The 72,089-nt window shown below is 39.1% G+C and overlaps 1 protein-coding gene and 1 pseudogene across 1 annotated transcript; both read left to right on the top strand.

Annotated features, from left to right (window-relative positions):
- Window positions 1-26,876: 26,876 nt before the first annotated feature.
- LOC149011567 (uncharacterized) lies at window positions 26,877-28,756 on the top strand (annotated as a pseudogene).
- Window positions 28,757-43,922: 15,166 nt separating this feature from the next.
- LOC149011566 (monooxygenase 2-like) lies at window positions 43,923-45,765 on the top strand. The gene is made up of 5 exons (XM_089160371.1): window positions 43,923-44,143; window positions 44,272-44,334; window positions 44,445-44,631; window positions 44,884-45,112; window positions 45,209-45,765. Exons 1-5 carry the CDS (start codon window positions 43,923-43,925, stop codon window positions 45,763-45,765), a joined length of 1,257 nt encoding a protein of 418 aa, XP_089016497.1.
- Window positions 45,766-72,089: the final 26,324 nt, after the last annotated feature.

The raw sequence follows: 72,089 nt of genomic DNA, 5'->3' as shown, positions 1-72,089 counted from the left end.
GTCTTGAGCGCCCATGAATCCCCATTGCTACCACGGGTCGTTCGGTCTCAATACCCCTCCGATTAGGGTCTGACATAACGGGACATCATAACCAAACACTACTAGACAGCCCTAAATATGTCATCCAATAGTTTAAGAAGGTGTTCAGAGGGCATCTCCGGAAACATCCCATAATATTCCCGTAGTAGTCCAAGGACAGAAGTGTCAAAAGGGCACCTCTCCTTTCCAAACCATACTTAAGCATACACAAGCATCAATCCATAACATCACATATATGGTAACTTCATATATGGAAAGAAATCAATAATAACATCCATCTTGTATAAAACTGGTAAGTAAATCATACATGAGTCAATTTAATATAAACAAGTAATGCTACTGATATCAAGATAGTACAACAGTAGTATAACATTGTAAGAATCTAATTAAAGAAATAAACTAACAAGATTCAAATATAGAAACTAAGATATGCAATCTATGTAGTTAAGGAAGTAACCATCCTTACCTTTTATAACTCGCAAAGGAAACTTAAGAATTCAAGTAAGATCTTGACAAACTTGAGAAAAAGGTCCTAAACAAGTGTATACAACATATTAGGAAAGATACCTAGAAAGAAAGATATCAAAACATCCAAAACAGACCAAATATGGAGTTGCTGTACTCATTGGTCGATTGGATTGGTCTACTTTCTCAGTCCACCAATCAGTCGACCAACCGAGACAGTGGCCTTCAAAATCAGAGTTTTTAGAATATAGAACATAATTTGGTGGTTCAAAAGGGTACTAAACAAGGGGTAAACTACAATGGCAGCATCCTAGTATATAGAGGACTTTAAAACATTAATCGAATCAAGTTTTCAAGTTACAAATTAGGAAACAAAAGTTACCATAATTAGATCAATCATGGTTCTTGAAGAATTCATAGTAAAAATCATGGACAAGAACAATAGGATGATGGATCATTGATTGTGATAAAGAAATCATGAAAAACATGCATAGATCTTCAAGAAAATAGATCTAAGACTGAAGAACATGAGTCTAAATAAGGAAACAAAACTTACCATAGATGTATCAGTCATGATTCTTGAAGAAAGCATGGTATGATAAAGGAGAAATAACTAGAGATTGATAGATTATAGATCTTGCAAAGAAAACACAACGATTGACTACTAGCATGATCAATAAAATAGATCTAAGAAGATCAGAATTTAAATCAAAGATGAACGGAGACAAGATCATGATTTAGATCATGATTCCTTCAAAAGCTTGCAATGATCATGTTTAAGATCATTGCTTTAGCCATTAATCCTTAGGAAATCATGAGGGTTAAGTAAAGAGATGTTTGCAACAGTGAATGCAGCATCTTCTCTACTATCTCAACCCAAAAAGGAAAGAAAACAAAGATGATGAAGAAGAAGAGAGTGTAGACATACCTTTTTGTGTAAGAACACGAGTTTTGACGAAGATCCGTCAAGATAAACACCAAGGACACAAGGGAGATGACTTGCAGAGGTCTCTGGTACGTTCCAAAGAGTTTGGAGGCAGCAATTACGAAGTAGACTCGAGATTGAACTTAAATAGAGCAAGCAAGACCTAATTAGCAAAAACAGAACCCATTGGTCGATTTGATTGGTCGGCTGGTCCAGTCGACCAATCAGAACAGCAAGACCAAAACAGGGAAATGAAGGCTCAGATCAAATCCAAACATCAAGGGGTTTTGCACACACACCAAATGACTTACCTAATAGGTAGAAATGCCTTCACTCCAAGTCCATCAACTAACCCGATCTTCATCAGGATTCAGTTTCCATAAATGGAACACTGTCATCAACACTCATGGATTCAAAGCCAGTCACCAAGTCTTCCACTGGGATGGCCCATAGCTGACTTCTTGCTTTACTTCGGGTTGTCGGACCTACAAACAACAGGGTTTCAGGGTCAAGGTTAGGGCTGGGTTTCACAACGGCTTTGCTGGAACACAGAGCTAAGGAATGAATAACGGAATACGATTCAGATAGTAAGCATCTGAGTGTTCACGTTCAATGTGTGTGTACCTAGATCCCTCTCCCTGGTGGGGGAGGCGATGTTTATATAGAATGTACCTTCGAACCTCCTTCGTTGGATGTATATGAGCCTTCTTCGGATAGCCGTTGGATCTCAACAGATAGATCCGTTGAGCGATAGACTTCTACTAGTTAGAACTAGTAGAGGACTCCTAGGATAAATGGTTATCCCTTCAATTGTGATACGTGACAGCCGCCAAGTTGTGTCTGCCATCATTAGGGTAATTAACCTAATCCATAAGTCTGATTAGGGCGAGCTTGTGGTTGATTTAGTTTTCTTCCTCAGCAAACTATCTCCTGGACCCGGCTCGCTCGGAAGCGAGTCGATTCTTTTCGTCCCGACCGGAGTCGAATGTCAAACCAAGCATGAACCAGGTTTGATCATATTTTCTCCACATCAGTACTATACGAATATTTGCATAGTTGAAACTTGAAACACATGCTTGGGTAAATCAAAAGAACATTGATTTCGATAATTTTATTATTTGGCATGATCGGTTGGACCATCCCGGATTAAGTATGATGCACAAAAAAAAAAAAAAAAAAAAAAAAAAGGAATAATAATCATTTGTCATCTATTGAAGAACCAAAAAATTCTTCAATTAAGTGAATTTTCTTGTGCTGTTTGTTCTCAAGGAAAATTTTATTATTAGATATTCACAAGCTAAAGTAGAGATTGAACATTTTGAGTTTTGAAACGTATACAGGGTGAAATATTTGGGCCTATTCACCCATCATGTGGACCATTCAGATAATATGCAATTTTAGTAAATGCATCTATAAAGTGGTCATATGTATGTTCATCATGAATTCACAATTTGGTATTTGCGAGATTGTTGTTCAAATAATTAGATTTAGAGTACAATTTATGGATTATAAAATAAAGACAGTTTGTTTTGATAATGTTGATGAATTTACATCTCAGGCTTTATAATTCTTGTATAACAATTGAGATTACAGTTGAATATCTTGTTGGTCATGTTTATATCCAAAATGGTTAGGCAAAATCATTTATTAAATGACTCTAATTAATAGCTAAACCATTGTTTATGAGAACAAAGTCTCAGGTCAGCATGGAGATATGTTATATGCAACATCATTTATACGCATCTGGCCAACAAGTTATCATATTCTCATCATTACAATTGGCTTATGGTCAGAAGTCAAATATTTTTCATCTTAGAATTTTTGGCTGTGCAGCTTATGTTCCAATTGATCCACCACAACGCATAAAAATGAGTCCCCAAATAAAGTTGGGAATATTTGTTGGATATGAATCTCCTTATATAATTCAATATCTTGCCAATGATTGGAGGTTTATTTAAAGCAAAACTTGCTAATAGTTTTTCCAACATGAGGGGGAGAGAATAAATAATTGGAAAAAGAGATTGATTAGAATGCATTATCATTTTCTCATTTAGATCCTCGCACTGAGCAATGTGAACTTGAAGTTCAAAAGATAATGTATTTACAAAATATTATGAGTTAACTGCCAGATTTGTTGACTTACTAAGAGTTACTAAATCTCATATTCCAGCTGCAAATGCTCAAATTAAGATTGATGTACCAGCAAGACATCTATCAGTGAAAATGAAATTAAACTATGTTTAAAACGTAGAAGATCAATCGGTTCCAAGAATAAAATCCTAGAAAAAGGAAATGAACAAATGATTAAAATGGTCATAATATGGAGACTATTGATTATGAAAATCTTGAAGACATAACTTTCTATAAAATCCTAAAAGAGGTTCAGGTACCTGAAAATAATGAAGAAATCTCGATTGGTTAGGTCATATCAAGAAAAAGATTGAACAAAAAATATAAAGTTATCGACAACATTTTTGCATGTTATGTAATTGTTGAAATAATGCAACAACACGAGGATTTTGAACATAAATTTGTTGATGAATGTAAATGAAGAAATGATTGGCTAAAATTTAAAGACGCAATTCAAGCAGAATTGAATTCACTTGAAAAAATAAAGTTTTTGGACCTGTTATCCAACATCTGAAGGTATAAAGCCAGTGAGGGTACAAATGAATTTTTGTGCGAAAAATGAAATGAGAAAAAAGAATGAAATCGTGATATATAAAGCATGAATTATGGCACAAGAATTTTCCTAAAGGTCTGACATTGATTATATGGAAACATATTTTCTAGTGGTGGATGCAATCACCTTCAGATATCTTATTAGTCTGACAATATATGAAAATTTTGACATGCGTCTAATGGATATTATTGTAACCTATTTATATGGCTCACTCGAGTATGAAATTTATATGAAAATCTTTGAAGGATGCAAAATGCCTGAAGCACATAAAAATTCCTAGGAAGTTTGTTCAATAAAGCTTAAAAAATGATCATAGCATATATGATATAATCTCCTTAGTGGATATTTACTAAAGAAAGGTACAAAAATGATCCAAATTTATTATTGTGCCTTTATTAAAGGATATAGATATAATTTTAATAAGTGTATATGTTGATGACTTAAATATTATTGGAATTCCTGAAGAGCTTCCAAAAGCAGTAGACTATTTGAAGAAAAAATTCGAAATGAAAGATCTTGGAGAGACAAAGTATTGGTTTGGCTTGCAAATTGATCATTAGACCAATAGAATATTCGTTCATCAATCAATTTCTATAGAGAAGGTTTTGAAGCGATTTTACATGGATAAAATATTTCCATTGAGTACATTCAGTATCTTTGAGGAATTATTGACGTGATGTTCTTTACGAATGTGGATATCAACTTACTAGTTTTGCAGATGCAAGATGCTACATAAAACTATATCTCAAATAGACTATTTATTAATAAGTGAATGTTAGCTATTTTATGGCGTTCAACAAAACAAACTATAGTTATCACTTTTTCAAATCATGCAAAGACAATAGTAATTCATGAAGTAAATTGACAATATATTTGGTTATGATCAATAATACAACACATTCAGGAAGCATGCGGTCTTCTACTAGAAGGAGTTTCAACAATATTATATGAAGTTAATGCAGCATGCATAGCTCAATTGAAGGGAGGATACATCAAAGGAGATAGAACGAAACATATTTCACCGAAATTCTTTTTCACTTATGATCTTCAACAAAATGGTGAAATCGATGTTCATTGAATTCGTTCAAGTGATAATTTGACAGATTTATTTACTGAGGCATTGCTTACTTCAAATTTTGAGAAGCTGGTGTATGATATTAGAATGTACGTGTCACATCCAGCCAGCTGGTTCCTTATCTGGAATACTTGGAGGAGTGAACCACAGCCCCGAAGATCAAGTTTAGGAATGATCATATCCACTTAGCACAATAATATAATCAAAGCAAGAACAAATCATTGTATTCAAGTAATTTAATAATAAAGTCAAGAAAGGATCTCAGAAGGATCACAAAAGAACATCAGAGTGCGGAAACTGATACCAATAGAATAAATCAAAATGTAGAATGAGGTGGAAACTTACTCCACAGTAGCAGCGGAAAAGTTGATCAAAAATATTACAAACGATTCCCAAAGGAAAGGGAACAAACAACTAAAGTCTCAACGAATCTAATAAAGATAAAAAAAAGGATGAGACGATATCCCATTGCTGGCACACAAGTGCAAAAACCGAATTACTCCTGATAAGTATCAGTCTCGTACAAATAGTCTTCACCGACGTAGTCATTATAGCCAGTACTGTATGAGTCATCAACCTGGTCTTCATAGTACTGACCATCATAATCAACAGTAGTAGTAGTAACTGTAGGAAAGTCTAACAAAAGATGTTGCAAAAAGGAGTGAGTTCAGATGAACTCAGCAAGGCAGTTCAACCCATAATAACATAATAACACATGATAGCAAATCATACAGAATGCCCAATGATATGAAACAAACAATGCAGATATGCTTCTAACTCTATATATGTATGCTGGTCTCTATTGACATACATGCTTTAAGTCATAGCACCATACTTCCATGGGTAGGGTCTCAAATCACTCTCCCTCAGCCTTTCCGGCATTTTGGGTTCTCGAGTTGGCAATGGGTAATGAAACCTTCTCGGACAACCTTGGCTGGGGTTTAGGTCAACACTATCTCACGCCTTCATTTGGTCTGAGTACTAGTGCATGTCAGGGTTAAGCCTAGCCAAATGCAAGTCTTCTACTTAGATATATCAACTTAGCTCCAGATACTTCCATTATTCGCCCCGGGCGATCCTTTATGGTATCCTTCACCCTAGAGTCAGCGTATCCTATGGCTACAACCAACTCGGACTACGGACTCATCAACCCTATTGGTCAGTTACACCAAGTTAACAGGAAGTTCTGTGTTCATCTCACGGGTTGGTTACCGGTCTTGAGTTCCAGGGCCCATGTTCCACTTCTGCAACTGTACCAATGAATGGCCTCTCGCGAGTATCCACAATGGGATTCATGTCCTTTCATGGATATAACTTACCAGTATCCGAAGCGCCCACAAATCCCCATTGTTATCACGAGTTGCTCGGTTTCAATTCCCTTCCGATCGAGTCTGATATAATAGGGACATCCTAGCCAAACACTTCTAGACATGCCCTAGGTATGTCAACTAGTAATTAGGAAAAGCGTCAAGGGGCACCATAGGAAAATGTCCCATACCACCTCCACTGGTGTCCAAAGACAGAAATGCTAAAAGGGCATTTCCCAATCCCCAATCACAACCTTGGCAATCACATTCCCAATCAATCATTCACATGCACAACTAATAATATAAAACATAAGTAAGTAACCGTTCATACTTAATTGACATAATAATTGAATTATAAGAACAAGTACTATTGTAGTTGAGAAACTACAACAGTAATACAAATATAAGAAAGCTGATATGGCAGTAGTAATGATCATGTAATCTAATTCAATGACATGCATATTAGGTTATTAGGGATCAACCATCCTTACCTTAAGTAACTTCGTAGAATTCCGAAAAATAAAGAGGAAGAGGTCCAAGACTAGCAATTAAACCCTAAACAAGCATATAATAATAATTAGGAACAAGACCTAGAAGATTAGAAGTCAAACGGAAGCAAACAGAGCATATTTGAGGCTACTGGCTTGGTTGGTCGATTGGTTGGTAGGTTGGTCTAGTCGACCAATGGAACAGTACGGGGCTGCAAACCCTAATTTGGTCATAACTTCTTCGTTTGAAGTCCGATTGCACTAAAATTCGAAAGGGAGCTTCCTAGAACATATTAAGACTATATAAGAAGATCAAAGCGTCAAATAATGGTCAAAAGATAGGATCTTGATTGAGCCATAAAATTAGGGTTTCAACATATATAGTCCATGGCTCTCATGGGAGACTAGGGAGAATAAAGATTCACCATAGGGAATAAAGAATAATAAATCACAATCAAGAAAAGCTTTGGGGATGTTCCAACAGATAAAAGAAAATTAGGGTTCTTAAATCATCGAAATCCAAGCTCATACGAGAGAGATATGCCCAAAATACTGAAGGTAGGTCTGTTTACCCGATTTTCAGATTTATTACCAATTTTGTTCCTTAGACCTCCACCTATTTCCAATTTGGCTAAGATCTCACTTTTCATGATTTCTTGAGCAGCAAGATTGAATGCCATGATTTAAAATCCACCAATAGCTAATATCTTTGCCAACTTTACTCCATATTATCTCTAATATCCAAAATCTCCTTATTCCTGAAAAATACACAAAAATACTCAATTAGATCTCTTTAATTAAATAAGTATGGGGAATTAAATCAAATAAATAATGGTAAATGCATGCTTATCAGGAAAAACCCTGCCTACGTCCACCAGAGAAAAAAGAAGTTTCACTATTTCCAAGAAAATCTCACACCACTCTCACACCCACAAAGTGCTACCCTTTGCTTGCCCCCCATCCTTATCCTCAAGATGGGTTTCCCAATCCCCTATAGGGATTGATTCACCAATCTCCCATAGAGATTAATGCCTATAGGTTATCCCATAGAGACTATTTATAGGGAAACCTAAAACCCTAATCCCAATGTAGTTATAATTTTACCCCAGTATTAGTAATTGACCCAAACCTTGTTTCAATTACAAATACAACCAAAACCATAATTACATGGACCCACAGAATACAAGACACCCAAACCAAACAAGGGAAACATAGGTTTAGTAATTCAAAATCAAGAATGGCATTGGGGAGGATCCACTAAATTAACAGAAATAATAGGGTTCCCAATTGGGTAACCTTTCTTGAAGATAACCCAAAATTTTTTAACAACATGCACAGGGTAGCTCACAAAAGAGCCAAGGGAAAGATAGGGGTCCATCCAACAATCATGGGGACATAAGGGGAGGTTATGGTAATGGTATGAGACCTTCCCCAAAATCACCAACTTTGGTAGGAAAAACAATAACAAGGGAGTAATCAAAAATTCAGGTAAAATCAAGAAACAAGAACATCACCATATGGTTTCAAGAATATAGAGTGAATGAGGGATTCACTCTAAGAAATAAAGAATAGTATTTAAAATCAAGAAAGGTATTGGGTACAGTCTAACAATTAGTAAAGGATTAGGGTTTTCTAATTTGGTTACCTCTCATGAGGATTACCCAAGGGTTCCCTCCTAAAATCAACCAATAGCAGATTCTCAAGGTAAAAAGGGGAAACAAGAGCCTCCCAACAATTATGGGGATACAAGGAAAGGTTGTAACATTGGTGTAAGACCTTTCCCACAATCACCAAGATCATTAGAAAAAGAATGAGAGAGTGATCAAGATCTTAGGTAAGGTCAAATTCAAGAATCATCGCCATATGGCTTCAAGAACATCGAGTGAATTGGGGAATCCACTCTAGGGCTAATAGAATCAAAGAAGAGGCCATTATAGTAGTATAATACCTTTCTCATAATCAGAAGATCATAAGTATAGAAGAAAGAATAAATTAAAGAAGAAACGAATCAATTACTAACCTTTTAGAAGAAGAACCGATGAAGAAACTTGAACGGATGCTTGAGGATCTTCCTTGGCTTTGGAGGAGAGGTTCTAGGGTTCTTCCCACGTTCTCCAGAGGCTTAGAACTGATTGTGAGTCCAAAAACATGGACTTCTCCCCTTTAAATAGCATAAAAAGTCCAAAAATTACCAGTCGACCAACCATGTTAGCAACTCCAAAACAGGGATTTGATGGGCCTAACTTCAGTATCTTTGGATGGGCTTCTCACAACTCCTCAAACAACTTACCAAGCATGGAGGAATGCCTTCAAACCATGTCCAACTAGGCTTTAGGTCCAACAACCAGGCTCTCTTTCATCAATGACCAATTCAACTCCAAATCAAGAAAGGTTTCCAAGTATAGAGCACCACCATCAATTTCCATGGGTTTTGGGTTAAACACCATGTCTTCAACTGAGATGGCCCATAAAAGCTTTTTCTTTCACTTTGGGTCTTTAGATCTACATTAAGGGAGAGGTCTGACTTGACTTCCTAGGACCTTCCAAGGATAACAACACTATACTTAAGGTCCAACTTTAAGGTCAAACTTCAAACAAGCCCTTCTTCACCCAAAACAGATAGGGTGTCTAGGTTAGGTTTGGGCTAGATTTTACAGTACGTATTCAAAGATATTCAATGATGTTATCATCAGGGGGAGTAAAATACATGCTGCACTCTTTTTCCCTTCACCAAGGTTTTGTCTCACTAAGTTTTCCTGTTAAGGTTTTTAATGAGGCAGCTACCAAAATGCATTATTTAGATATATACACTCTTTTTCCTTCACTAAGATTTTTTCCCATAGAGTTTTTTCTTAGTAAGGTTTTAACGAGATACATTATCTATTGATAGACATCCAAGGAAGAGTGTTATAAATAATATTGATTGTGAATGTCCATCAACCCCAAATAGATAATACTTCCAATTGAAGATCTCAACCACCTCAGCATGCAATCTTGGTGATTCATATTCCCATCTTAATTGAAGATCACAATCATCTCAACACACGATGTTGGCAGTCAATATTTCCTTTCTATGCACCTCTATCTTGGGCGACAATCTATCCTTCCATATCAAGAACATCTTATTGTGTGTAAGAATCATATATGGTATTTTTTTGTTAGACTCTGATATTTCCATATCAGAGAAGATATTAGTTCCATTATAAATATGTAATGAATAACTCAATAGAGGAGTTGAATTCATATCGTCTTTATTCTTTGTATTGAATATATCTTCTTTATTTTATAACACATTCTCAATTTTTCGTAGTTTTCATTATTTTGAAGGGTTAGGCATGTATTTTAAAATTTATTTTTATTTGAAAGAATAGAAAAAATCTCAAAATTCAAAATAGAAAAATCCTAAAATCCACTTAAATTTCAAATTTGAGGTGAAGTTAAAATTATACATTCTGGTATGCTCTGTTTCTTCTCTTCTTCAGAAAATGGAAGATGTTCAGACTGACTGCAAGACTCGTACAGTGGTTGTGAAGGGTAAAAGGGCTGCAGCTAATCTGTTAAAGGTTTTGAATAGAGTTTTGAAGCTTATTCCTTCATTATCCAGCAAAAGTAATAGGAATTAAACCTAAATTCCAAATGGATGGATTTTTATGAATTGTAACTGTTCAAAAGAATGTCTTACAGAGATATTTTCTCATGGAATGCAATGCTCTCTGCATACTTGAGCTGAATTCCCTTCACTAATGCTTCAGCACTTGCATAAAGTGGAGTTGGGATTAATTTGCAGCCAGCCCATGATATGATTTCACCTGGGGTTTTAAATCCATGGAGGGAAACTATAGAAAATTATGCTGAGGCTAATTGGTATTTTCTTTCTTAATAATTACATAAATTATAGTGCGTATGATCGTTTTCTTACAAGATTGAAAACCGTTTACCTAATATTTTATTTTAATGTATTTTTCTTATAATTAATTAATTATTAATATTTGATCAATAGGGCTCTTTTCATATCAATTCATTTCGATATATCAAATTTATTTTTCATTTTATAATTTATTCTTGACAAAAGTCACCAAATCATTTTTATTTTTGACCAAAAATAAATTATTGTACTCATTTCTTTTAAATATACATAATAAAAAATAGAAATTAATACAAAAAAAGAGCTTAAGTCATATCCATTTTAGGTTAATTTCATCTCGTACTTGTGAAGATGTATTTCCAAGATGCTTCTACTTACCTGTATGGAATTTTATCATGGTCAATTTCTATGGACCATCCATTTCACTTTGGATGAAAGACACATGTCCATCAGTTACATATTATGGTTGAGGTAAAATTTAGATGACATAATTTTTTTTTATTTTGATTAATTTGAGCTTTAGGATGTGACTAATGGACATGTGTCATTTATCCAAAGAAAAATGAATAGTCCATTTATGGCATAGAAATAGACCTGATAAAATTCCTTACTTGTACTCAATGAATGAAATCTTGATTGAGTTCGCCAGTTTGCTACATGGCGAACTAGGCGAACCGACGATTCTTCGTGAGATTTCGCTGATCTCCTCACCTCATTCAATTTCCCAAATCCCGATTCACCAATCCCTATTATCATGATAGCATGACATGCAATCTAGGGTCTCACCTAGTTCTAATAAAATTCAAAATTCCCAACCCATTTCCATCATCACGCAACCCCAAGTCCCCAACCCATTCCATCTCATACAACCCCAAGTCCCCATCCCATTTCCATCATCCCGCAACCCAAGAGAAGATATTTCTTCTGTTTTCATTTTTCAAAGTTGGGTTGCGTGCGTGTGGGATAAACTTCGGACTTCACATCTTATGATTCTTATCTTCTCTTTTCATTTTTTAAAGTTGGGTTGCGTGTGTGTGGGATACACTTCAGTCATACATCTTCACTCACTCTTCACTAAGATTTTAAACGAATAAAAAGAGGAGAAACATGCGGTGGTTCAAGCGAAGGTTTTTATTTCAGATAGTGGTTTCGGAGATTCCAGCAATGAGAGAAGAGAATAAGTGAAGAACAAGTAAACAACAGAAGATGGAAGGGTTTCGGGCATATTTCGTGTATAATCCAGCCCTATCCTAACCCTAACCCTGATCCAGAAGCCCAGTTGTTTTTAGGTCCGAAGACCCGGAGTAAAGGAAGAAGTCAGCTTTGGGACATCTCAGTAGAAGACATGGTGTTTGACTCTGAACCCATGGATGTTGATGATGGTGTTCCAATCTTGGAAGTCTATGCAGATTTAGAAAGGAAGCTACACCTGTCTGAAGATGATTTTAGTTGAAGGACTTAGAGTATTATCTGACTCGATTTGAAGGCATTTCTACATACTAGGTATGTCATTTGATATGTGTGCAAAATTCCTTGAGGTTTAGTGTCCATTTGATCCTTCATTTCCCTGTTTGAACTTTGCTGACCTGATTGGTCGACTGCTTGGTCGACCGGGCCAGTAGACCAATCAATCGACCAATGGTGTGTTTAATCCGAGAAACTCCAATTTTTTGGTTTTTCACTCTCTATTTAAACACACTTCGTGTTTCTTAGTATCCTCTGCCTCCTAAACACTTTGAGAACGTGGGAAGACTCGTTTGAAACTCTCTTCGGTGATTTCGAAGATCCCTCTGCCAAATCTGAAGTCTCTCATCTCCGATCTGCCAGTCTAAGGTTAGTATCTCTTCTATAATGTAATTTATTCTTTCTTCAATCTTGTTCTTGATTAAGATTGGGAAGAAGATGCTGCATTCTTGCAACCATCTCTTCCGTAATCTGATTCTTTTCTTTAGGGTTTATGATCAACATAGAGATCTTAACCCTAACTCTAAAAATTCTTCTTTATACCCTAACCCTTTCCATTGATCTGATTTCGTAACCATTTAAATCTAATTTTCATTACGCACTTGAATCTAATTCTGATTACCTTTTTCTTGGATGAGATCTAAATCATCCCTTGCCTTTTTGTGAGTTCCATAGTGATTTTTCATCGAATTCTAGGGTTTTTCACCCAATTGGGGAAACCATGATTTTTATTTAAAGGTAATGCCCGATCTTTACTCCCTTAGTGATAGAATACTATCATATAGTTTTCCTCCAAGTTTCGTGAAGTTTTGAACCCTGTAGATTGAGTTTCGGATCAGAAATCTCGTACTTGCTTCGTACTGACTCTGTTGGTCGATTGGTCCAGTAGACCAATCAATCGACCAATGAAGGCAGTAGCTTCATTTTTTGCTCAGTTTGATTCGTTTGCTCTCTGATCTTTTAGGCATCTTTCCTAATGTTGTATCTATGATTGTTAGGGGTTTACTTACTAAGTTTGGAGCCTCTTTCTTTGAGCTTTGGATTATCTTCGATGATAATCAAGGTAAGGACAATTATTTCATAATAACATAAATCGCGTACTCTCTGATTTCTACTTTAAGAAACTCTGAGTTTAGTTACTGTTCTTGTATTTTGTACTTCTGATGTACTACTGTAAGTACAGTAGCACTTCACTTATGTCTTCTTTTTCATTATTCAAGATTATATGAAATGCTTATTACTGCATATGGTCTAATGATTTGATTATGCTTTTATATTCTCTTTGTATGATGAGTTGTTGATTTTGTATGTCATGATTGATCTGAGAATGTGTTTGATTAGGTATGGTTTGGGATTGAGAGGTGTCCTTTTGACACTTCTGTCCTTGGACATCGGAGGGAATAGTATGAGATGTTCTCCGAAGATGCCCATCGGTGCTTTCCCAAATCATTGGTTGTCATACCTAGGGCTGTCTAGTAGTGTTTGGCTAGGATGTCCCCGTTATATCAGACCCTAGTCGAAGGGGTATTGAGACCGAACGACCCATGGTAGCAATGTGATTCACGGGCACTCGAGACCGGTGAGTTATATCCATGAGAGGACGGGAATCACATTGTGGGGGCCATTTATGGGTAGGGTTGCATATGGATAGACTTGGGCTCATGGTGCTCAAGACCGAAGAGTTATATCCGTGAGAGGACATGAGAGCTTCCCATTTACTATATGTGGATGACCTATAGGGTTGATGAGTCCGTAGTCCAAGAGGGAATACATTGACTCTAGTGTGAAGGATACCAGAAAGGATCCCTAGATGGGAGGAATGGACGTATCTGGAGCTGAGTTGATGTAACTGAGTAGATGACTTGCATTGGGCTAGGCTTAACCCTGACATGCGCCAGTACTTAGACCAATGGTGATGTGAGAGAGTGGTGACTTAACCCCCAGCCATGGATTGTCCGAGAGGGATGACGGACCCACTACCAACCGGCGTTGTGAGATGAGACCTTCCCAAAGAAGTATGGTGCTATGACTTAAAGCATGTCTGCCAATAGAGACCAGCATACATACATTATCTGTTTCATACTACATTTCATCTTGTTATGTTCTGCTGCATGTTATTTATGTTGTTATGAGTTAACTTGCCTTGCTGAGTTCATTCGAACTCACTCCTTTTTTGCAATCTTTTTGTTAAATTATGTTACAGGTACTGACTACTATGAAGGATAATACGATGAAGTACAAGCCGAAGAAGCATACTACACGCAAGGTACTAGCAACTATGAAGATAACCCTAATGATCCCTCGAGCGATCAAGTTGCGTACTACGATTAGGCGTAATGTAGAGTTGGAACATCTCTGTTGGACTGATGAAGTCCATTACTTTGAAGATGTTATCTATAGGATAGAAAACTCGTAGTTCAGTTTGACTTTCTTTCTTTGTTTTCCTTTAAACTTAGTTGTAATTCTTTTTAGACTTACGTACTACATTTCCGCTGTAACTGTTGAGTGAGTTTTCGCCTCACTCTACTTCTTTTTGATGTGATTACATCTGGTATCATTTTCCGCACTCTGATTATATTGATATTCATTTCCTGATTAGATCTTTTGTTTATAATATTATACTTAATTTTATATGTTCATGATTATGTTATTGCATATGTGGGAGGATGATTTCCTCGATACTTGATCTTCAGGGCTGTGGATTACACACCCGGGTATGCCAGTTAGGGTACCGGCTGGGGGGATGTGACATTTCACACCTTCTAAAACGTTGTTGGAGTTTGAGTTCATCGTCCTCTTCTTCTTCTTCAGTCTTCTCCATCAAAGCAAGGATTTTGCAAGTGATTGAAGGATTTCGACCATGAAGCTGAAGTGCTGAACACGGTCGGCGACATTTTGCAGGTTCACTATTGATTTTTGCCAAGTTTTCGCCAATTCGGCATTTTTCCGTCAACATTTAGCGATATGTTGAACTTTGTTTTTCGGTGCAGCTTTTGGTTCGATACTCACCGAACTGGGTGAAATTCGCCGAAATGTTTTACCTTGCCTGTACTCTTGCTTGAAATCAAGCTCTTCAACTTCTTAATATAATTTTTACCAAAAAAAAAAAAAAAAACTTCTTGATATAATTCAACAAAACTCGATGTATATCGTATGGGGATGAGGTTAACATGGATGTCCAGGCCTGGGCCAAGTTATATATATTTATAAAGCTCAATTCATTGAAACATTTCAACTGATCGGGTTCCTTTCATTTTATTTTTCTTTTGTTAATCCACGTGTTTAAGCCTATGGTCCAACCTCATAATACCATTTCTAGGATCACCTTCCTGTCACATGACAACAATAGGTGCTCTTGACGGTTTTCAACCACATAATAGGGGGTGGGGTTACATAAGATCCGCTAGATTCCTTTATTTATTTATTTATTGTTATTTTAATTTTTAATATTCACAAATGGGCTTCACCCTTTATTATATGGTTAAAAACTATCACAGAAGCACATTGTTCTCCCTTGACGGGTAAGTGATCCAAACTCCTGTTCGACTGGTGTAAGTATGCTAGACACTCTGTGTAACTTATTATTCCCACCATTGTAAGCCCACCAAACATCGTTCCAAAGATGAACCAATAGACTTATAGACCCTTTTCATATTTAGGAATTTTGCTTGCTTAATCAGAATGCTGTCATTTGTAGCAATACTCATTGAAGGAAATAGAGGAACAACCAGTCTAGGTTGTATCCCTTGTTCAGCCAACTGAAGATGAGAAGCCAGCTAATAGTCTTTCTGAGGGAATTGTAGCTGAGGTAACAAGTTGTTATAGTCGTTATGGTTCAAGCCCATGAACCAGAGTTGATCGTTCAGATCAAACCAAGGGTCCAAATCTGGTCCAAGGTGATTCACTTGGTACTTCTCAGCCTTGGCACTTCTCGGAAGAGCTACTAGCTGAGAAGCCGCTAAGAAGACCATGTGGTGACACACAACTGTCCTTGTGCGACTTCACAACAAAAGAAGCAAGGATAAGAGATTCGGCGTATCCCTATCTGGACGTCAATCACCGCATTTAATTCAACATTGAATGCTGTGAGAATCATTAAAAGCTCATTACAAGTGAGGAAACTTCTTATTCAACCAAAGTTTGCCTCAAGTATTGCATCCACCTCTTTTGTCCCCCCAGCTGCGGGCTGGTGTCATATCAGGATCAATCTGATGTTGACCTCCTGACTCACTAACAAGATTTCCAACTGTCATTAAGATCACACGGCTTAGCTTGCTGCGCAAGCTTCTCCGAGAAGACACCTTCACCCTTCATTTCATCAGAAGAGCATTGGATGGCTAGGGAGCATCCGCCATCAATTTAGGTATGGATCAACTATATAAACCTTCGCTATGCTCGATCATCTGGAAGACTCAAGACTTGAATACTTTAGCTATTACTCTCCTGCATTTACTCTTGAAGAACATTCTCTTATTGATCCCCTTGAGCATTTACTCTCCAAGGAGAATCTCTGATCCTCTTACCTGAACTAACTTAATCATTGGAGGTGGCTTTTCGTCCTCAGAGGCGGTCCACTTTTACCGTTCTTTTGGTCTTAGGAACCAGATCCAGATCAGGAACGACCCAGGGAGCTTAAAGTACATTTTCTCCACAACTCAAGTGAAGATGTGAAGCCAGATAATACTAATGCTGAAGCTGAAAAAAGTGAGGAAGCTCCTCCAGCTGAAGAAACAGATGTAGCTCCGGAACAGGAAGAATCAAGTGAGGAAGAAGCTTCTGAAGAGACACCAGAAATAAAGGTATCATTATGCTAAAGCACAACTATATCCTTCCTATTTCCTTTACCTATTAGAAGAGTGTATATATATCTCTGTTGATTCAATGCCATTGAGAATTTGAATTCCAGCCGGAGACAGCAGCTGCAGATATTCGTTTCCCGACCACTAACCAAACGAGGCATTGCTTTAGACGCTATATTGAATGTCATAGGTGATCTAAACTTGTTATTTTACTTATTCGCGCAGTTGAAGTTGTTTCTTATTATTATTTGTTTTTATGGTCTCTCCTTGAAATTAAAGTAGTAGTCTTTCATACATGCCTAGTGAGTTAATGTGATGATAAAACTATCTGTTTCGTGAATCATCTTCTTTGACCACTGTCAGCCTGTTTTACAAATATTATTCAAGAGTTTCTAAGGTAGGGTGGTTCATGTGAACCTCATTTTAGTCCATGGACTGATGTGGGCATTGACAATGTTAACCTATTACCATGCGGTGGTGCTCTCATTTCCTTGGTGGCCTCTGTCTTTGTTTGCATAGCTGCATTTCAGCCTGTCGTAGCTCTTCGCCAATAAACTCGTTGATCTAGAAAATGTGTTTTTGTGCTTGATTATTGTTCTTCCTTATGTTTTTCCCAATACATCTTGTGGATATCACAACTGATACCTTGTATAATGGTGGTGTAGTTGGACTACACTTTTCATGGGTAGTACTTCAGGGCAGATGATCTTCCACACACGTGTATGTGAAGATGAATATTTGAAATGAACTAAGCCCTTTAGCTATCTTTTGTAGCGAATTATTTGTATACTTCCTCTGTTATTTTGCTGCTTATATTTACCTTTCCTGGGCCTTTTATAGAGGTCACTGGATTTTTAAGACTGTATGTTGTCAGGACTCCAGCAAATATCCACAGTTCCATTTCCAGTCCCTGAAGTTCATACAAATGAGAAAACATCCGGTTGAGAGTTCTATTTGAAACAATGAGTTAATAATTAAAGTCTCGCTTGATTTTTTGTTGTAGTATTTCAAGCCCAGAAAAGGAGGGAGTAGATTTCACATAAAGCTAATAATAATTTAGTCACTCTATTGAGGCTTTTCATCTCTTTGGTTACCTGTGTTTTTAGTATAAAATGTGCAAGGAGTAAATAATGGCAGGACAAAACTCAGAGATGCAGTATTGAACTGGAAGTGACATTGCAATTGACCATTTGCTTGTATTCCTTGCTCAAAAAGTGTAGTAGTTGTTTCTCACTTTATATCTAGTTCCAACTTGATCGCAGGGCGCGCACTGGAGGGCTTCATGAATGTATCTATACCTGTAGGTTCCAGTCTTTTCACCCCAACCCGAATGGAGGTTCATGCTGCCCTGCTCAAATCAATGTCCAGCTTGTGTTGGAAACACTTGAAATTTGGGTTTCGATCTTAATTCGAGTTTTCAACAAATTACAGTTCAAACTTGACTTCTGAGTGGAGTTGGCTCCATTTAGTTGGAGAAAGGGTAGTTAGACACTGACAGTCTTGACACATCTCATTCCCAACTCAACGAAAAATGGTCCTTTGAAACATTTTGTTAGGCTCACAATGTCTTGAAGGCACTACCAGGTTAGGTGTTCATGTCTTTCACGTCTATGGTCTAGTGGATCAAGACCTCTAACAGGTGTTGGATCTTCCAGTAGCGTCTAGAGAGTGTGATCGTTAATACCTCATGCCCTAAGAACTATATGGACCGAAACATGCAAGGGTCATCAAACATTGAAAGAGAAAGAGATGATTACGGAGTTCGGCAATATGCCTACTCTCTGGGATTCAGGATTGAATCCAACTACACTAAATCAGGGATGTTACAGATAAGAAGAAGAAAGGAGAAGTTCACGATAACACCTGGTACAGGTAACAATAGGCCCCCAAAATACCATCGAGTGATCGTCCTCTTCCACTGATCAAAAGCCCTAAACATTCTCCATCAAACTCCTTTGGAAATCGAGTTGCCAGAGGTTCGAATATGGCAGCCATGAGACCTTCAAGAAAGCTCCAAGAAGCGTAGAACAGAAACACTCGAAGAACAGAAAAATGAATTGCACACATGCGCCTGAACCAACCCAGACCTCTCATATACAAAGGCTATGAACCATATGAACCCAACCGGTTCGGTTCATGACTTAAATATACAATTACCAGATTACCCCCCAACAATCTCCCCCTTAATCTGTACATCCAAAATGACTATAGTGAGCTGGATTGCAAACATCATCATCTAAGTGTACCTGCACACACAAAACAAAAGAGACCACAGTACAAAGCAAATAATAAATATGCAAAATACCTAGACATATACTAGCTATGCAACACTAAGGACTCCATGTAGATACACCATGCAACAAACTGCACCAGGTAGAGAAACCCTAATCATAACTCATAACTCACAACTCACTCATATAACTATGAAGAGCACACATGCACACACCAGGCAAATATCTAATAACTGAGACAAACAGAGAAAGAGTTATAAAAAATTTGGGCAGCATCTGCCATAAAACTGCAACAAATGCAAAACCTGATAAACAATCAAATAACAACAAGACACACACTACAATCTAAAACAAGTAATATACAACTCAAAACTACAGAACATATGTATTAAGAGACAACATCACCAATTCCCAACAAATCAAGACAATGTAGAAATTTAGAAAGAGGCAATGACTTAGTACCACAGTCTGCAGGATTATGCTCAGTACTTACCTTTTCAATTAAAAGTGAACCATCAGTTATCTTATCCCTGAGAAAGAAGTATTTAATGTCTATATGTTTGGTTCTGTCATGATAAACATGATTCTTACATAAAAAGATAGCACTCTGGTTATCAATAAAGACAACAGGTTTAATCTTTAAAATACCAAGTTCACACAACAAACCATTCAACCATATACTTTCTTTAACACATTCAGATGCAGCAACAAGCTCAGCATCTGTAGTGGACAAAGCAAGTATAGGCTGTTGTTGCACCTTCCAACTGATGCAATTACCAGATAACATAAAGAAATAAGAAGATAATGATTTCCTGTTATCTATATTACTAGCATAATCGTGTCAAGTATATCCTTCAAGAATAAGATCACCAGGTGTGGACTTGAACACTAAACCTTTATGAACAGTACCTCTCAAATACCTTAAGAGCCACTTGAGAGCAAGCCAATGTTCTTTACCAGGATTAGACATAAACCTACTCAGTATACTAACAACATGAGCAATATCAGGTCTGGTACATATCATGAGATACATAAGAGAACCTAAAAGACTAGAATAAGGGATCTTTGACATTTCATTCTTTTCAAAGTTATTCTTAGGACAATGATCATTAGAAACTTTAAAGTGTGCAGCCAAAGGAACATTCACATGTTTACAAGTTAACATATTAAACTTCTTAAGAACCTTCAACAAGTATAAACTTTGACTAATGAACATAACATCCTCCCCCTTATCCCTATAAATCTCAATCCCTAGAATTTTCTTGGCTGTCCCAAGTTCTTTCATCTCAAATTCAGATTTCAGCTTGTCCTTAACATCTTGAATAATATTAGAATCAACACAAGCAATCAATATATCATCAACATAAAGTATTAGATACAACACAATAGAATCTGAAATGAGAAAATATAGGCAACTGCCATAAACACTTTTCTTAAACCCTACACTCAACACAAATGAGTCAAAACGTTTGTTCCATTGCTTAGGAGCCTATTTAAGTCCATAGAGAGATTTCTTCAACAAGCAAGCTTGTGATTCCTCTCCAGCTGCCGAGATGCTTAAAGGTAGTTTCATATATATCCTTTCTTCTAAATTGCCATGAAGAAATGCAGTTTTCACATCCAATTTCTCTATAGTCATTTTGTTCTGAGCAACAAGGGACAACAACAATCTTATAGTCTTCTACTTGGCAACCGGAGAGAAAATTTCATTATAATCCACCCCTTCTCTTTGAACAAAACCTTTTGCAATAAGTCTGGCCTTATATCTTTTGGAATTATCAACTCCATCATCCTTGATTTTAAATATCCACTTACAAGGTAATAACCTTTGATCCTTTGGCTTCTTAACTAGTTCCCAAACCTGGTTCTTATTTAATGAATCTAATTCATCATTAATGGCTTGAACCCATAAATCTTTATCTTTGGAACCCAAAGCTTCTTCGTAGGAACTAGGTTCATCTAACCCGATATCAGAGACAGAAATATCAGTCTCATGAGCAAAGTTGGCTAAATACCTTCTAGGTGGCCTAACCACTCTCCTAACTCTATCCCTTGCCAGTTGGTAACTACTCAGATCAGGAACTTCTTCCACCTCTCCAGTGGAAGTCTCAGGAGAGGGCAATGGCCCATTCTCAATCTCAGAAACTACAACCTCAGACTCTTTATCACCAGAGCTAGGTTGAGGGGAAGTCAAGGGTTCTTCAGGTATACTAGAATCAAGAGTCTGAGCAGGACTTAAGGAAACATCAGCCTGCCCTAAATCAAATTGAGTGAAGTCAGTTATTCTTTGATCAAGTAGATTCAAATTGGTATTGTCAATGGAAAGACAAGGGAACACACTCTCCCTAAAGAGAACATCCCTACTAACAAAGGTCTTAACACCAGGCACAGTCCTATCCCATAGCTTATAGCCTTTTACCGCCTCAGGATACCCTAGAAAGATGCTCTTTTTACTCCTGAGTTCTAATTTACCAATGCTCTGGTGAGCAAAGGATTCACACCCAAATACCCTAAGGTAGCCAAGACTGGGGGGTTTCCCCCCACCACATTTCCTCAGGGGTTTTAAACCATAAGGTAAGGACTCCTATTGATTAGGTGAACAGCTGTTGTAACAGCTTCACCCCAGAAACCCTTGGGCACCCCTGAACTGATGAGCATACATCTAGTCTTGTTTAATATTGTCCTATTCATTCTTTCAGCAATGCCATTTTGCTGAGGGGTATATTTAATAGTCCTATGCCTTTGAATCCCTTTGTCATTACAAAATCCATTAAACATTTCATTAACAAATTCTAATCCATTGTCAGTCCTTAATGTTTTAACTTTCTTTTCACTCAAGTTTTCTACCAAAGCAACTCAATACTTGAACTTTTCAAAAGTTTCATCCTTGGTCTTCAATAAGAAGATCCACACTTTCCTAGAGTAGTCATCAACAAGAGATAAGAAATAAGAGTTTCTACCATAAGACAAGATTGAGGCAGGTCCCCACAAATCTGCATGTACATATTCTAATATAGCCCCAGATAAGTGAGACCCAGCTCCAAAGCTTAACCTGTGTTGCTTACCTAGGACACATGACTCACAAAACTCTAAGTTTTCAATTACATCCTTGCCAAACAGGCCTTGTTTACTTAGAGTTTACATCCCTTTATTACTTATGTGTCCTAGCCTAGCATGCCACACACTAGTGATAGTTGACTCACTTGACAAACAACAAATATTGGAGATATCATTTAGGAATGTACTACCATAAAAAACATACAAACCAGACTGAGAAATGCCCTTTAAACATACATGAGATCCCTTAGATACAGAAAGAATACCCCCAGAGATACAAGTTACAAACCTAGCATTATCAAGGCTACTAATTGAAATCAAGTTTCTCTTCAAGTCAGGTATGTATCTAACATCATGTAAAGTGAAAATAGATTTATTGTGATTCATCAATTCAACAGAACCAATACCAACTACATCACATAAATCATCATTTCCCATCATAACTTTGGCATTATTTAACTCAGACAAATGTGTAAATCAGTGCATGTGTGGACACATGTGATAAGTACAACCTGAATCTAAAATCCATCATTCTTGCCTACTAACCTCAGATATGGTAAGCACCTCATTGATGTCTTCATAGACATTGGCTTGACCATTCTTGGGTCCAGGCATATCAGAATGGGAAGTCTCCAATTCCTTCATTTTCCTCTTATATGCAAAGCAATTTTTCTTAAAGTGTCCTACTTTCTTGCAAAAGAAGCATCTTTTGAGGTTTGCATCAGACTTGTTGTTCCCATTATTATTCTTATTGTTATTCTCATGATTTTCAAATACTTTTCCCTTCCCTTTGGGTCTCCCTTGTTTGTAAGAGCCCTTGCCCTTAACAAACAGATTTTCCCCATTGCCCTTAGTCTTACCAGAAGCCAATAGTTCAGACTCCCTATTCTTTAAGGCACCAATCAGTTGTTCTAGGGAAATGTTTTGACAAGCATACTTGATTGAGTTCTTAACAACAATATAATCATTATGAAGTGAATTCAATAGGATAATAGACAAGTCCTGGTTTTCCAATTTAGTCTTCTCCCCTGTATTGACTAAGTCTTGAATCAACTTCTTAAACATATCTAGGTTCTTGTCAAGGCTGATTGTAGGGTCCATCTTAAACCCATACAACCTCTCCTTCAAATAAATTTTATTACCTAGTTCTTTTTCTGATAGATCTGTTCAAGCTTATTCCAAACTTTAATAGGAGTATTGTCATCATCATCAAGACACCTGACAACCCCATCAGTGATGTTCCAGAGCATGCAACCAATTGCATTCTCCATCACTTCAGTCCTCAAGACTGGGTCAATACTTTCAAAGAAAGCAACTGGGTCATCTATTGATCTTAGGAGCTTTTGCTGAGCCATTAAGGCTCGAACCTTCCTCTTCCAAATCCCAAAATCCCCTGTGCCATCAAACTTCTCTATATCTACCTTGGAACCCCCCCCATAGGAGTATCCAAACCTAGGTAACTAGGATTTTCCCCTAGACCTACTGCTCTACTCGAGCCTGTGGTAACCCCACACTGACCACACTGGGAGGAGTGTCCTCCCCTGGTAGACTAAACCCCTTGCCTGGCTCCACTTTGAAGCCGGTACCATACAACAATCAGTATATACAATAATAAATATTCACAATACTGATAAATAATTCTGAAAAATAAAAGATTATTCTAACCAAGAGTTAAATAATCAAATATTAATTAATCACAAAACCATAAGCTCACTTTATACAATTTCAGCAGCCTTATTAACAAATGTTAACACAGCAGATCAATACAGACCAAGTATTGTATCAATATTAACAAGAAAATTAGGACAGCAGCTAGTATAATCAGAAAAGCAAGAATTAATGTGATCAATTAAGCACTAAACATATCAGAATCAACCTACTCATACTAGATTGTCACCCAACAATTTACAAACACATTTACAGAATATACCAAGATCATAGGAAACACATTAACAGGGTTTTTCATAGAACCAAATCATATACATAACATATACATAACATATGAAATCAAATAATTTCATAAGGATGGCATATATGACAAAATTGTATAGAATCTATGAGAATCAAATACCTAGAGTCATATAACAGAGGTAGGCAGCGAAAGAAATCAAAGAATCTGAAATTGTAAACTGAGACAACCGTAAACCATATGAGCACACCATCAATTTAGGATTTAGATGTTTAAACAAAACCTAAATGAAGCAGAGAACATGAACCAGAAGGCTCTAATACCAATCTGTGATCGTTAATACCTCATGCCCTAAGAACTATATGGACCGAAACATGCAAGGGTCATCAAACATTGAAAGAGAAAGAGATGATTACGGAGTTCGGCAATATGCCTACTCTCCGGGATTCAGGATTGAATCCAACTACACTAAATCAGGGATGTTACAGATAAGAAGAAGAAAGGAGAAGTTCACGATAACACCTGGTACAGGTAACAATAGGCCCCCAAAATACCATCGAGTGATCGTCCTCTTCCACTGCTCAAAAGCCCTAAACATTCTCCATCAAACTCCTTTGGAAATCGAGTTGCCAGAGGTTTGAATATGGCAGCCATGAGACCTTCAAGAAAGCTCCAAGAAGCGTAGAATAGAAACCCTCGAAGAACAGAAAAATGAATTGCACACATGCGCCTGAACCAACCCAGCCCTCTCATATACAAAGGCTATGAACTATATGAACCCAATCGGTTCGGTTCATGACTTAAAGATACAATTACCAAATTACCCCCAATAGAGAGGTCATCTGCATTGGGGGTACCTAGAGCTTCAAAAAGTCAAGAATTAGAGAACTTGCTTGGTTTTTTTTTTTGGGTAATTGCTTGGGTATAAACCATGGAAATGATTCGCAGCTGTTTTGCGTGGTTTGAACGGCTTGACTAAGTGCATGCCGTGTGAAAAGTTGGAAAGATTCATTGCTTTTCTTTTCTTTTCTTTTCTTTTGTCTGTGGTTTGGACGACTTGACTAAGTGCGGTGTGAAAGGGCATTATGCAGAGCGCAACTAACATTCAACACGGATTTTTATTTGCGGCAGCAGCTGCTGGCTGCTGCCGACGATGGGGATTTTGCCACGTCTACAAAAGACAATCGAACGGTGTAGGATCAAAAGGTGGGTTTTAACTGTAAATATAACCTTTAGTTTTTACATTGAAGAGTTTTAAAAGTTTACAAATTTACAAAACGAGCTCCTCACTCAATCCGACTCTGATCCCTTTCCTCGTTTCGCCCTAGCTGGAGAGTAGCAAGTCTTGGCTTCGATTATTCAGGAATCAACGATTCTCCAGGTGGAAATCCGGTGACCTTGAGATTTTTTCTACTTGTCTGCAAACCTCAGCGAAGGTATTGACGAAGTTCCAAACCGAAGTTTTGTCGATGACAACATAGTTAACGGTGCTTCTGATGAAGATGTCGTCAACGAACTCTGTCACTTGGATAATGAGGAAGTGGCTGTTTAGGAAAGTTATCCATGAGGAACTTTGTCTGAGCTATCACTCCTAGGGCAGATAATTGAAAACGTTGAAAGCAAGAAGCCAAAATTTTCATGTTCAGTGAAGATTCTCCATTCTCCAAGAGACAGAAAAAATAAATTTATATCCAGGTCATGAAAGACTTGCATCAAAAGAATAACTGACATTAATGAACTCACTTTCATCTTACATCTGTAACTAAACCAACAAAAGGGTTTTCACTTTTCTCTTCAATATAAAACAAGGAAATATCGACAGTTTTTCTTTGAATATGCAAGAAAACTGAGATGAACAAGGAAGAATCAAATAGACCCGAAATTCAAAGGCATTCACGAGGAATTTCCTATTGCTGCAAGTCTCATAACATCTACTCCTGCTGCTGTAAATGTTCTGTGTTCTTCTTGAAGATCGAATGAAAATAATAGGGCTTCAAATAATGAGTCGATTCGGGTGAGTGAATGAACTAAGAATCGAAGACATCAAGCCGCTCCAGGTCCACCTCATCGATAGAAAGTAAAGCTGCATCAAGAGTTATTGTTTACTGCCGGAGAATCGTTGATTAGCTAGGGCGAAACGAGAAAAGTGGTCAAAGCCGATAGTCGGATTAGTGAGGGCCCGTTTTGTAAATTTGTAAACTTTGAAAACTCTTCAATGTAAAAACAAAAGGTTATATTTACAGTTAAAACCCTACCTTTTGATCCTACACCGTTCGATTGCCTTTTGTGGACGTGACAAAATCTCCATCCTCGGCAGCAGCCAGCAACTGCTGCCGCAAATAAAAATCCATTCAACACTGAGTAACATACATTCTATCATCACTTACTAGTGAAAACTTGTGCTGTGGCAGAGATTTTTTGTTTTTTTTTTGTTTGGGCAAAACCTCTTGGGTTTAGATACTCTCAAGTCTCAACCATACAACGGCTTATTCGACCTGCCTTCTACTGGCAAGTCTAAGACTGAGTGAACTAACCCGCCCCGCCAAGATTCACAAAGGAGAAAGGATCCATGAGGAGTGGAGAAGAGGGAAGAGGTGACCGAGAGGGAATGATAAAACAACTCTATGAAGCTTCCTTGAGTGGAAGTATATCTTCTCTGATTCAACTCATTGAGGAAGACGAGCTCATACTTGACAGAGTTATCATCTCTTGCTTCAATGAGACTCCACTCCACATAGCTGCAATGTTAGGCCATGTTGAATTTGCCAGGGAGATTTTGAGACGTAAACCGGAACTTGCAACCGAGCTAGATTCAGAAAGTTCCTCACCCCTTCACTTGGCTTCAGCAAAAGGAAACCTTGAAATGGTAAAAGAGCTGTTGAGTATCAACCCAAGTGTGTGTTGTTTTACTGATCGAAAACGGAGGACCCCACTTCATCTTGCAGCAATCAAAGGCCAGATGGATGTCATGAAGGAGTTGATTCAAGCTCGACCTGAAGTGATTCATGTCAGGCTTGATAGAGGAGAAAGCGTCCTACACCTCTGTGTGAAATACAGCCGTTTGGAGGCACTTAAATTATTGTTGGAAGCAGCAGCAAGTGACCAGCAACAACTCCTCAATTCCAAAGACGATGACGGCAACACTGTTTTGCATCTTGCTACAGCTAAGAAACACACAGAGGTACGAATAAATTTAACCACGGTTCCTCAATCCAAAATTTTTTCACACATAATTGTCTAAGACTTTTGCTAGTATGCTTTACAGGTTATCAAGTTGTTAGTGGAAAAAAATGGAGTAGAGATAAATGCAATAAATAATTTTGGTCATACAGCTTTGGACATCTTAGCAGTCTCCGCGAGACATGAATGACTTGGATATTGGAGACTCCTTAAGAGCTGCAGGAGCATTAAAATCTAGTGATCTTATATTGTCAGCTATGCCAAAAACAAGTGGGAGTACAAGCAGTAGCATAAGTAGGGAGATGCAAATGCAATCTGTTGATCCTGAGGAAGGAAAGTGGTTAGAGGGGAAAACAAATTCATTAATGGTGGTGTCAACTGTAATTGCTACTATGGCTTTCCAAGGAGTACTAAGTCCGCCAAAGAACGAACCTAATAATGGTTATCCCTTCTACTACAAAGTGTTCTTAATCTCCAACACTGTATCTCTGGTTGGCTCTATGAGTATAACTCTTCTGCTGATAAGTGGATTACCATTAAAGCGGAAATGTTTTGGGTGGATATTGATGGTAAGCATATGGGTTATAATCACATCTTTGTTATTGGCTTATTTTGCATCAATAATTCCTATAATACCTGATCAGAGTGACATTGTTGTGATTATAAGAGTATTATCAGTTTGTTAAGCAGTCTGGTTGGGAGTTGTGACACTTGTTCTCTTATTTCATACTTTTCGTTGGGTTTTTGTTTTGTGTTTTTATCGCCTTCCCCTCACCCCCCTTTTTTTTTCCGTTTTCCTTCCTCCAACCACCCTTAAACATTTTCCCATTTTTTTTTTAAAAATAAAAAAAAAAATTTTAAGGGGGTATTTTTTTTTTTTTTTTTCTGTTTATGGTTTGGTGGCGCGCCCCCCCCCCCCTCCCCCCCCCCCCCCCCCCCTCTTTCCCGGTGTGTACCCGGTATATCGGGGAGAATTTTTTTTACTTATTGGTTTTGGTTTTTTTTTGTTGGTGAGGAGCTTCCCCCCCCCCCCCCCCCCCCCAAAAGACAAAATGAGTTTTGTATTACTTGACTTGAGATGAGATGATAAACATCTCCATATATATAATACTATATGTACACGTGGCTATCCCACTTCCCTAATACCCTCCCTCAAACATGGCCGGCGAACAAGGCCAAGTTTGGTACATAAGATATGAAAATCCTTAGGGGAAAGGGGTTTTGTAAAAATATCAGCAAGCTGCTGATGAGAAGCCACATAACGTGTAACCAAATGTCCCAAAGCAACCTTTTCCCGTACAAAATGGTAATCCAATTCAATATGCTTGGTACGCCCATGAAATACCAGATTCACAGTCATGTGAAGAGCACTCATATTATCACAGTAGTGAGAATGGTCGGATGAGGTTGTGGAATGCCGATATCATGAAGAAAAAAACTCAACCAAGTTAACTCAGCAGTAGTAGAAGCCATGGCTCGATACTCTACTTCCGTACTAGAACGAGAAACGGTAGGTTGCTTCTTAGCACTCCAAGAAATACAATTTGCCCCAAGAAAAGTGCAAAAGCCAGTAGTAGAACGCCGAGTAGTAGGACATCCCGCCCAGTCAGCATCAGAGAAACCATATAACTGAAAAGAGCTAGCCTGATGAAGACACAAACCACAATCCAAAGTACCCTTTACATAACGAAGGAGACGCTTGACAGAAGAGAAATCAAGAGCTGTCGGTGCATGCATAGATTGACAAACTGTATTCACCGCAAAAGAAAGATCGGGACAAGTCATAGTCAAGTATTGGAGACCCCCAACTATATTTCGAAACAAAGTAACATCATGAAAAGGTGAAGCATCTGACATCACAGCTGGATGAGATACCATAGGAGTCATCACAGGCTTTGCATCAAGCATACTAGCACGACGAGCAAATCAGCCGCATACTTGGCTTGGGATAAAAGCAAACCAGAACTAGTTTGAGTAACTTCTATCCCAAGAAAGTAATGTAAAGAGCCCAAATCCGTCATGGCAAAAGTATGACCCAAAGTAGTGATAAAGGAACTTAAGAAAAGCTCATCATTGCCAGTAAGAACAATGTCATCAACATAAAGCAACAAGATCAAAGTCTTCCCGTCTTGGCGATAAACAAACATAGAGCTATCAAAGAAACTACTCTCAAACCCAAAATCCAGAAGAAAACCACTAAACCGATCATACCAAGCCCGGGGTGCTTGTTTAAGGCCATAAAGAGATCTGTGTAATTGACAAACATCATTAGGCCGCGTTGAATCCACAAAACCAGGAGGTTGGCTCATAAACACCGGAGTGGACAAAAAACCATGAAGAAACGCGTTCTTAACATCCAATTGACGTAGTGGCCATTTTAGCATAGTAGCAATGCTTAAAACCAAACGAATAGAGCCAGGTTTAACAACTGGACTAAACGTCTAAAGAAAATCAATACCCTCCTGTTGATTGTAGCCACGAGCAACAAGACGAGCTTTAAGACGTTCTAAACTGCCATCAGCTTGCAATTTTGTCTTGAAAACCCATTTGCAACCAACAACGTTCATCTCAGATGAAAAAGGAACTAAAGTCCAAGTATGATTAGTAGCAAGGGTAGCCATTTCGTCTTTCATTGCAACATTCCAGCCAGGATGAGCTAAAGCAGACTTCACTGTCTTAGGCTCAGAACAAACAAAATCAACATGTAACGCATACTTGGGATTAGGTTTGCGAACACCAAGTTGAGCACGGGTAACCATATTATGCATGGAGTTTGTAGATGGAGTAGATAAACTACAATCAGTAGCCTGGAAAGATGAAGAAACCAAACCCATTTCAACAATTTTATCATGGGCCTGAGGTGCAGTGGGCTGTAACTCACTAGAGAGTCCCATTTCAGATGGGTTATTATGGGCTGGAAGTGGAGTGGGCTGTAACTCATTAGATAAACATCCAATTGGGCCTATGGAGTTTAAAATGGGTGAAGATTCTAAAATGGAAGGTGGGCAATGGGTGTCTAATGAAGAAGAACGAATCAAATGTCCTGAATCTACATGATCTGAACCCAAATAAGGGGCAGCCACAAGCACGTTTTGATCCAAAGTATTTGAGGACAAAATAGCAGTGTCAGAACCACTTGAAGTTCCAGGTAACATAACATGAGGTCCAGAAGTTGTAGGATCAGAAAACCAAGGTCTCACTGGCAAGACTCCACATGAAACACAACTAGGAGCTAACTGTGTATCACGCTTATCAAGAGAAGAGAATGCAGACTCAGCATAAGCAGTCCAACCTTCAAATGTACAAGAAGTACCCAAAGAAGAAGACACAACAGTACCCTTAAAGGGAAAAACATTCTCATCAAATATGACATCCCTGGAGATATAAACGCGACCAGTGGAGATATGCAAACAACGATAACCCTTGTGACGATCACTATAACCCATAAAAACACATGCCAATGAGCGAGGTTCAAATTTATTAGAGTTATAAGCACGAAAACATGGAAAGCACGCCGGACCAAAAACTCGAAGTGTATGATATTGGGGATCTTGATGGAACAAAAGATGGAGAGGAGTATCCATTTGTAAAACCTTGGATGGAAGACAATTGATGAGACAAACGGATGTAAGAAAAGCCTCTACCAAATAACACATAGGAACCGAGGCATGATATAAGAGAGCTAACCCAAGCTCTACAAGATGTCTATGTTTCCTTTCAACAACACTGTTTTGAGCCGGAGTTTTAGGATAGGACATATGATGAAGAATACCCTGGGAAGCTAAGTGAGACTGAAACGCAGTAAGCCCAAATTCACCACCACCATCACTTTGAAAAATCTTGATTTTAGAGTCAAACTGCCGCTCTACAAGAGACTGAAAACGCAGAAAAACATGATAGAAATTTGACTTTTTTCTAAGTGGATAAAGCCAAGTAAAACGTGAATAATCATCCACAAATAACGCATAGTACTTGAATTTCTGCACACTCACAACTGGAGATTTCCCCCACAAATCACAGTGAATTCGTTCCAAAGGAGCACGAGCGCGTGTGAAGGAAGAATTGTAAGGTAGGTGTGTGCTTTTACTAAATTGGCAACTATCACAAACATTATCAACAGTCCCAGTCTTTGACTTACAACCAAATTGAATTAAACCATGAGAATGCAAAAAACAAGTAATAGCAGAATAAGGATGACCCAGTCTCAAGTGCCAAATCCTCTCAGAAGCAGTAGTTTGCCTAGAAGAAAATAAAGCTGAACTAGAACCAACATTGGCAACACTACCAGAACTATCAATGTTCAAATCAAACACATACAATCCATCCTTCTTAGTCCCCGATGCCAGAACCATTTGCTTGGTGTGATCCTTAACAAGAAAACCACTGTTAGTGAACTCCAGAACACAACCAAGATCAGAAGTAAGTTTAGAAACGGATATCAAATTTCGTTTGATTGAAGGCACCACAAGAACATCCTTAATTGGAAGAGAACGACTACCATTAGATATGATCCCAGAACCAACATGAGTGATGCGTAAATAATCACCATTACCAATCATCAATGAAGAAGATCCTTTAAAGGGAACAACAGTAGAAAGATTACCTGGAGAATCTGTAATATGATCGAAGCCCCCTGAATCAGGAAGCCAACCAGAAGAAGAATGAAGTTGAATCGTAGCCAAGGCTTTCGGAATTGCTTCAGACTGATAACTATGATCAAATCTACCCCAGCAAGTTTAAGCATCATGTCCCATTTTCTTACAAATCTGACAACAAGTTGAAGAAGAAGAATTAAGCTGAATTGCAGCCAAGGCTTTTGGAATCTCAACAGACTGATAACGATGATCATAGCGTCCCCAGCATTTCAAAGCATCATGGCCAATTTTCTTGCAAATCTGACAACGCAGAGATGATGTAGAAGGAAAACCAAAAGAATTATTCTCTTTGTTGTCTTGAAAAGTATTCACAGAACCAGATGCTCTAGCAGAAGGAACAAAACCACGATTCTGTGACGAAAAGGATCCACTCCGACCACCACGATAGCGATTCTGACGATAAGAACCATACCGACCACTACGATAACCAGTACGATCACCTTGACTACCAGTTTGAGATCCAAAAAATGCATGATTCGGAGTAGGTGAAACAAACGAATTACCTCTGTTTCTCAGATCATGACTATGCAGCAACGGGATTAAATCATTATAGGACGAAACTGATGGCTTCAACATCGTCGTTGCAAAACTATCATAAGCAGATCCCAAATTATTGAGAAGTAGAAATACTTTTCTTGAATCTTCAATCGGTTTGCCAATTGCTGCAAGCTGGTTACATAGAGTTTTAAACAGGAGCAAGAAATCACTCAAAGATTGTGTCTCTTTCATCTTCATAAAATGCAACCGAGACAACAATTCAAACTCTCGTGCTTCAGAAGATTGAGAAAAAGCATCAGATAAGATACGCCACAAATCGGCAGAGGATTGAACGCCATATGCAAGCCCTAGAACACCTTCTGAAAGAGTGCCAGTAAGCCAAGCTTTCACTAACCGATCGGTTTTCAACCAAGAATGATAAATCGGATTAGGAGTTTCAACACCAATATCAGATCTGATAAATTTTGCGGAGACGAGCGGGTCTCCGGTAAGAAATTCCAACAGATCTTGACTCTCAACCAAAGACAAAAATTGAGTTTGCCACAAAAGATAATTCTCAGACGTTAAACGGAGGGTTACAAAGTTTGTAACATTCAGATTAGTTGGATAAGGGAACAAAGGAAGAGCAGAAACAGGAAAAGCCAAAGCTGTTGCAGAGGAGGAATCAGATCCAGCCATGAAAGCTTCAAGAACAGATCGCCAAATCGTCAAGAACAGATCAGTCGGCGAAAACAGTGATCTGAGGAAGACGCTACTCTAAGAAAACCTTCAAGAAGAGAAAAGGCAACGAAATCAATTATCAGCGGAGGATTTAACCACTTCCCAAACCGAGGTAGCCATGGAAGCTCAAGAACAGAGCATCGGCGAACAGAGCTTTCTAAGCAAAAAAGAAATGAAAAATCAAGAAAGTTGAAAAGACAACACGTGAAGAAAATTGAAAGTGGAAAGGACAGGGTAGACACGTGAAGGCTCTGATACCATAAAGACAAAATGAGTTTTGTATTACTTGACTTGAGATGAGATGATAAACATCTCCATATATATAATACTATATGTACACGTGGCTATCCCACTTCCCTAATAGTCCAGTGCTATTACTGTTTGAATGGATGTTCAGTTTTACCATTTGTACGTAAATTACTTAGTGGGTTTATGTTCTTCGATTTTTATTTTAAGCTTATGTGGGTGAATGAAGAAGAATCTGTATTTGCCAAAAAAATAAAAATTAAAGAATGAATAAGAATCGACTTGAGCAAGTCATATCCATTTTAGGTCAATTTGGCTTCACCTGTTTCCTGGATGCTTCTACTTCTCTGTACTCTTGCTTGAAATCAAGCTCTCAACTTCTCCATGACAATTTAACAAAATTCAATGGATGTCGCATGGGGTGAGGTTAACATGGGTATCTAGTCCTTGGCCTAATTATAATATTCATATAGTCCAATTCATTAAACCATATCAATTGACTGGGTTTCTTTCTTTTTATAATTTCTTTTCGTTAGTTTGGGTGTCCAAGCCCCTGGCTCACCTTCCTGTTAGGGAGAACAATGTGCTTTTCGGGTTCATATCCTCTACAATTCCTACCGCTGCAATTCCCTGTAATTCCTATATAGGATTGCGATAAGTGAAAATTAATTATCCAAGGGTCAGAATTAGAACCCAATTAGGAATTGAAGTTAATAAATTTCTAACTGAGTCTAAAGAAAAGATAAGAGACAAATTTAGGGATTTATTAAATTCAGTTCCTAATTGGGTTCAAATTTAGTTACTAATGGCATTGTGTGGTCAAAATTTCTTATTTGCTGAGTTCGTATGTGCATTTGAGTTTGTTGTTTCATTCATTGATTAGTTATCTCCATCCTCTTGCATTGTCTGCAGTTCTCATAACCGAAGTGTACATGTAGCCTTTTTTTAATGCCTACTTTGACATTGCTTTTCTATGCTTGCCTTATTTGCTGTTATTCTGATATTGATGTCTATATGATCTAGGATCTATAAGGAGATGTATCAGGTGAAACTCTTGTTATGTTGTATCATATTTTTCTTTGCCAGCCACCATGGAGAAAATGTAGAGGGAGCAAGGGAAAAGGGCCAGGTTGCATATTATAGTGAAATTACATATCATACCTAGTACTTTATTAACTTACTACTACCCTTCACTTCAAATGGTGTTAGGTGAATGTTTTAACACTTACTTTAAATTCAAGTATTAATGGTCCTATCAAGGGAAAAAAACTCAAGCATTAATAATGCAATAGGCCTATTCACCTTGCCCTCATTGTTGAGTCATGTAAAGCTTAAAACTCTGGTGCCAACTTCATTTTGGGGGAAAATCATAGAGGTAAATCTTCTACCTATTATTTTACGAAGTAAAGTAATTAAATCAATGCTAACTACCACTCAGGAGTATTTTGGGCATTTTAAGAGATTTTGCATGCATTTAGTTAGCGAATTATTCTTAACAAAAGAAGGCAATAGAAAAAGCAAATAAAGTTTAAGGTCGTTAAGTAACTTAAAAATATAGGGTACAATGTTGCAATTTAGCTAAACTACCTGGCAATAATAATTCTTTGAGTAAATAAAAGAGAGAGAGCTTGAATGTACAAAATCATTTATCTTAGCTTAGATAGCATATATGCATTATATCTAAACAACGCATCCCTTCTCTCTTAGGAGTATTATTCTTACAAGCAAAGCACGCTCTTCCAAATAAAAAATACATCTCACCCGTATCTCTTATAAGTTCTCTTTTCCCAAGGGAACCACGCTCATCAAACTTTATTTCAATTAATGTATGCAAAGGCATGAATATTGCATAGCTACTATCGTGATTTGTATGTCCTTTTTTTTTCCAGAGATAAATGATAATTTCATTGAAAAAACTCTAAGAATAACTTGTTGGGGTTAAAACTAAAGTCTTCAAACATGAAAAAGGGTAGAGACAGCCACCAAACACAATGTAAGTTGAAGTTTTTTACACCCTTTGCAATGTAATCAGCAAACAAGTTATCAGACCTATTTACAAACTTAAATATCAAAGTCATAAACTCTATACAAAGTTTTTGAATTTCAGAAAATATATTAAAAGCCACCCAATCAAGTGCGCAGGGGTAGCCATTGAGGGCATCAACAACAGTTTTGCAATCTGAGGAGACATGTAGTATATTGATATGAAGGGATTTGGCTAGGGCCATGACATCTTGGATCCCTTCTAACTCCATTACAAGGGCTGAGAAACCTGTAGTGCACCACTTGGACTGCAATAAACCTATCATTTGCGTCCCAGAGAGTACAACCACGACCCCCTTTTTTGCTTTTAGCACTTCATGCTCCATCTGAGAAAGCTTTATAAACATCTAGATTAGCATGCACCATATGTCCTTATAGGTACACTTGTAGTGGAAAGAAAAAAAGCGTGTAATAATTCAACCTCTCTCTCTCATTAACCTCTAAACAAGCACAGATGATGTCACCAATCTTTTCTCTTTTTTCCATTTTTTTTAAAATTTTTTTATCAACCAATTCTCATCCTTCAATTACTTTCAAAAACTTTAACCATACTTCTTCAAAAGAGAATTAGACATTTAGAATATAAGATTACTTGATAAGATGCTAAATTATCCATAGCATTTTACACAGTACTTTTTATAAATTATCCATAGCATTTTACACAGTACTTTTCAGTTTAATTATAACATAAGATATTGTACTAGTCAAACATAAAAGGAGTTATGCTTGTTTTTGAGGAGGATTTGCTCCTTTACTGTGCACATATTCCCCAGTTTTGGTGTTGAATTGCTTTATAGCTGATGCATTTTTCCCTAGCGAGGGTTCCCGAGAACGAAGATAGTAATTTCGTTACCCGGTGTATTTATCGATTTGAAGGGAGTTATGCTTGGATTTTGAGGAGGACCTGCCTTGCACATTTATTCCGCCGGATCTTGCATCGTCTGCTTAGCCATCACCCTCTGGCACATCTTGGTATTATCACCTATCTCATCTATGTTAGCCAATATAAATCAAGGTCAGAGCGAGATCCCCTTTTCCCCAGGCACACTTTACATTTACTTTATTTGCACATTTTTGTTTTGATTTTTTGTTTCATTGGATCCCTTTGCATGCATGCTTTCTTGGTTGTATCATCACTATTTTCTGCAACTTCATTTCTGTGGAGCTCGATAAGATACCTGAGTATGCGCCATCATGAACTTATTCTTACCCCCCTCTTCCCTCCCACCCTCCTTCGACCCTGCATCTTCTGTGACGGCAACCCTAACTCTGCCTCAGCCGGCGTTCAGCTACCTTATGTAGCCGCCCAATTCAATGTTTATCTACTAATCTCTCCTTGGACACCCTCTTTGTCTCCATTCATTCTCCCACTTCATCTCACCTCATCTATTTATTGGAGAAGATGGTTCGGTCATCCTTGTCACTTAGAATATCTACATCTGATTTTCAACACTCTCCGTGTTAGTAAAACTGTGGTTAGATCCTTCGTTGATAAGGATATCATGTCCAACCCATCTTCTTCTTCATCTTCTGTCCCTCTTATCCACACTGATTATCTTCATTTCCTCCCCAATGATCCTTCTGCGGAGAGATTAGCTGCGGATTTTGCAGCTAAGATAGACATCCCTGTTCGCCCTTTTAGCAAGGTTACCCTGTCCTCACAGTTGCTGGAAGAGATCAAGCAGGATCTCAAATATACCATCATTGGTTGGGTCCCTGATGGCATCCACATCACCTACTCCGAACTTCAAAAGATGATTCAAGGTGGCTGGAAATCCAAATCAGTTAAAGTCGAAGGTTTCCATCTTGTTGAAGGAGCTCATGACAAATTCATCATCAAATTCGACAGAGCTAGAGATCTGAATGTTGTTCTATTCTCTCAGCCTTGGTACTACAAAAACCATATTATCTTTATGCAACCATGGAACCAATCTATACCTACTAGTCTTGCTACCTTTTCCTTAGGAATCATGTGGGTCCAAATTACCAACCTCCATTGGAGCCTTCACAAACCTGACATCCTTATTGATCTTTTCTCTACTATTGGTCATGTTATTGAATTGGAAAATCCAGAAGGCCCCATTGCCTCAAACAATCTCCCTGCCGCTCGCATAGCCATCCTTTTAATGCTTGATCTCACCACTTCTGTCATCTTTGAAATTACCCCAAACAAAAAACAGATCATCCACTTCAGCTTTGAGTATCTCCCATCCAACATTTGCCCAAATTGCATCAGAATTGGCCATAAATGCATTGATTGTCCACACAAGAACACAAAAGAGCTCACCCAATCAATCTCTTCCACCCGAGCTGCAGAAAATTGAAACTCAGGCTCCCCACAGCTGCCATACCTGCTAGAAGAGCAAGTTCACTTGTTGACATCAGTAGGATCTATGATGATCTATTCCTCGGATCAATTCCTTTTAACCCTACTGATCTAAATGGTATCCCTAACCCTCCCATCCAAGCTCCATACACTAAAGACAGACAACTTTGTATCCTGAAATCCTTCCTATGGATTGCTCACTCACTCAACCTTGAAATCCCGAGGTATCTAACTGTTGATGATCACATCCCAATCAACATCATTAAACCACTGAAGGATAGAGCCCAACAGCCTGATGAATCCCCCACTGATTTTGAATTCCACAATTACTCCTCCAACTGATTCCAGCTCCCAACCCATTACAAAGCTATCTCTAGCTACCCCAAATGACCCACAACACTTGGTAAATCAAAGCACCAGCCACTCTCCCATCACTCCACTCTTTCAACATTTCCAATGGATGATCCAACAGGTTCAAAATCAAAATTCTCAAACAACACCATCCAGCCAACAGAGCAACATCACCTTAGCTGAAAATCTCAATCACTCTTACTCAAAGGGGTGGTCCTCACTTTCCCCCCACACATCTACCCTCCCCCCCTATAAGAGAAAATGCACCATCAAAGAAATTGGGGAAGGTTCTAATCATCCTGATTTTCTCCTTAAGAAGCAAAAGACTGCTGAATCTGAGGTGTCGATGGCAAACCGTCAATTGCCATCAAGGAAGCCATGATGACCTACTGCCTGAATTGCAGAGGGCTCGGCCAACCCTCTGCACAAAGAGAAATCAAAGTGAACATCCATAAACTGAGGCCACATATTGTGTTTTTATCTGAAATTAAAAGTTCTACTGTTTGTCCTAGCTCTTTCTCTAAGAGATTAGGTTTTGATTCTCATTTTGTTATCCCCCCCCCCCTTCACAATAGTGGAGGTCTTCTCTTATGTTGGTCTACTGCAGTTAATGTTCATGTCTTATGGTCCTCTGATTGGTGTATCCATACTCATGTATCTTACAACTCCATTCAATGGACTATGACTTTCATTTATTTGAGTTCCTATAGTAACATTAGGAAATACCAATGGTTAACACTTCACAATCTTGCACAATTTGTTGATAATGCATGGCTTTTATGTGGTGACTGGAACTCATACCTTTTTGAACATGATAAACTTGGAGGTTTAGCCCTTAAACAGCATCGAACTAAAAATTTTCAAAATTTCACTTTTGATGCTAACCTTGTACCTTTACAAGCCCATGGGAACAAACACACCTGGTGTAACAAACAGAAGGGGAAAAAGAGAGTCGATTCTGTACTTGATAGATACTTGGCTAACACACTCTGGATAAATATCTTTCCTGAAGCCTTTGTTAAACATCTAACTGTTACAAAATCAGACCATTGTGCCATTCTTCTTCATCTAGACCCCCCCCCTCACCGAATACCAAAAAACCATTCAGATTTGAAAAATTCTGGTTACTTGAACCATCATTCTTACACATAGTTCACCAATCTTGGTCTTGTCAATTCAAAGGATCCTCTTCATACTTCCTTGCATCCAAACTCCAACTACTCCAACAGAAACTCAAGAAATGGAATTGGTCCCATATTGGTGACCTACATAAAAAAGAATCTCTTATTAGGATGGACATTGACAATCACATGAAATGCCCCACTAATCTAAGAGATTCACATTGGGAAATCAAAGAGAACCAACTCCTTGCCTCACTTAGACTCACCCTCAATCAGATTGATCAAAAATGGCTCCAAAAATCTAGAACTCAATGGGTTCAATTGGGAGATAGAAATACCAAATTCTATCACACAACAACCATGAAGAGAAGAGCCAGAAATAGAATCAGATTTATCAACTATAACGGCATCTGCTGTGAAGATTCCAATCAGATTGAGGCTGCATTCATCTCACACTTCAAATCTATCTTTACCTCAACTAAACCGAGCTTTGATGAGTCCTACCTTGATCCCATTAAAAACAGGATCACTGATGATCATCTTAACATTCTTAACTCTCCCATCACTGAAAATGAAATCAGAAATACACTTTTCAGCATCCCTGAACAAAAAGCCCCTGGCCCCGATGGATTCTCTAGTGGATTCTACCAATTTTCATGGGAAATCTGTAGAAAAGACATCATTGATCATGTTCATAATTTTTTCAAATCATCAACCTTCTCCTCTCCCATCAATCACACTTACATCACTCTCATCCCCAAAGTTGACATTCCCACATCTGTTAACGACTTCAGGCCAATCAGTTTATGTAATGTCAGCTACAAAATCATCACCAAAATCATGGTCAACAGAATCAAACTCATCCTCCCATCAATCATCTCATTTAACCAAAATGGGTTCATCAAAGGTAGACATATACAGGACAACATCCTCATTGGACATGAGATTATGCACAAAATCAACCAAAGAAGAAAAGGAAAGAGAGGTATCATGGCTATCAAACTCAATATGAGTAAGGCTTATGATAGACTTGAATGGTGTTTCATTGAGAGAGTTCTAAAGGCTTATGGCTTTCCCCCCAATTGGATTCAATGGATCATGTTTTGCATCACTTCTCCCCAATTGTCCTTTCTCATCAATGGCAATCCATCCAAAAACATTAAGCCTGAAAGAGGTCTTAGACAGGGAGACCCTCTCTCTTCCTATATTTTCGCTTTATGTGCTGAAGTCCTATCTTCTCATATTGAAGAAGCTAGATGGAAGAAGAAAATCAGGGGTATTAAACTCAATAATGGTGGAGAAAGCCTATCCCACTTAGCTCTTGCCGATGACCTCATTCTCTTTGCCCAAGCCAACTACAAAGAGATTGCTCAATTCTAAAAAATCATCTCCCATTACTGTCAGGCTTCCGGTCAAGTCTTAAACTCCCAAAAGACCAGAGCCCATTACAGCAAGAGCACCCCCAACTCAATCAGAAACAAACTCAAGGAAAAATTCAATTTGATACCCACTTCTGAACTTGATATTTACTTGGGTATCCCCCTCTTCAGTGGTAAAATAAAGCATCTACATTGTAACAATCTCATACAAAGAGTCAATCATAGACTCCAAGGTTGGAAAGCCAAGCTCCTGAGCTATGTTGGGAAATCTGTTTTGATTCAATCAGTTACACAAACTATGCCTAGCCACTACATGTCATGCTTTATTCTGCCAAAAAGAACTCTCACAACCATTGAAGCTGCCAATAGAAAATTCTTTTGGTCCAATGGCGACAAGGATCACATTCATACCATTGATTGGAAGACCATTTGTCTTCCAAAAAGCTGTGGTGGTCTCAATCTCAAAGATCTCGAGTCCTTCAACTATGCTCTTCTAGCTAAGAAAGCATGGGACCTAATCACAGAGAAAGATTCATTGTGGTACAGAGTCATGAAAAGCAAATACTTCGATAATTGCAGTTTCCTCCATGCTACTGCCAACAGAAGCTCATCTTGGGGTTGGAAATCACTTATAAGAGTCCGAGATGCTATCAAGAACAACCTTTTCTTTCAAGTGGGGGATGGAGAAACTATCGATCCTTGGTCATCGAGATGGATTAATCCTAATCAGAAGTTACAAGTGCTTCACCCAATCCCACTGGATGCTCCTAAGAAAGTCTCTCACTTCATCAACCATTCTACATCATCTTGGGATGTCCACACTGTAAAGAAATGGTGGCCCCCAGATGTAGCTCAAACCATTTTGGAAATACCTTTACCTTCAATCAAGCAACAAGACCGCATCATTTGGGATCAATCCCAATCAGGGAACCTCACAGTATCTTCAGTCTACAAACTTCTCAGTCTCAAGAAACAACAGTTCACACCCATTGGAAGAAGCTTTGGCACCTCCCTCTCAACCCTCGGATTTTACACTTCACTTGGAAGCTGCTCCATGAGAAACTCCCAACACCTTCCCTGCTCAGAAACAGAGGATGCGATATTCCTAATAAATGCCCTCTTTGCTCTGATGTTTTGATTGACATTAATCATATTTTCTTGAAATGTACCTTTGTCAAACAGATCTGGAGCAATTTCAAAGTATGTTGGTGGATACAAAACGTTGACATCTGCGACCAAATTAAGAATTGGATCTCCAAAATCAAGCATCATTCCAAGGAAGAACAAGCATTATCTCTCCACCTCACTACACTCCGGATTATATGGTCGAACTTCAACAAAGCAGCTCACGATCTTCCCAGCAAAACTCATAAACAGATTTGGCGGCTTGCGTGGAATTTAAACTCAGAATACTTGCAACTTTGTCATAGAAGAACTCGAAAATCGAAGCAACACCTGATCCTTAAATGGTCTCCTCCTCCCTCGGATTTCATTAAATTTAATTTTGATGGCTCTTCTTTGTTGGATACATCCAGCAGGTTCAAATCCGGCATTGGGGGTGTTGCTCGAAACTATCTTGGTCATCACCTCCTCAGCTTTGCATCCCCATGTGGCAACATTTCTGCTATTCAAGCCGAAGCTGAAGCTTTAAAAAAGCCATTCATCTTGCCATAGCAAACGGTTTCAAGAAAGTGATATTCGAAGGAGACAACGAAATTATCATTAATCTGCTCAACTCAGCCATGTCCTTCAGTGCCTTGGAAGATTAAACACATTTTAGATGACATCAAGTTCCATATTGTAAATTTTGACTCTATATCCTTCATTCACACTCTTAGGGAGGGTAATTTTGTGGCTGATAGCCTAGCCTATTATGCTACCAACTCCCAATCCCTCATCCCCCCTCCTCCACCCCCCCCTCATCCACTGGTTTATGTACTTTGATGCCTTTGGGAATTATTTCCCTCGAGGCTTTTCTTTCAAATAAATTTCCTTTATTACCAAAAAAAAAAAAGTCAAACATAAAAGGAAGAATAAGAGGAAAAGAAAGGAAAAAAAATAAAATAATGTTTAAAAGAAAAAGAAATCACCCTATATAGAAGTATGATAATTAAGTATTTTAAAAATATGAAGAGAGAAGAGAGGCACTAGTACCTATAAAATACAAAAGAATCATTCATTGAATGTTGTAAATAAGGTTGTCAATACGGTACCAAAACCATTTTAACCATACCGTACCGTATCGATTCAATTTCGGTATAGTATGTACCGAATCCGAATCTGAATCCGAATGCGCCAGAAATTCAGAGAAGGCATCCGAATTTGAATCTGGAATTTTATCAGATATCTGAAATAATTCGATCCGATAAACTATTTGATTATTAATTGGTGATTGTCATTTTTTTTATTTGCGATTTCTAATTTCCGATTATCCGATTATCGATTATGGGTTTTTGAATTCGATAATTAATCCCTTTTCTAGAGAAAAATATTTAATACTTAACTCTAATCGGATAATTTCCGATTATCCTATTACTGGTTTCCGAATCTGATTATCATCCCTTAAAAAAAAAACGCGTTCAATATTTACTCTATCCAGATATTATCTGATCCGATAAGCAATTATCCGAATCCAATTGTTTAGTAAACGGATACGGATATTTTTCGGTAAGAAAATTTTCGGATATAAATATCCTTAAACAAATATGAATGCGAATTCTGAGACGAATTTCGACTATCCATTTACAATTCTAATGTTAACAAAGGTGGAGAAAATAATAAGTTAATTAACAAAGGATTTTGTCCGTTAGTATTTCAACAATTTCTTAAAATAATATTCCAAGCATGTGCTTTTTACTGTTACAACTTACAATCATTAGCATGTGTCATGTATTGACCAAATAATGGACCGCGAAAATCGACTCATCTTACTTGATCACCAAGTCTTCCTTTCCTCAAATGTCAAAGTCATGTTTGGCTGTGCAGAGCAGTTAGTGGTTCTCTTATTTTATTTATTTATTTTGCATGTATAAAACGAGCAGTTAAAGATCAAAATCTCTCAAACCGCCTAAAACAGAGAGAGAAAGTGAGTTGAAGATGGAAATCAGCGAGGAGGTAGTGATAATTGGGGGAGGAATCGCAGGGTTAGCGACGGCAGTGGCACTAAAGAGAGTTGGGATCAGAGCTTTGGTGCTGGAGAAATCACCAGAGCTACGAACCACTGGTGCAGCTCTGACACTTTTCCCCAATGCATGGCTTGCTCTCCAAGCACTCGGTGTTGCTCATAAACTCACTTCCATTTATTCTCCTCTTCCAAAGTAATTTACGATCGACTAACCCTTTTTTAACTTCCATTTAAGAATTTATATCTCACAAGCACGCGTTCACAGGATCGAAAGATCCTATTTTCAATTGTCTTGATGACTGACTCTGGAATTCTCAACAGGGGATACATCACAAATGTAGCTAATGGAGCTGTTCGACAAGTATCTTATCAAGGCATTAATGGGTTAGTTGTTCTCTTTCTAATAGTCCTGAATTAAATACAAATGAAAATTTTGACATTTTAGACTCTTGAGCAGATGAATGAGAAGCTAAAAGTTTTAAATACAAATGCAGGAAGTTCAGCGGACCTATTGCAATTCACAGGAGAGCCTTGTTGGAGACACTAGCCGCAGAATTAGCTCCTGGTACCATTCGTTTCTCTTCAAAGCTTACTTCCATCCGTACCGTCGCCGTGGATGATCAAGCTAATTCTTCCGCTGCTATCATAAATCTTGACGATGGGACGGTCATCAGCGCCAAGGTACGTACGTTCATTGATTCAAAATCTGAAAATTTATACATATACATGTCGTTGAGGACTTTTCACGAGCACTTGTAAGACTGCAATCACAAAGGTTGTATTGTTGGTTCCTTCCTTTTTAAGGTATTTGGATCAATCTGCCCTGTTGACACTCTGAATTAAACCCTTCAATTGAAACATTTTTGGTAAAATTTGGAGGCCCATACTTCTGCATGATGCTGAAACTTTTATATTTCTCATGGGGTGCTACAGGTCTTGATTGGATGTGATGGGTTACATTCAGTGGTTGCTCGTTGGTTGGGACTTAGAGATCCAGTGGATTCAACTCGGTCATCTATACGTGCTTTAGCAGTATTTCCTGAAGGCCATGGATATAAGCACGAAATTTATCAGTTCATTGATCAAGGCAAAAGAGCTGGTGTAGTTCCTCTCACTGATAAAGAGCTCTATTGGTTCGTCACCTATGATTCTATCTTTAACGGTAAAGTATTTCAAATTCAACTAACTTGTGATTCTTCTTTTTCCCATTATTTCAAAAAGTTATCCATCTGTGATTTTTCAAACTGATCTATTTCAGGCGATAAGAATGCATCAGATACCAAATTGCTACAGAGGTATGTAATAGAGAATTTGGCCAAGGACTTCCCTGCAGCATTCTTAGAAGTGGTTCAACATGCTGATCTAGAAACAATGACGTGGGCTCCATTGATGCTAAGAGTTCCATGGGACCTAATATTTGGCTCTGTACACAAAGGATGCATCACGGTTGCAGGTGATGCCATGCACCCAATGACACCAGATTTGGGCCAAGGTGGTGGTTCAGCACTTGAAGATGCAGTCGTACTTGGAAGACATTTAGGCAATTCTTTCCTCTCAAATGAAGGGTTTGTGTCTGGAGAGATAGCTAAAGCTATAGAAGGGTATGTGAAAGAAAGGAGATGGCGAACAGCTAGTTTGATCACAGGGTCTTATCTTACTGGTTCGGTGCAGCAAAGTGGTTCCAGTTCATGGATCAACTTTTATAAGTTTCTTTACTGTAGGGTTTTTGCAATAGATGCTACAAATTATGATTGTGGAAAGCTTCCCAGTGTTTCTTCACCTTCCAAATCAGATGATCATACTAAGATCGATTAGGCATACTAGGGAACATGCTTCTATGCTATCCTATGAAGTTCAAATTTAAAATTTCAAATGTATTTGATCTCTTCAACCTTTATCAGCCTGTTGAAAAAGAGTTTGAAAGTGTCAGTTGTAATGGTGTGTATAATAATATATAATCTATAAATAATTAATCTTTCTCCCACTGAGAAGAAAAAACAAGGTTAACATCATGTTATAGAGTTTTATTTTTACAACCCAAAAAAAAAAGTTCAAGAGTTCTACACGATATATTGGTGGGATTCAAATATCAATGTCTTGAGGTCAAATAAATCGCAGTAATATTACTTTGTTGATTGTTTAGTCATCAACATGTTTTATCTATTTATCTGAATGTGCTAAAAACTTTCTAAAAGAAAATAAAATTTGAAAAAAATCTACGATTAAATTTTATAGACATGTTGATTTATAGAAGGATGAACATGGTTGTTTTTTTTGTCAATGAGGGGTTAATCTAGCTGTAAAAGACCCGCACTCCCATGGGGAGATCGTGAGTTTGCACCCACTCTGCGGCATATATATATATGAGTAAACATTTAATATATGCATTAATATAAAAAAGCTACTCTGAGGATGTAATCGTGACTAGCACAAGCTAGTCCAATAAAAAAATAGAATCTTTAAGGTCAACAAGTAATTTTTCCAATTAGGTCTAAATGATTTAACCTCAGAATGTAACATGTTGAAAAAATAGTGATTCAGACTCTCATTTCCATAAGTGCAAGCAAACTAGATACTTCGTTTAACTTATTATTCTCACGATAAGCCCATCCAATATCATTCAACTTTTTATCCAAAATGTAAAAAACACTAAAGGTTCCATGATCCTAGGAGCTGAATGAAACCCATCTAGTACCATCTGGTTCTTACAATAATATGTGAAGAGCACTAAATACTCTTTCCCTTTTTTCTTTCTTTCTTTTTTATTTTTTATTTTTATTTTATTTTATTTTATTTTATTTTAAATTTTTTATTAAATACTCTTGTGAGTGGCTTTAAGAGTTGAAAGATAATCAACATGGTTACCAAAATATGTGAAAAACACTAAACACATCATGTGAAGCTCAAGAGCAATGAGCTACGACCATATGAATCCTTATACTGATGGTCCCCATGTGAAATTAGAAAATATGAAATCAAAAACCTATTTTCTCATTAATGAGATCATACCTTTATATAGACATAAGGTATGAAAATTACATCAATACTAAATCTTATCCCTAGTCTTTTATTCTCTAACACCCTCCCGCAAAGTCAATGGTCCTTCTAGGAGCTTGAGTTTGGACCGCAAGAGACAGAAACGAGCAATAGAGAGACTCTTGGTAAGTAGATCGGCGAGCTGATCAAGGGTGGATAGAAAACGAACACAAAGCTCCTTCTTTGCCACCTTGTCACGAAAAAAATGAAAATCAATCTTGATGTGTTTCGTGCGAGCATGAAAAACTGGATTAGCAGTGAGATATGTAGCCCCAATGTTATCACACCAAAGGGTGGGGGAATAGAAAGAAGAAACCCCCAACTCCTTCAATAAGGATTGAATCCAAGTAAGCTCAATAGTAGCAGCAGCAAGGGCCCGATATTCATTCTCTGTACTGGAACGAGCAATAGTAGATTGCTTCTTTGATTGCCAAGAAACCAAATTGGATCCCAACAAGATAAGGAAACCACCTTGGGATTTGCGGTCATCAGGACAGCCAGCCCAGTCGACATCAGAAAATGCCTCAAGAGAACTAGAAGAGGATGGTGTCAAGTGTAGACCAAAAAGAATTGTACCCTTCAAGTAATGTAGAAGCCGCTTAAGAGCAATCCAATGATCCTCAGTGGGACTAGCTAAAAATTGACACAACTTGTTCACAGAATAGGAGAGATCCGGTCTTGTAAGAGTGGTATATTGTAAAGCACCTACCAAACTACGATAAGTAGATGGATCTGATAGAGGGGCACCACCATCCTTAGAGAGGTGAAGAGAGGGAGCCATAGGAGAGGAAATGGGCTTTGCATCTAGCATACCGTCCCGATCCAATAAAGATTGAATATATCGTTGTTGGGACAGCAAAAGACCCGATGAAAGAGGAATTAATTCTATCCCAAGGAAAAAGCAAGCAATGCCGAGATCTTTAAGAGCAAATTCTTGAGCCAACGTAGAGATAAGGCGGTCAATGGCTGTAGGAGAAGGACCAGTGATTAAAATGTCATCAGCATAGACCAAAATGTATATAGGAGCCTCAGAGTGGGGTAAAATGAACAAGGATGTATCGGTCTTAGAGCCCATAAAACCCAATGCAAATAAGTAAGAGCTGAGGCGATGAAACCAAGCCCGGGGCACTTGCTTTAAACCATAGAGGGATCGCTCAAGCTTACACACATGAGAAGGATATTGAGGATCAACATAGCCCGAAGGTTGGCTCATATAAACTTCCTCAGTAAGAGACCCATGAAGAAAAGCATTATTGACATCAAGTTGACGAACAACCCATCGTGAAGAAACAACCAAGAATAGAATGATACGAATCGTAGTAGACTTTACCACCGGACTAAAGGTTTCTTCATAATCAAGCCCAAGTGTTATTAGATAAAAGAGCATTAAATTCGGCATCCATAGCTTGGCGCCAAACAGCATGTTTTGCTAGCTTGACTAAAACAAGAGGGCTCAAGATCAATAGGTCCAACAGCTTGTAATGCCAAAGGTAATGGATATCTAGTGGCAAAATAGCTTTTAGGTAGGTTGGGCACCCGAGTTCCATCAAGAGAACGGGTGACCATCGGATGGAGACGAGAACAAGTGGAGTCGGGTACAATAGAATTTGAGGGAAAATGAGGATCATCCGAAACATCCAATGGAGAATGACTAGTGGTTGTAGGAGATAAAGATGCACTAGTCACAACCATGGGCTGAGGCAAAATAGTGAATGTAGACACCGGAGTGGGCTCAGGTAAACAAGAAATAGGCCCATTGGGGTCTAAAGAAGGAGCAGGTGGGCTAACAGAATGATTTTCTAATGATCCAACATGATCTAAAAGCCCAATGGAGGACATATCTACAGGAATAAAAATGGGCCCAACATTTTTTGAAGGAGCTTTAGAATGTAAGGGAGGAATAGAATCCTGAAATGGGAAGACCAACTCATCAAACACAACATGCCGAGACACAACAGTTTTGCCAGTGAGCAAATCAAGACACTTATAACCATGGTGCCGAGGACTATAGCCCGTAAAAACACATGGAGCCGATCGATAATCAAGCTTGTGATGATTAAACGGACATAACAAAGGATAGCAACGACATCCAAAAATTCTCAAAAACTGATAATCTGGAATCCGTCCAAACAAGCGATAATATGGACTGTCAAAATTAAGAGCAGCGATGAGGCAATCGATTCATAACAAACACAAAGCAGAAAAAAAGCATTAGCCCAATATTTCAGAGGCATATGTGCACGGGAAAGCATAGCAAGGCCCATCTCAACAATTTGACGGTGACGTCGTTCAACACGGTCATTCTGTTCAGAAGTTTTGGGGCATGTTAAGCGATGGAGAATGCCATGGTCCTGAAGAAATTTGGAAAAACCACCACGAAATTCACCAACGTCATGAGTTTGCAGACACTTAATCTTCACAGAAAACTAATTCTCAGCCATAGTTTTAAAAAGCTGAAGAACCTTAACAACATCTGATCGTTGAGCAAGAGTATAGAGCCAAGTGAAACGCGTAAAATCATCAACGAATGAGACATAATATCTATGACCCTCAGTAAAAGGCTCAAAAGTTGGACCCCAAACATCAGAGAAAACAAGTTGCAGGGGTGCAGAGGTGTGTGTGTGTTGTGCAAGCATCAAAAGGAAGTTTATGAGCCTTAGCTCTCATACAATGTCCACATACAGTCCGTGATTTAGAATATACAGAAGGTAATCCAAATGTAGACAAAACACAACTAACAGTGCCAAAATTTATGTGCCCAAAACGAGAATGCCAAACTTCAGGTGTAACTCTAACAGCAGAGTAGGCAAGAATCAGGGAAATTCAATAGACATCAGCGGCATTTTATAGACACCATCTTCAAGAACTCCGGTGAGAAGGACCCGGCCCGAGGATCGATCCTTGACATAAAAATATCGATCATGAAATTCAAACAAAACATTGTTATCATGAGTGAACTTACTAATTGATAACAGATTTGAAGAGGCATGTGGAACATGAAGAATGCTATGCATCTGAAACTATGAACCAACAAGATTAACAGTGGAATGACCAATGTGGGAGATCGACAAACCTGATCCATCACCAATTGTTACAGTTTCTGGACCAAGATACTCTGTTGGAGAACTAATGGCAGCAAGATCAGAGGTAATGTGATGTGAAGCACCAGAATCAAGAATCCAAGTACGAGTAGATCCAAAAGTTGTTCCATCAAACTTGAGCTTGAGGATGTTCAGAGAATGTAGTATTCCTCTGATAGCAGAATTGACGAGAATGTCCCTGGCAATTGCAAATATTACAAAAGAGGATCGAATGTCTGTTACGACCACCACGGCCTCCTGAGCGACCACCATAACTCCGTGAACCACCACGGTAACCATATGTAGAACGACCTCGAGAAGTTCGAATAGAAGATGAAGGACCTCCAATGGTTGCAAATTGTGAAGAAAGAGAAGAAGATGCCAGTTGTGCAGAGATGTTAGTAAGATCTTGAAACACAGACTGTGCACGAATTTCCTCACATAATAGCAATCCACGAAGGTCTGCAAAACAAATCGGAGTATCCCTTGTTGTTATAGAAGTGATAAAGGCTTGATACTCAGATCCCAATCCACCAAGAACAAACAACACCAAATCTGCATCTGAGATTGGAGAAGAGGCAAGAGCTAGAGCATCACTAATACGTTTCACTCCTAGAAGATATTCTTGCATTGATTCTGATCCTTTTCGAATAGCATGGAGCTGCATCCGGAGTTGCATGATTCGAGCTTGAGACGGAGAGGCATAAGTAGTAGAGAGCGAATTCCAGACGTCTGCAGAGGTCTCCAGGCCAACCACCTCTGAATGAACTGACTCAGTGAGAGAGGAAAAGATCCAACTCATAAGAAGCTGATCCTTCTTCTGCCAGATGAAGAATGCAGGATTTGGTTCGGGAGTACTTGGATCCAAATCAAGAAACGGTGAAGGACGCGGAAGTGAGCCATCGATCAAAGCAAGTAGACCAGAGGACCAAAGCAGAGGCATAAATTGACTCCTCCAAACTAGATAATTTGTAGATGAAAGCTTCACCGACAAATAGTGATGAACATTGGAAAAAGATAAAGAGGAGTTCAGTTCAGCAAGAGGAATAGCAGAGGTTGAAGACTGCGACGCCATTAACGCAGAACAAAAGCTTAAAATTCCACCGAAAGCAACTTCAAAGAAAACAAAGAACGGTTTCAAGAAGCTTCAAGAACGTGCAGAAGCTTTACACAAAAGGTTCAAAATCTTTACACATACGGTTTAAAGCTTTACAAAAATGTAGCAAAAGCTTTAAACAAAGAAGTGTTTCAAGAAAGGTCGATTGAAGAAAAGTGGTTTTGAGAAAAAAGATGTTTGCAAGAAAGAGATAAGGGTCAGCACGGAAATCAAGAAAACACTTGAAGACAAAAAAAGGATCACAATGGACCGCACCTAGCTGATACCATATGTGAAATCAGAAAATATGAAATCAAAAACCTGTTTTCTCATTAATGAGATCATACCTTTATATAGACATAAGGTATGAAAATTACATCAATAATAAATCTTATCCCTAGTCTTTTATTCTCTAACAGTCCCTTAACCAACTTGGAGTTCTCGAAGGATTATTTGATTGGTTCCCTCAATAAAGTAGTAAGTTATATATCTATTAATATAATTTCTGATAAGTCGCCTCATACAACTTCCCAATAGGATTATATGAGTATAATATCAATCAGTAGTTTTGGTGACCAAAATAATATAAAGTGGTGGTGTACGTGTAACAATTGAGTAAGGAAAAAGGAAAAAGAAAGAAAAAGAAAAAAAGAAAAAAGTGTATTTGGAACATGTGTTTAGAGATATTTGTTTAGAACTGATGAGTGCTCGGAACATGTGTGTTTGGAGGAATTAGGTTAGCCTGATCTTGAAATATGCTTCTTGTACGGACCTATGAATGTTCCTTGGCTTGGCTGCTCAGGATTTAGATGAATTCTTTCTAACTTCTCCACTGGTTTGGCCCTCTGCATAGCTTCTTCTTCACGGTCATCTCTTATTTCAACGGACATGGTCGAATAAGTTTTTGCTTTATTTCTCATGTAATTGACGTAACTCTGCCGGCTAGTCTTTTGGTCGGCGCTACATTCTTCGATCCCCTTCTTAGTCGGGAATATCATCTTCATATGCAATGTTGAGACCACTGCCTCTAAAGCACAAAGAGTTGGTTGCCCCAAGATTACATTATATGCAGGCAGATCACGGACGACCATGAAATTTGATTGAATGACCTGTCTCAGGGTTGGTCTCCGATCCAAAGATTCAACCTGATTGTTCCCTCTGCTCGGGTAGAGGATCTCGTGAATCCATATAGTTGAGTTCCGTAGGAGACGAGCATGTCTTCACTTAACTTTAATTTTTTGAATGCTTCTAAAGATAACAGGTCAGCCGAAGAGCTTATATCTATTAGAATTCTATGAACTTCGGTTCCTGTTATTGTAACTTTCACGACTAGGGCATCATCGTGGGGAGTTTTCACTCATTGCATATCTGCGGATGAGAAGGTGATTGGTTCTGAAGCAGTCATTGGAACTATTCTCTCTATTTTTACATTCCCCACGTAACGCGTCTTTCTTTTGGCTTGTCTGGTAGATTCTTCTGTTGGACCACCGAGCACTATATAAATTGGAGATCGCTTTCTTTGTCGTTACCAAGTTTGCTCGGTTTCTACTTGGACTTCTTGGTCGTTCTCTTCTGGTCAACCTCAGTCTCTTCTTGTCCCCACTTGTTGTGAGGGGGCTCTTTGCTTTGTTCGAACATACTTTGCTAACTGCCCTTGTGAAATTAACTTCTCAATTTCTGACTTTAGTTGCATGCAATCATCGGTCCAATGACCATGATCTTTGTGAAACTCATAGTATTTGCTCAAATCGCGATCCTTTGGTCGGGATTGAGGCTTGCTCGGCCACTTCAAAAGTCCTCGATCTTTGACTTGCAAAAGAATCTCTGACCTTTTAGTATTCAACAAGGTGTATGCTCCTTCAGGCTGTTTGGTCGATTCGAGCCGACCACTTCCGCCCGGATTTGTGGTCGGATTTCTACTTTGCCTATTAGTTTTTGCTTCTGCAGTTCGCTCCTTCTTTCAAAACTCTATGTTTTCAGATATTTCAGCTTGTTTGTAGCAGTGCTCTAGCATATATGCATATGTTTCGGGCATATCTAACAAAAGACGCTCCAGGAGTCCCTGATATAAAGCATGGGAGGCTATCTTTTTGTCCAGATTTTCTATCTGAATGGTTAGATCATTAAATCTCCAGAGATGACTTCTGATCGACTCGGTACGCCCTTGTATGATGGTGAACAAGGTGTCCTCCCTTTTCTTCGTGCTTCCTCCACTTTGGAACCGAGATAAAAATACGTGGTCGAAATTCTCTATTGTATTATTCTAAAGTACCAAGAACCATTTGGATGCTGATATGATGAGCGAAGCAAGGAAAATCGTACACATGGCCGCTTCACTATTTCTGTATGAGGACATAACAGAATTATAATGCATTATGTGGTGCCTTGGACACTTCGTCCCATCAAACATAATAAAAGTTGAGCACTTGAAATTTCTTGGCATCTTTGCTTCGGGTAAGAATTGTAGAGCCATAATTTTTTTTAAAATTTTTAAATAGACCCAATGACAGACAAAACCTGAATGAATCAAATAGAAAAAGGAGAGGGCAGTTTTGAGATTCCAAGTCTGCTTTGATACTATGTTGAAGTTCACTCTCTTACACAATTAAGAACATGAGAATGAATTTAAGTGTTTTCAGCCTCTAGTATGGACTCAGAGTTGGGATCCAATACAATTATATTTGTTTTGTTCTTCATTGAATAAGGAAGTTGAGCTCTAATTGAACTTTTTCAAACAACACTCTCTCCAACATAATAAATGATATACATCTAACAACAAAATTTTATCTGGTCCATTTTTGACATGGAAATGAATCTTCCATATTACCTTATGGGTAGGGGTGTCAATTTGTAGCCCAACCCATTAAAACCAAACCGCACCAGCCTGTTATAGCCCGAACCAAACCTTAATGGGCCATAATTGGGCTGAGGGTGGTGGAGCCCGCACCAACCCGAAACGGAACTGCAACCTGTTATAACCTATTTTACAACCTGTTTTGTAATTTTACATTAAATAATATTTGAATTATTATATTACCATTAGGTAGTTGGCATAGACAATTAAAAAAATTAAGCATAAATTCAAAGATCAAATTGTCATTTTACTACTTAATATCTAGGTTCTTGATTTCTATAAAATGGCTGGGTTTTTTTTTAAAGGAAATTGACCAATAACAACTTTGCTTTTCATAGAATTTTTGCTTTCATTGTAGGATGCTCAATTGTTTTTTCTTGTTGTTTTTCTTACACACCATAAACCGTTAATCAACCCGAGTCTAAACCATTAACCAAAACCGTTAGTTAGCCCGAATCCGCACCAAACCGAAACCGGTCCGAAACCGTTATTTTGCTAATGGGCTGTGTTTGGGCAGGTGTTTTACAGCCCGAAACCGCCCCAAACTACACCATTGACACCCCTACTTATGAGTGATCAGTATGTGTCCATACATTAGATCTAAGCTGAGGTTAAATTTAAAAGACAGAGAGTTTTTTATTTTACTTTAATCTTGACCCTTAGTTCTAACCTGTGGACACGTGTTGCTCATCCATAAGGAGATAAATGGTCCATTTCCATGTAGGAATTGATAAAAATCCTTCTAAGAACTTGATGCCTATCCCATCTAATCGCTTTCAAAGTAAGCACATTCCATCCCCTCACTGGGCTTGACAGTATCAGCCCATCTTGCAATTGCTTCTTTTCTTCCACTTTCTTAGTGGGCTTTTGCTCCTCTCTGCCTTAAGTGAGTTTTCTTTCTAGGTCATCTTCATCTAAGTAAATGCGCGTGAGGGAATCGTATGAATCCAGTAGAGGTAGGTCCCACATGGTGGAGTACATTTAGTGATTTAGTTGTCTAATGCATTTATCCCCGTAAATGAAAACTCACTGAACACGTCATAATCAAATTTCAATACAATTTTGTTTCCTTCATTTAGAAAATATATTCTCATGAAATTAAAAATATGTTCCATCATTCGATCCAATTATATAAACAAAGGGAATCGTAAGACATAATATTCCACCATAATACCGTATTTTCTATTTATTTGGTAGAATCTGTAGAAATATTCTCTATTTGATAACTTCCAAAATTGGTGTCTCATAAGTGATTCACACAAGAATTTCTAGTGACCGAGAAAGAAAATGTGATCTAGCACTTTATAACTGATTTACACAAGAATTTGTAGTGTGACCCAGAAAGAAAATGAGATCTATCAGTTCATAATTGATTCACACAAGAATTTCTAATGACCTATCACTTCATAATTATTGATTCACACAAGAATTTCTTGTAACCCAGAAAGAAAATGTGACCTATCGCTTCATAATTATTGATTCACACAAGAATTTCTAGTGATCTAGAAAGAAAATATGATCTATCACTTCATAACTAATTCACACAAGAATTTCTAGTGACCCAGAAAGAAAATATGATCTATCACTTCATACCAGATTCACACAAGAATTTCTAGTGACCCAGAAAGAAAATATGATCTATCACTTCATAAAAGATTCACACAAGAATTTCTAGTGACCCAGAAAGAAAATATGATCTATCACTTCATAAAAGATTCACACAAGAATTTCTAGTGACCCAGAAAGAAAATATGATGTATCACTTCATAACTAATTCACACAAGAATTTCTAATGACTTAGAAAGAAAATGAGATCTATTACTTCATAATTGATTCATCCAAGAATTTTTAGTGACTTGAAAAGAAAATGAGATCTATCACTTCATAATTGATTCACACAAGAATTTCTGGTGACCCAGAAAGAAAATGAGATCTATCACTGTTCATGCACCTAGACTCATAAGCTTGTGGAAATATTTTCTTGTTCCTTTGGAAAAAAATAAGAAGTGGTGCATGCATTTGCGTATATATCCAGTATCAGTGCATAAGTTTCAACATCAAATAATGACTTCTTTGGCTAATTCTTCCTTTATATGTTACTTAGCGCAGCTAGAGACTAGTATCTTTCTGATGTGTTAGGTGATAAATATTCGATTTTGATGCTTCTAGGGTTAGAAAAAATAATATCATTTACATTGGTTGCTAGAATCTTCTGTATCAAGTTTTCCTTATCCACACAATGAAAGAAAACCCACCATCGGGTCCTTAAACATCCCCTATTATCTCCTAGGGGGTGTGACACCTTATGCACACATAACAGACATACTATTATGTCAGGTTAAGTGATCCTTCATCACCAATTGTAAAAAACATTCTTACCAAAAAGGAGAATTTTAATTTTTTTTTTTTTTTTTTTTTTTTTTTTTTTTTTTTTTTTATATTTTTTTTTTTATTTTTTTCCTTTTCTCCTTTCCCCCTTAACCCAAAATCCCCCCCCCTTTTTTTTTTTTTTTTTTTTTCCCACCCCTCTTCCCCTTTTTTTTTTTTTTTTTTTTTTTTTTTTTTTTTTTTACCTCCCCCCCCTTTTTTTTTTTTTTCCCTTTCCTTTCCTTAATATTTTTTTTTCTCCTTTCTTTTTTTTTATATTTTTTTTTTTTTTTTTTCCCCCCCCCCCCGTGTTTTTTTTTTTTTTTTTCCGGAGGTGGGCCCCCACGGGTTAACCCGAATATAACACATTGTCATACTAGTCGGGTTACACCCGGTTCTAACAGGACGAAATGTGATCGGGTCCGGACCGGATGGGGCTCCACATAACAGTTGATCGGGAAGGATGCCGATCATCCATGACCAAAAGCGTAACACACGCCACATATATAGCAATCATCCTTGTTATAGAAGGTCAACTCAGCAGCTGATTGAATGGGACCAACGACAAGGGAGCATGATCCGAGGAGAGACATCAGCCCTTGTCTGGCTAACCTACCAAATACATGAAAGGTAACACTCACACTATAAATGCACAGATCTACCTCTCCGGTAAGCAACCAATACACTTTGAGCATAATCTTGTGTAGCTTTTGCACGAGACCTCATTCGGTTCATCATCTAACTTTGCCATCGGAGGCGGCTGCCCGGCACACAAGCCGGCCCGCATCTAACCTTTCTTGCAGGACTCATCGTCCCGGATACGAGAGGAGGCTCAGTTGGATCCAGAAGCATAATTGATCCGCATCAGTTTGGCGCCGTCTGTGGGAACGACAAAGCTTGGAAGTCATGGTGCGACGAACTAATGGACGTTCCCGACAAGAAAGTACGGGGGATGATCGAGTAATTCCCGAAGAAACGATTAATCCGTCGGTTCACGAAGAACAAGAGGTGCTTCCAGACAACATGGTTCTGGACGATCCAAATGAAGAAGGGACATCGCGAGGACCCCGGGACCAGGCCATTATGGCAGATATGGACGAAATACGTAAAGGCATGCTCGAAATGCAAGGGGTATTACGTGGTTTAGTGCATCAAATTGGGGTCGAACAAGGACCAAGGCGTAATACCCAGTCTGGAAGGCTAATGAAAGCCTTCAGGACGGTGCGAGGAGCCCGACATCCAAGGCGCATCCCGAGAACAAAAATTACTCGGGAACAAAGGGAAATACAACCCGATCGTAGCAAGCGCCAAACCACGCCTAATGGGACAAGGATCAGTGCTTTAGAACGCATTTCGTTGCCGCCTAAAACAGGATCCTTGCCCCCGAGGGATCGTCGGGAACAGGTCGATGAGATCGTGGATAAGGAGGAAGAAGGGGAAAAGCCAACCCCAACCTTCAAGGTCGAGAATTTCGACTTCTCGGGCACCATCCCAAAGGAAGGAGACTACAAACCCTCGTTCAAAAAAGGAACGTGTCGAATCCGATGAGGATGGTACAAGGGAGAACCGGCTGCGAAGGCGAGTGGCCGAGGTCGAGCGAAAGCTTGAAGATCGGGATCACGATGAGGATCTTGACGTAGTAGATCGGGAGCCGTTCTCAGATGAAATCATGAACATGCCTCTCCCAAGGAACTTTATCATGCCGACCTTCACCCCTTTTGAAGGGAAAACAAATCCAAAGGAGCATATCAGCTACTTTAAATCGGTAATGACGGTGCTGGGTCGGGAGGATGAATTGCTCTGCAGAACTTTTCCAGCGTCACTTAAGGGCCCGGCTACTAAATGGTTTAGTAGTCTACGACCGGCATCAATAAATAATTTCCGGGAGTTGGCCCAGAAATTCATAGCTCGGTTCCGAAGCGCGATCGGGAGTAAAAAGACGTCCGACAGTCTCTTTGGCATACGACAAGGCCGAAATGAGTCCATTCGGGATTATCTAAGAAGGTTTGACGAAGTTGCCATCGAGATCGAGGAGCTTGATGATCAAGTAGCATACAGTGCGCTTTGGAGTGGCATTACTCACCAAAGGCTTCTGGAAGTCTTGCTGACAGACAAGCCAAGAACGTACGGAATGCTTTATTACGCAGTGTCAAAAGCAAGCCAGTGTTTATGAAGTGATAGACGCTCGGGTTAAGGCAGATCGGGACAGAAGATCAGATCGGGACAGAAGATCAGATCGTGAGGAAAAACCATCCCCAAGTGACAAGCATCAGAGGCCAAAAAGTAACTGGAAGCGTGAACAAGTAAACTATACTCCTTTAAACTCGAAGCCGTCAGAGATTCTGATGAATATTCGGGATAAAAAGGAGTTGAAATGGCCCGGGAAGATACGTGCACCTCCAGAGGATCGGGATATGACAAAATATTGCCGATTCCACCAAGATTACGGCCACCATACGGATGCTTGTCGGAATCTGAAGTTTGAAATAGAGAAATTGATTCAACAAGGAAAGTTGGGTCAATATGTAAGGCAGTCGGGGAAGAGCCAAGCGTATTCACCGGCGCCAAAGAAAAGAGGTCGATCCCCAAGTCCAAAAGAGCTTGACAAAAAAGCGGACAAGGGAAAGGAGAAGGTTGATCGGGAAGAAACACCTGTGTACGTCATTATGGGGGGACCAACTGTGGAGTCAATCAGAAAGGCAAAACAAAAGGCTCGGTTCGTGGGGGCTGTTCATTTGCCTAAGAAAAGGCAAAATCCAGTATGTCCCGAGCCCATAACTTTTACGGACGCAGACTTGGATGGTGTCACGTCACCACATGATGACGCGATTATCATCAAAGTCAAAATAGCAAACCGGGAGGTTCACCGAGTTCTGGTGGACACAGGATCCTCTGTCGATCTCATCTCGTATGATGCCTTCAGAAGATTGAAGTTGGCTGATGATTTGTTAACACCATCATCAACGCCACTGTATGGTTTCGCAGGATCATCCACAGTGGCAGAAGGAACGATCCATCTGGATCTCAAAGTTGGAATGTCACCCCGAGATACTCTGGTTCGGGTGAACTTCATGGTGGTCCGGGAGCTGTCGGCATATAACGTCATTCTGGGACGACCAACATTGAACGCACTTGAAGCAGTGGTGTCCCCCAGACATATGAAGTTAAAGTTCCCGACCGAATCAGGAGTCGGGGAGTGTTGCTCAGATCAATCGGCTTCCCGACAATGTTATACAAACTACTTGAAGGAAAAGCGTAAGCCAGAAAGTTCGGGAACGGCCATGAACGTCGAGGTTCGGGATGATCGTGATGAGGAAAGAATGCAAAGGGCGGAACTCGTGGAAAAGCTGGAAAGGATCCAACTTAGTCAATCCTTTCCTGACCGAGGAACGTTTATTGGCTCAGAGCAGCCAGACGATTTCAAGGAGGAACTTACCCGGTTCTTGTGTGATAATGCGGATATCTTTGCGTGGTCAGCAAATGATATGCCCGGGATTGACAGACGGGTTGCAGAGCACAAACTCTGGATACAAAAGGATGCAACTCCGATCATCCAAAGACGAAGAAATTTTGCGATTGAAAAGCATGAGGCAATCAGGGTCGAGGTTGAAAAATTGGAGAGGTCGGGTTTCATAGAACCAATCGAATGCCCGACCTGGCTTGCCAATGTAGTTATGGTTAAGAAAGCAAACGGGAAATGGAGAATGTGTACCGACTACACTGACCTAAACAAAGCCTGCCCCAAGGATTGCTACCCTCTCCCGAGGATTGATCTTCTGATCGATGCCACTGCTGGTCACGAAGTCCTCAGTTTCATGGACGCATACTCGGGATATAACCAGATCTTGATGAGTCGGGAGGATGAGAAACACACTTCCTTTATGACTGATCGGGAGAGTTATTACTACCGAGTAATGCCGTTCGGGTTGAAAAACGCAGGGGCAACTTATCAGAGAGCTGTCAATAGAATTTTTCAAAGGCAAATCGGGCGGAACATGGAGGTATATGTAGACGACATGCTTGTAAAAAGCTTGGTTCGGGCAGGACATTTGGCTGACTTGGAAGAAACATTTGATGTTCTCAGGACATACCGAATGCGCCTGAACCCGGAAAAATGCGCCTTCGGGGTTTCCTCGGGAAAGTTCCTTGGGTTCATGGTTTCCCAAAGAGGAATCGAGGCCAATCCAGAAAAGATTCAAGCACTGATCGGGATGACACCACCAGTTACAATAAAAGAAATCCAGTGTTTAACCGGGAGGGTGGCCGCTTTGAACCGGTTCATATCCCGAGCTGGGAAAAAGTGCAACACGTTCTTCAAAGCCTTGAAGACTACATCAAGCCCGGGAACAGTCACTTGGACACCGGAATGCCAACGGGCCTTCGATCAACTTGTAACGTATCTCGGGACAACACCTGTTTTGGCCCGACCTCTGTCTGGGGAGGCCCTTACGATCTATCTAGCAATTTCGCCTACGGCGGTCAGTGCAGTTTTGGTTTGGGGTGATACCGTTCAGAACCCAATCTACTATGTGAGCCATGTGCTTATAGATGCTGAAAAGCGGTACCCGGACATCGATAAACAGGCGTTGGCGCTTCTCGTGGCATCACGAAAACTAAGGCCTTACTTCCAATCACACCCGATAATAGTCCCGACTAATTTTCCATTAAAGAAAATACTACAAAGACCTGATGTAGCAGGGAGGATGGTCGGGTGGTCCGTGGAACTTAGCGAGTACCAAATTGAGTTTAGACCAAGGACAGCCATAAAAGCCCAGGTATTGGCCGACTTTGTTGTCGAAAGCACTATACCACCGAGGGACGACCAAATGCCAACGGATGGAGTATCCGAGTTGTGGATTCTACATGTTGATGGATCGAGCAATGTTTCCGGATCGGGGGCAGGCTTGACCCTCTGTAGTCCCGAAAACTTCACTATTAGCTATGCTATAAGGTTTAAATTCCCAGCCTCAAACAATGAAGCAGAGTATGAGGCTGTCATAGCAGGCTTGCGAGTGGCCCGAGCCCTCAGGGTTCGGGAGCTGGAAGTAAGAAGCGATTCCCAACTGGTTGTCAACCAAATCAAGGGGGAGTATGAAGCAAAGGATGAAAGAATGGCTAAGTATTTAGTCAAGGTTGGACAGTTTCAGACTTTCTTTGAACGGGTAACATACCGACAGATACCAAGAAAGGAGAATGCAAATGCAGATGAGCTCTCCCGACTGTCAATGGCAAGTTACAAGAACTTGGACTCGGCTGTTTATATTGAAGAATTAAGTAGCCCGAGTATCCAGGAAATAGAAACCTTTGAGATCAGTAAGGAACCAGACTGGACCACGCCTCTGATTGCGTATATTTGGGACGACATTCTCCCGACTGATCCAAAGGAAGCAAAAAGAGTCCGGAATCAAGCCGCCCGGTTCACCATGGTTGGGGATCAGCTGTATAGGAGGTCCTTCACGAATCCTCTCTTGAGATGTGTTGGGCCATCCCGAGCAAGTTATGCCTTAGCTGAAATCCACGAAGGTATATGTGGGGCACACATGGGCGGGAAGGCATTGGCACAAAAGGTATTAAGGTCGGGAATATTCTGGCCTACAGTATAGAAGGACGCGATTGACTATGTCCGTAAGTGCGAACGATGCCAGAAACACGCTAATGTTCCAAAGTTACCAGCGGTCCCCATGATATCCGTCTCCAACCCGACGCCATTTGCGATGTGGGGAATGGATCTAGTCGGGAAATTACCAAAAGCTCCTAAGAATCGGGAATATATGGTGGTTGCAATAGATTACTTCACAAAGTGGGTCGAGGCTGAACCATTATCTTCCATCACGGAGAAACAGATGGAAAAATTTTTCGAAGAGAAGATAATATATAGGTTCGGGATACCCCGGATCTTAGTGACGGATAATGGCAAACAATTTGAAGGCGCCGGGTTCAAATCCTTTTGTACGAGGTACCATATAGAACATCGATTTGCTTCGGTTGCCTACCCCCAGAGCAATGGACAAGTGGAGGTTACCAACAGGACACTTCTTGATGGGATCAAAAAAAGGTTGGAAGATAATCGGGCAATGTGGGTCGAGGAACTCCCGAGTGTCCTCTCGGTCATACGTAACTACGGTGCGAACCCCAACTGGCGAAACCCCTTTTTGTTTAGCTTATGGGACTGAAGCCCTAGCTCCCGTGGAAGTATTGGCTGGATCATTACGTTATGATGCGTTTAACGAACAACAAAATGATCAAGGGCTCAGGGAGAATTTAGATCTTTTGCAAGAATCCCGGACAAAAGCACAACAGAAGAATCTATTGTATCAAAGGAGAGCGGCACAACACTACAACTCTCGGGTTAAGAACCGAAGATATAGATCGGGAGATCTGGTTTTAAGACGAACAGGGGCTTCAAACCCGAGAAATCAAGGAAAGCTAGCTCCAACATGGGAAGGACCTTACCTGGTAGAAAAAGAAACAAGGCCGGGATCATATCGACTGAAGAGAATAGAAGACGGAAACCCGATTGATCGTTCATGGCATTCCACAAATTTGAGGAAGTTCTACCAATAACCACTACAGACATCGGGTCAATTCCGTTTGTGACTTCGCCTTTTACCAGATCAAATCTTTCTAAGGAAGATACAATAAATTCGGGTTCATTCCCGCTTGATCAACTCTTGTTGAAGGAACATGCATCTTTTCTTAAAGATACCATTCACTCGGGTTAATTCCCGTTTGATTAATTACTCCTTTTTAAAGGGACTTGCATCTTTTCTTAAAGATACCATTCACTCGGGTTAATTCCCATTTGATTAATAATTCCTTTTTTGAGGGAAATTGCATCTTTTCTTAAAGATACCATTCACTCGGGTTAATTCCCGTTTGATTAATTACTCCTTTTTAAAGGGACTTGCATCTTTTCTTAAAGATACCATTCACTCGGGTTAATTCCCGTTTGATTAATAATTCCTTTTTTGAGGGAAATTGCATCTTTTCTTAAAGATACCATTCACTCGGGTTAACTCCCGTTTGATTAATTACTCCTTTTAGGGACGCATCTTTCTAAAGATACCATTCCTCGGGTTAATTCCCGTTTGATTAATAATTCCTTTTTGAGGGAAATTGCATCTTTTCTTAAAGATACCATTCACCCGGGTTAACTCCCGTTTGATTAATAATTCCTTTTTTGAGGGAAATTGCATCTTTCCTTAAAGATACCATTCACTCGGGTTAACTCCCGTTTGATTAATAATTCCTTTTTTGAGGGAAATTGCATCTTTTCTTAAAGATACCATTCACTCGGGTTAACTCCCGTTTGATTAATAATTCCTTTTTTGAGGGAAATTGCATCTTTTCTTAAAGATACCATTCACTCGGGTTAACTCCCGTTTGATTAATAATTCCTTTTTTGAGGGAAATTGCATCTTTTCTTAAAGATACCATTCACTCGGGTTAACTCCCGTTTGATTAATAATTCCTTTTTTAAAGGAACTTATCTTTTCTTAAAAAATACAAATCACTCGGGCTTATCTCGATAATCCCCAGGGGGAAATTGTTTGGTAGCTTATGTGCAACAAAAATGGAGAAAAAACTTGATTCATTCATAAAAAGATTACAGTATTCAGCATCAAGACTTAATCAATTTTCACTGAAGGACTCCCGGGAAGGTCTTCTCCAGCAGCTGGTTCAGTCGCGCCCTCTAGGGACTCCAGCATGCCTACAGTATTGGCAGGGGAACCTTGGATCTCTTCCTCGCCCCGATCATGCTCCTCTGGCAGCTCACTATCTTCTTCCCGAGCTATTGTTTCTTCATCTTCACCTTCCTCTCTTACTTCGTCTTCAGGAGAGGGTTGGGGAAGAGGATCAATATAATCCACAGCATCGGGAAAAGGGAAATCCTCAAGCTCGGGAAGGCCTTCGGGACGAGGGCGTTTGAGCTCATCATAAATCAGAGGGTCCAGCAGCTTCTCCAACTCTCGGGGACGAGGAAGATCAGTCTGCTCCAAAGCCTTTTTAAAGGCAACTCGCATACCTCTCTTAAAGGCGGGAGTAGCAACAGCCAGAGTGAGACTCTTGAACTCTGGAGTCGTGAAGTATTCCTCCAGCACACCTCGCCTTGAGGCTCCAGTACCCGAGGACTCCAGCTCTTTCAACTTGTCTCTCAGCTGGGCATTCTCATTCTTCTCCGCCAATAAGAGGGCTTCAGACGCCCTCAGATCTTCAGACACCTTCCCGACTTTCTCTTCCAGGTCACTGACCTTCCCTTTGTACTTGCTTTTGCTTTTGGAAAGGACATCCCTTTCCTTCTTCAGCTTGGCCGCTTTCTCTTCGGCGTCCTTCAGTTTCTTCTCCGCCTCTTCCTTTTCAGTAATAGCAGTGCGGGCCCGAACGTTCGACTCCCCATGGAGCTGTTCGGCCAGCGCTAACTGCTTTGCTTGGTCCCGAGCCCTACGAAGAGACTCAGAAAAAATGTGTACAGCACCAGCAACGTATCTAAAGAAAGATTACCCGGATAAGAAGATTGATAATAGTGATTCGGGAGAAAAAGGAAGAAAGACAGGTACCTGAATCCTTCATTAAAAAACTCCCTATTCGGGAGGTTGCGCAGATACGTTGCATCAGCATCGTTAGTGGCCTCATTTAGCCACTGTTCAGCATACTCCGAGTCACTGAAAACGGTGTTAAAACCGAAGTCACCAGCCGAAGAAGAGGGGGCAACCTCCCGAGCTGGTTCGTCGATACGAACCCTTTTCGGGAGGCGAGGAATGCCGTCTCCTTTACGCTTCTCAGCTCCCGAGGAAGGAGCCTTCTTCTTTAGACTCTTGTCCGGAGATGGCCTGGGGGGAGGGGCAATCGCCTTGGCAGCCGCAGGAACTTGAGCGGGGGCTTTTTTGAGTACTCCCGAAGGAGGTTTGCTGGAAGGCACAGGTTCCGTCTCCTTGCCTCGTCCATGTTCCCGAGCGCCATTGCCAGAAGATCATCTTCAGAGATATTTTGGCTCACTGAAAAACGAAGAATACGTATCAGGTCAGCACAACATAGATGACACAAAAACAATAAAAAGAGACTTACTCGGGGAGAAACCCCATAGCTGAAGAACTGACTCGTACTCCATGGAGTACCCATGGACTGCGAGCTCGTCATCGTCAACCGAGTTTATTATGTCAATATAGTTTTCCTCCTCGGGATGAAGGGCGACAGGAATATTCAGACGGTCGATCTTCCCCTTGGGGACTTCTTGGAACTGAGTACGGAAGGGCTCGGGAGAAGGTGGTTTAAAGAAAAGGTAAAACTCCCGCCATTTCTTGGTGGTAGACGGGAGGGAATCCTTTAAGATAAAGTTCCCTTGAGACGGGGAAATTCTCTTGGATAGGAAAAACCAACCGCGTTGGCTGTGAGGATGAAGGGAGTAATAATGGTGGAATAAGCCGAAAGTCGGGAAGACCCCTATTGACTTGCAAAAACCGACGAACCCGATCATAATCCTCCAACTGTTCGGGCTCAAGTTAGAAGGGCTGAGCTTATAATGGTCAAGCACATCTATGAAAAGATCATGCAACGGGAGACGTAACCCCCCGATAAAGGCATCATAATACAAGGGATAGAACCCCTCGGGAGGACTGTTCACTCTTTGGCTATCGGTCGGGATAATAACCTGATATCCCTCAGGAATACCAAAACTACCCAAAAATCTATCCAGATCCTCGGGAAACAAGGAGCAGAGATAGAATTCAGGTCCCGAGGAGTTCTGGACGAAATTAATGTGCCAGGGAGTTAAGGGTTCGGCTCGAAGCATTTCTAAGGCTGCGGAGTCGAGTTTCTTACAATCGGGTTTACGGGGAATGGCCCCCCGAAAACCGCTAGGACGTTGAAAGGGTGGTCGAGGGGGGGCTTTCGATCTAGATACCCGGGAAGTAGACGGGACATCCGTCCGAAGGAAAGCTTGGGAAGACACAGCAGGGGGATCTCGGGAAGTGGCCGTAGACTCAGGTCTTAGGGCACTCTGGGCAGAAGGAGTAGCAGAATCAGAAGCAGGGGCGGGGTTCGAATTTGAGCTAGGAATGGCTTCTACTTCAGCCTCAACTTCGGCCTCAACTTCGGCCTCAACCTCGGCCTCTTCCTCGGCCTCTACCCCGGCTTCTACCTCCCCTTCTACTTCGTCGGGTACAAGGGACGTAGTCAGGGCTTGCATCGCTTGTTTCTCTTTGTCCCTGCGGAACATCTCCTGGATCTCATTATAGAGCCGAAGATCGTCGTCCGGGATGGAGCAGCTGTTAGATTTAGATTTCTCCTCATCAGAGGATTGCTCATGGAGTTCTTTCAGGCGATCCCCGGTCAGATTATACCTCTTGGTTTGATCGCTATCACCCTCACTCGTATAACCCTCGGCCCGACGACGCCTATCACGATAGATGGGAACGGGGACCTTATTTTGGTGCCTAAATCCTCTCAAACTTACTTTCGGCTTCTTCGGGGCCTTATATCTCCTCGGGGCCATAAGGAAAGAAAACTTACTGATTAAAGGCAAGAAAGGCTTGAGGAACTTCAGAAGTCGGTCGGGAGCGTTGCTTAGTCGAGAGCAAAGAAAGCAGTAGGAAGAAAACGAAGAGGAAGGTTCCTATTTATATTGCCGGAAGAGGCGTTACACTTCTTGATCAGACGGTTACGACTCTTGATGATCGACGGTTACAAAGTGGAGACGGTTCGCCTCCCCCGAGGCTCTCATTATGAGCCTACGCCTAGCCACTTGACGTGTCAATCCCAGGTTGGGCGAAGTCCTGAGGATAGCCGTTACAAAAAACGGCTAATCACTTTAGTGCGCAGGCATTTAATGAGTCCATTAAAGAGTATTCTTGGAATCTCCCGAGGAAAAGGAACTCCAGGAATCTCCCGAGGAACAACTCACTCCAAACCACTTAGCTATCCCGAACATCACAAGCAACGATCGGGATAGGGGGCTTATGATACGGAAAGATGAGCACCAAACGGGTATAACCCGAATATAACACATTGTCATACTAGTCGGGTTACACCCGGTTCTAACAGGACGAAATGTGATCGGGTCCGGACCGGATGGGGCTCCACATAACAGTTGATCGGGAAGGATGCCGATCATCCATGACCAAAAGCGTAACACACGCCACATATATAGCAATCATCCTTGTTATAGAAGGTCAACTCAGCAGCTGATTGAATGGGACCAACGACAAGGGAGCATGATCCGAGGAGAGACATCAGCCCTTGTCTGGCTAACCTACCAAATACATGAAAGGTAACACTCACACTATAAATGCACAGATCTACCTCTCCGGTAAGCAACCAATACACTTTGAGCATAATCTTGTGTAGCTTTTCCCTCCTCGTCCTCCCTTTGCCGGGCGGGGGGGGGGGGCGCCCCCCCCCCCCCCCCCCCCCCCCCCCCCCCGCCCCCCCCCGCCCCCGGCGGGGGGGGGGGGGGGGGGGGGGGCGGGGGCGGGAGTTGATTTGGTTTGCGCGTGTGTTGTTTTTTTTTTTTTTTGTGGGGGGGGCCTTCTTCTTTCCCCGCGGGCGGGGCCCCCCCCCTTTTTATTGTGGGAATCACCTTAAAATTTTGAACTACCTTATTTTATTCTCATTTTATTTGTTTTTTTTTAATCATTTCAACAAATACGATTCCAACTTTACCCTTTTTTCTTATCGCATAGAGCTTCTAAATTATCTCGGGTGACTACTGTAGTACATTACTTTCTTTTTTCGCTAAAATGGTCATTTGTATTAAAAAGCAAAAAGAAAAATAACAAACATACTATCAAAGTATCATCCTTCAAACCCGCAACATCAGTTGCCCCCACATACATCCAACCTCACTGGATCCAACTCACATAATCATAGATAATGAATCAAAATCTGAAACTAGAGCGACCAATAACCTCTAAGTCAAGTTCTCTCCTTATCAATGCTATACAATGTATATTAATATCAGTTTGCTATAATCTTCTTATTTTTCCTTGGGCGACCAGGCTTACGACGAAGAGAGCCACCCTTCACTTGATCAGGAAGAGAGCTTGAAGAAATAACTACTTCCAAAAGCTGTTGCTCATCCATACTGGAGTGAACGACCAAAAAAGAGCCTTCCAAACCATCCAAATTTTGTTGGGCCCCACAAAATCCCACATGATGCTCAACCGAATTTTGCTGGACCAACAGATCATTAATTCCATCCGAATTTTGCTGACCCCCACGTGATGCTCAACCAACTGATCATTATCTCCATTTAAATTTTGTTGGGTCCCACTTGTTCCAACAGAGCAATCCACGCTACATGAAAGAATTGTAACCAGCTTCTTCAACAGAAATTTGCTGAGCCCCACATGGTCCCACGTGATGCTCAACCAACTGATCATTATCTCCATTTAAATTTAGTTGGGTCCCAAGGCCCCACTTATTCCAACAAAGCAGTCCTCACTACTTGAAGGACTTGTAACCAACTGTAGTACATTACTTGAATTGATGGATTTATGAATTATTGCAATCAGATGTACCAGGTATCTCTTTCATTTATAATTTTATGCGGTTTGTTACCTTAGTAAGAGGTCATGGCCATTTATTGTTCTACCAAACAAAAAAGGGTCATTTATTTCATTTCTTTTTTTAGAACATTTGTTACATTGATACTTGGTGAAGTTGAAAACCCTAAGATGCAATTAAATTCTAGTAACAAAGATAAGACACCAATAAATGTTTTAATATAAGTATGGTTTTTTTTCATAGTACCAATTGGTAGCATGGAGATTTAAAATATATCAAACTATCGGAAAAATTTACCCCTCATTTCTCCTAAAAAGGTTAATTTTTGGACCACTTTGTCTCTTGTTCATATTGGGTAGTCAATACAATTTGACACCATATTAATATCAATAAATTACAAAATTCGTATCTAATGACACCAGTACCAAGAACCCTACCAATGTCAGTTGTTTACATCAACATGTTTTGTGCTGCATTTGAAGTGAGTTTGGATAGATTACACTATCCCTACACTCTATCACATATTAGGAAAGAATTATCTTTTGTTTATTTTATTAGTGCTCACCGGTAAACCCCCTTTAAATATGCAATAAAATGGTGTGAGAATAGTATTACACTCTACCTTCACAAGTGGAAGATCGCAAATAATTTGAAGATGGAATCATCTATCAAAATAAAACAATTATTGTTGTTTTTTTTTTTTTTTTGTTTCTTTGATCCAAGGTTTATTCGGGTTAGCTTGCGTCACGACTTCATCCTTAGGGGAGCTTTTATATAATTAATATAGGCGGGATTTGAATTCTAATCTCCTATGTGGAAGCGTTGGTCTTTTGACCAACTGAGCCACCCCTTGGGGTTAACAATTAGTGTTGTTTCTTCTCTTCTTTTTCTTTTTATCTTTTTCATGCTTTAAATGTTTTCAACAATCTTTGGAGTGGGATATTAAGGCCATGAACTCCTATTCCACGGTCTCTTTCTCTTTTCTTTTTGATCTTTTAGACTGATTGCCCAAAGCTTGGTTCGATTCCAAAAAATCTCATGTTTTATGTTTTGATGGTTGCATCAAATTTTTGCACAAGAGACATTCATGTGTGTCGTGTAAAAAATGGATTTCAAGAAGTGGATTCCATTTGTATATACCTAAAAGCCTACAAAACTCTAGTATGACCATTATCAAAAAGCTTACGAACCACAAAGATGCTAATTTTCTTTTTTCTTTTTTGAAAAATTTATGCGTGGGTTGTCTTAGCGAGACTTAAGTTATTGTTAGACTTCGTTAGTGCAAAAAATTATGTGTAGGCACTCTTGAATTTTTAATTTTTTTTTATAATTCTCTTAGTTTTTCACTTTTTATATTAATTTTCTTCATTTTTTTTAGTTTTTTTCTTTTCTCACATATGAAATATCACTATTTGACCCCTTCAATATTGAAAATAATTTTTAAAGATAAAATAATGAGTATAAATGTCATCCTTAGTAAAAAACTAACTCCTCAATCCCTATTTATTCTCCCCTCTTTCTTTCTCCCCTCTTTTCTTCTTATTTATTCTCTTCTCTTTCTATAAAACGTGGGTTATATGAAATTTTTGAAAAAAAAAAAAAATCTTATTAGAAATTCAAAATGTCAATCCTAATTAGAAACTAACTCCTCAATCCCTATTTATATTCTCATATCTCTCTTCTCTTCACTTTTTTTCCTATTTATTCTCATTAGTTTCTTTCTTCCTATTTATTATTCTTCCCTTTCTATAAGCTTGGGTTAAGGAAAATTTGGGAAAAAAAAACATTCTCCACAATTAGGTATTCTTTCTTTTTCTCAAATTACTATTTATCTTTTTTTCATTTTTTTTATTCTCTATTTAATTTTATATTCTTTTTTCTTTATTTCTTCGCAAGTTTTGTTATTGATTTTATATTGTAAATAAAATGTCTACCGTTTAGTAAGAGAACTAACTACCATTGGTTTGCATTTAACTTTTTAGTATTAGAAGTCATTTGTATATTTATATATATATATATATATATATATATATATATATATATATATATATATATATATATATATATATATATATATATTTTGTACTAATGCATTAATTTACCTATATCTTGTTGGGAAAAAATGTCTTTATTGTTATAAAATATAGAGAAAATATAGAATACAAAGAAAAAAGACAAGATCAATTCAGCTCTTCTATTGAGTTAGTCATTACATATTTATAATGGAACTGGTATCTTTTCTGAAATGATAGATTGCTAACCAAAATAAAAAGTGCATAGAATGGAAATATTGACTGCCAACATTGTGTAATGAGATGGTTGTGATCTTCACTAATATTGCATCTTGAGGTAGTTAAGATCTTCAATTAGAATTATAATTTCTTTAGGGGTAATGGACATCCATAAATAAATATTATTTATAACACTCCCCCTTGGATGTCCATCAATAGATAATGTACCTCGTTAAAACCTTACTAAAAAAAAACATTGTGGGCAAAAATCTTAGTGAAGGAAAAAGAGTATACATATCTAAATAATACGTATTGGTAAATGGTAACTGCCTCATAAAAAATCTTACCAGAAACAATGGGTGAACCACTACCGTGATGGATGTCAATCTTCAACCCGAACTAGAAAAACCAAACCGAACCTGTTCAATAAAAACCGTCTCACATGAACTAATTAGTAAATTGGTCAGTCTAGAAACCAGACTGATTATAAAGAAATCAGTCATTAATGTTCTATTTAACTTGATTAGCCCGACCGATTGGCCCAATTAGAAGAACAATCACAATTAATAAAAAATTATAATGTGTTCATTAAGAATTGAACCCATTTTTCGCACCACTATACAACACAAACAAGATTTATGGTTGAAAAACTATCATGGCTACCAACTTCTTTTTTTTCTCTTCCAATTTTATATCTAAAAGCTTACAAAACTCTATTATGACCTCCATCTAAAAGCTTAAGAAACACCAAGATGTTAAATTTTCTTGAGAAATTTACACGTGAGTCCTTTTAGTGAGATCTAAACTATTGTTTGGTTCCCTTAGTGAACCCAAGTCTCTATGGCTATATAAGAGAATTCTCACCACTATACTACACTAACAAGGTGTATTATATAATGGTTGAAAAATTGTCATATTATTTGAACTTTGTAGAGAAATCATCGATAACAATCTTTTTTTTACTTTGCTCAAGA

This window comes from Hakea prostrata, chromosome 7, assembly GCF_041222555.1.
Source record: "Hakea prostrata isolate BN-2017 chromosome 7, UWA_Hpros_2, whole genome shotgun sequence".
In the NCBI taxonomy this organism is placed as follows: Eukaryota; Viridiplantae; Streptophyta; class Magnoliopsida; order Proteales; family Proteaceae; genus Hakea; species Hakea prostrata.
Note: the sequence above shows the minus strand (reverse complement) of the source record. Positions and strands in the feature narration are given on the sequence as shown.

What these genes read in the sequence shown, in the direction of transcription:
- LOC149011566 (XM_089160371.1), top strand. Translation starts at nt 43,923, where the DNA reads ATGGAAATCAGCGAGGAGGTAGTGATAATTGGGGGAGGAATCGCAGGG. An exon ending in TCTTATCAAGGCATTAATGG is followed by an intron (nt 44,335 to 44,444) that starts GTTAGTTGTTCT and finishes ATACAAATGCAG; the next exon opens with GAAGTTCAGCGGACCTATTG. An exon ending in CTATGATTCTATCTTTAACG is followed by an intron (nt 45,113 to 45,208) that starts GTAAAGTATTTC and finishes GATCTATTTCAG; the next exon opens with GCGATAAGAATGCATCAGAT.